This window comes from Phyllostomus discolor, chromosome 7 (assembly GCF_004126475.2).
Source record: "Phyllostomus discolor isolate MPI-MPIP mPhyDis1 chromosome 7, mPhyDis1.pri.v3, whole genome shotgun sequence".
In the NCBI taxonomy this organism is placed as follows: domain Eukaryota; kingdom Metazoa; phylum Chordata; class Mammalia; order Chiroptera; family Phyllostomidae; genus Phyllostomus; species Phyllostomus discolor.
Window position 1 is genome coordinate 3,091,283 of NC_040909.2, and position 67,432 is coordinate 3,158,714.

At 63.8% G+C, this 67,432-nt stretch overlaps 3 protein-coding genes across 3 annotated transcripts in view; 2 read left to right on the top strand and 1 right to left on the bottom strand.

Moving 5' to 3' along the window:
* Positions 1-632: 632 nt before the first annotated feature.
* On the top strand, positions 633-21,930 carry EDEM1 (ER degradation enhancing alpha-mannosidase like protein 1). Its single transcript, XM_028518895.2, has 12 exons — positions 633-1,270; positions 7,968-8,040; positions 10,619-10,722; positions 11,661-11,832; positions 12,756-12,939; positions 14,524-14,698; positions 15,411-15,531; positions 15,679-15,849; positions 17,572-17,645; positions 18,583-18,679; positions 19,711-19,914; positions 21,667-21,930. The coding sequence occupies exons 1-12, from the start codon at positions 753-755 to the stop codon at positions 21,754-21,756; spliced, it is 1,983 nt and encodes a 660-aa protein (XP_028374696.1). The 5' UTR covers positions 633-752; the 3' UTR covers positions 21,757-21,930.
* Positions 21,931-35,650: 13,720 nt separating this feature from the next.
* On the top strand, positions 35,651-50,782 carry TLR9 (toll like receptor 9). Its single transcript, XM_036030251.1, is given in 10 exon segments — positions 35,651-35,820; positions 39,212-39,289; positions 41,153-41,331; positions 41,600-41,695; positions 41,844-41,948; positions 42,072-42,197; positions 42,710-42,827; positions 42,830-42,859; positions 42,938-43,059; positions 47,569-50,782. Coding segments are annotated over 10 exon segments (4,011 nt in total). The 5' UTR covers positions 35,651-35,795; the 3' UTR covers positions 50,701-50,782.
* Positions 50,783-56,397: 5,615 nt separating this feature from the next.
* Positions 56,398-67,432, bottom strand: part of ALAS1 (5'-aminolevulinate synthase 1) — a 12,427-nt gene continuing 1,392 nt past the window's right edge. Inside the window, exons 3-11 of the mRNA XM_028518282.2 lie at positions 64,442-64,669; positions 63,555-63,704; positions 62,958-63,180; positions 61,922-62,106; positions 60,489-60,668; positions 59,990-60,154; positions 58,293-58,561; positions 57,701-57,863; positions 56,398-56,660 (exon numbers count right to left, since the gene is read on the bottom strand). Coding sequence (XP_028374083.1) covers positions 56,500-56,660; positions 57,701-57,863; positions 58,293-58,561; positions 59,990-60,154; positions 60,489-60,668; positions 61,922-62,106; positions 62,958-63,180; positions 63,555-63,704; positions 64,442-64,669 — 1,724 coding nt within the window. The 3' untranslated portion in view covers positions 56,398-56,499. The remainder of the gene's footprint in view (positions 56,661-57,700; positions 57,864-58,292; positions 58,562-59,989; positions 60,155-60,488; positions 60,669-61,921; positions 62,107-62,957; positions 63,181-63,554; positions 63,705-64,441; positions 64,670-67,432) is intronic.

Consider the following 67,432-nt stretch of genomic DNA (forward strand, 5'->3'; position numbering starts at 1 on the left):
TATGGTGTCAGGTGGGCACTGAAAATATCGGGGGGTTCACTTTGTAAAGTATAGGACTGGCTAACCACACCCTTCGGATGCTGTACACCTGGAAGTAACATAAAATAATACTGAAAGTCGACTGTAATTGAAAAAAAAAATTTTAACTCTGCCCTTGCTATGTAAAGTAGCTCCGTCTACACAGAAATGGCCCCGTCCCTCCTCTCCCCTTACATATTTTAACTGTCACCACCCCGGACCTCCAGGGGGACGGCTCTGTCCCGTCCTGGCTCCGCCCGGCGGGTCGGGACCCACGTCTCCGGCCTGCGTCCCGCGAGCGCTCCCGTGCCGCGCTCCCATTGGCTGGAAGTTCCGTCGCCCGGACTCCGAGCGGCCTCTACTCGCCACGCCAGCCTGTCGGGACTCTGCACCGCCCAGGGGTGGGGCCAAGTGTGTGGGCGTGGCCAGGCCCGGGTGCGGCCTCGGGCGGAGCGGGCGGGGCTCGAGGCGGTCCGGGCGACCTATGGCGCGGGAGGCCGTGCGCCGCACCCCTCGAGGCCGGGCCGGGCCGGGCCAATCCCGGGCGACCGGGCGGGCGAACGCGAGGCCTGGCGGGCCAGGCCCGAGGGGCTGGGGGAGGGAGACAATGGGCCGGTTCCTGGTGCGTCACCCCGGAGTTCCTTAAAGGGGAAGCGAGCGAGGCGGCGGGCGGCGCGGGTGCGGTGGCGGAAGGCCCCGCGCGCTAGGAGGATGCCTGCGGCGTCCGCGAGACCATGCAATGGCGAGCGCTCGTCCTGGGGCTGCTGCTCCTGCGGCTTGGCCTCCAAGGAGCGCTATGGCTCGTCTTCGGGCTGGGGCCCAGCATGGGCTTCTACCAGCGCTTCCCGCTCAGCTTCGGCTTCCAACGCTTGACGGGCCCCGACGGCCCTGCGTCTCCCGCCCCTGAGCCGGCGGACGGGCCCGGGACCCCCGGGGGCCCGACGGGGCCGTCGTGGCTGCAGTCGCCGGGTCCCCGGGCGCCGGCGGGGCGGCAGCGGGCCCCGCGGCGACCGCGGCCCGGCGTGTGCGGCCCGGCGCACTGGGGAGACGTGCTGGGCGGCCGCGGCCGCGGCCCGGACGAGTACGAGCGGCGCTATAGCGGCGCCTTCCCGCCGCAGCTGCGTGCCCAGATGCGCGACCTGGCGCGGGGCATGTTCGTCTTCGGCTACGACAACTACATGGCGCACGCCTTTCCGCAGGACGAGCTCAACCCCATAGATTGCCGCGGCCGTGGGCCTGACCGCGGAGACCCGTAAGTAGCCCTCCGCGTGCGACTGCCCTCTGCCCGCCGGTGCTCCAGGGAAAGCCAGGCGCTTAGGGTCCTGGGCCGGCGCCCCCGCCGCTGTGGCCGGTCCCCTGAGGCCCCCTGGGCTTGCGGTGTCTGGGTGGGCCGGGGACTGCCTTCTTTCTTGGTTATCCCGCAATCGGGAACTACGGGACAGCCGCCCAGCGCAGCCTATTTTACAGAAGGGGGAACTGAGGCCCGGGGCCCGGAAGGGACGGGGCAATGCCAGGCGGTGACTTGAGGGGCTTCAGACTCCCCTCTCCAGCCTTCTTCAGATGATCGTATAGTAAAATGGAAGCCCTTGTCAACGCAGCTTCGAAACAAGCCCTTATCTCTCTCCCCACCCCTAGCTTTTCTACCTAAAAATGTAAGAATTCAGGAGTTCACCCGGGGAAAGGACTTCTGTAAAGCCCTGCAGGGAGTTGGAGGTAGAACAGGGCAACACCCTTTCTCCTTCATCATGGGGCTGCTTCTTAGGCTGCGGATACTCAGGTGAAGGGAGAGGCCGTCTGGCCCAGATTTGGGGTCCTGATACTCAGGGTGCGATTCCTTGGCCCCTGAGCTGCCTGTCAGCGTGTTGCCCTGTATGTGCGTCCCACAAATTCCCCCACTCTGATGGCAGGGCCCTCGGCGAAGGCCAGTGCCCCTTGTTTGTGAAGGCCGGGCTTCAGGGGCCACCGCGGCTGACCTCAGAGTCCAAGAGGACAACACACCCAGCTAAGGACCTCCCCTCGGGAGGGAAGGTGCGCCTTGTCACTGGCCCTGCCGGCCCCATGGGTGACTGCCTCCCTCTGGATCTCTCCCCCTCCCCCGAAGGTGGGAGCAGAGGAGGCAGGCTGCTCAGTCCTCGGGGACCACGCCCCGTGGGTGCTCACCTGGTGAGAAGCAGGCGAGCCCGGCCCTTGGGTCCTGGAAAGGAGCCTAAAGGGACTGGAGAGTTTTTTAAAAGGTTTGTTTCCCTACCAGTGGACGTCTTCCACTGCAGCTTGAGAGCACGATGTTCAGGGGCGCGGGGTCAGGTCCCACGTGGTCTTCCAAGGAGGGGCTGGGCCTGTCCACAGCGGGAGGAAATTGGTCTTTTTCTTGCTTTTCTGTATCAGTCTTTATACACTTAAATGTATTTCCTATCTTTTTTTTTTTTTTTAAGAAAAAGCTTTATTAAGCCCTGGCTGGTGTGGCTCAGTGGATTGAACAGTGGGCTAGGAACCAAAGGGTCACCGGTTCGATTCCCAGTCAGGGCACATGCCTGGGTTGCAGGCCAGGTCCCCAGTAGGGGCTACATGAGTGGCAACCACACACTGATGTTTCTCTCCTCTCTTTCTCCTTCCCTTCCCTCTCTCTAAAAAAATAATAATAATTTACAAAATAAATAAAAAATATTTTTTATTTTAACAATAAAAGATTTTTTTAAAAAAGAAAAGGTTTTATTAAATTTTGAAAAAAGTCACTGGGCCTTTCCAGATTGTGGGAATTAATGAGTTATTTATTTCGCTGAACTATACTGGATTTTAAACCTATATATTTTTCTTTTTATCTTAATTTTTTGAGGAAAATTAAAGTTTGAAAAAAGAAAGCCTAAAATGCCACCAGACAGTTATTTTTAAGTGACCTTTCCTGCCCGCGCCTGCCCGTGTCCACACGTTCTTTACAGGCGTTGAAATCCCAGCGTGTGCACATATTTTGGATCTTAGTATTTTTTCCCTCGGGCTCGTGGGGTTACAAGAAGAGACAGGACACGTTCAAAAGCACCCTCTTGCCTCTCAGAGACTTTCTCTCTGATTTCCTCTTTCTGGGGTGGACTGGAGGACAGCATGTTAGTGAGGACTTGCGGTCGGTAACACTTGCAGTTGGGACTCTGGTGGTCCCGAGAGTGAGCCGGCGACATTCCTGTGCGTTTCTTGGTGACCCTGAGAGCCCCTCGCCAGGGGAAGCGGGCAGCTGGCAGGCTCGCTGGTCCCCGCGGCAGTCCGGGGTGGCGCAGGCCTTCGGTTTGGGGGTGAGCCTGCTGGCGAGTGTTTCGGTTTCGTTGTACCGAACCGTTGTGGGGAGGTTGAGGTCAGGTTGCTTGAGACACGTAGGCTGTTGCAAAGACAGTGTGTGAAGAAGGGTGGTGTTTGGGTCGGGGCTGGAGTTGGAGTCTTTGAGAAGGCCGAAGAGCCCGGGTGTGGGGGCTGTGAGTAGACCCTCCCACTGGGCTTGTCCAGAGAGTGGCCACGTTGCCTACGTTGCGTTTTCTCAGTCCCCTCCCTCACCTGAACTCCGCCCAGACTGCGGTGTTTCCCAGGGACGTTCAGACCCTGCGCTTTGTCATTCTGCTCTGAAACAAGAGGGCATGTTCTCATCTGCAAAATAATTAGCCTGTAACAGACATCTTTTCAATGTTTTATTTTTAAAATATTTTGTTTATCTATTTTTAGAGAGAGAGAAAGGGAGGGAGAAAGAGAGCGAGAAAAACATTGATGTGTGGTTGCCTCTCGAATGCCTCCAGCTGGGGACCTGGCCCACAACCCAGGCACGTGCCCTGACTGGGAATCGAACCGGGGACTGTTTGGTTCACAGGCCGGTGCTCAGTCCATGGAGCTACATCAGCCAGGGCCCAACATTTTAAAAAATCAAATGTATTCCAGTGATTGCTGTCAAATGTATTCTTAGGATTCCTTTTTTTTTAAGATGTTATTTATTTACTTTTAGAGAGGGAAGGGAGGGAGAAAGAGAGAGAGAGAGAGAGAAACATCAATGTGCGGTTGCTGGGGGCCGTGGCCTGCAACCCAGGCATGTACCCTGACTGGGAATCGAACCTGCGAACACTTTGGTTCACAGCCCGAGCTCAATCCACTGAGCTACGCCAGCCAAGGCAGGATTCCTTTTTAAAATATGGAGTGTTGTTGCTAATTGAATGTTATGTAAAAGGTTTAGAAACAAAATATGGGTGCTAAACATGTGTTTTTTGTTTTTTTTTTTAGTCACACTTTCTCCAGGCTCATCTCACCGTTTTGTTTGACTAGCGACAGGGGAGTAGTTAACATGAAGTTAATAGAACCTGAACCCTTTAAAAATAGCAAGTGTTTCAGTCCAGCTACAGATTACTTTGCAAAGTCAGTTCTTCTCACATCCCCAGTTTGGGGTGGAGGGTCCACATTTTAAGCTCCTTCCAGCCCTGGCTGGTGTGGCTCAGTGGATTGAGTGCCGGCCTGCGAACCAAAGGGTCGCCGGTTTGATGCCCTGTCAGGGCACGTGCCTGGCTCTCAGGCCGGATCCCCGGGTGGGGGTGTGCAAAAGTCAGGCAACACTTATGTTTCTCTCCCCCTCTTTCTCCCTCCATCTCCCTCTCTCTGAAAATAAACAAAATCTAAAAAAACAACCTCCTTCGAGTAACTTGAGTACACTTCGAGATCCCACGAACAGCGCTGGTTCGGGTCTGGGGCACACGACGCTTCTTTGCTTCCTCCCAACTCTGTCGCCATTCGAACAAACATGCAAACCTCCAGCCCCCAAACCAGCTCGTTCCTAGGCGCCCCCAGCTTAAGAGGGTCTCATCCGCACCCCTCGCTCCCTCTTATATCCCCTCCTCCCTGGAGGTCGGGCCCAAGCGCCCTCTGTGACCCCGCTGACCCGTTTGAGGACGACTCTCCTGGACCCACTCCGTGCTCCTTGGGCTGCTTCCCTTCGAGCTGCTGCCCAGCTTCTGGCATCGTCTGAGCCCCGAGCCCCCTGCCTGTCCACCCCGGCTCCCAGGCCCCCAGGCCCCGCCTGGGGCACAGGGCTGCTCCCCAGGTCCCCTCTGCGCCCACCCAGCCGCGGGCAGACTCCCGAGCAGCCAGGTGCAGGTTACGTATGTGTGGGAGATTTTTTTTTTAAACATGTTCGATTTGGTTACCTAGGTGATCAAAAATTGTCTATCAAGGGCCTTAACCGTTCGTAGTGGGGAGAAGGTCATGAAGTGGGGGGCGGAATTCTGCGTCACCACGGCGCGGCCCACCAGTGTGACGGAAAGATGGAGGGTTCGGAGCCTGGCCTGGCACCAGGAGGGCCAGCGCTCGACCTGAGGCGCGGAGACGGGGTCCGAGGGCCCGGGGGGTCTCCGGAAAGCAGACCCACGTTCTCACCTGGCACAGGCGTTTGGCACGGAGGGACTCTCGGGTGTGCGGTGGTTTGGGCCGCGAGGGCTTTCCGGAGCCTGCCCCTTTCTCTCCCCTCCCCTCCGTGTTTTTCCCCACCGTGGCACATTTCTGAAAGCGAGTAGAGAGCCTTGTTTGATGGAAAAGAGGTAAAAGTGCTTTAACGGACATCTTATCAGGGGTTGTCAGGGTGTCATTCTCCCCAGGGGCCACACCAGCCTCGCGGTGGCCTTCCAGGGCCCGAGTGTCATTTTAAGACTGTATCAATGTCGCTGCTCCTTCACTAGGGGCAAGGAGCTCGGCGTTGCCGCTGGACAGGACTAAGGTGGAGGGCCGGATTCGGCCCGTGGGCCTGGTGCTGCCCCCTGTGCCGCAGCTCCGTGAGTGGGTTTGACGGAGTGAGTGGGAGCAGGGACCCCCATCCCTGCGAGGGCATGTTCGCCGTGGCAGCGCGTGTGATTGCTCAGCAGCAGCATCTGCTTCGGTGTCGCACCAGCGGGTGCCTGGAAACTGGGTCCCCTTTGCTCACAGCCCGGAAAGAGAGGCGCAGTGAAGCGAGGGAAAGCAGCGGCCACCCGGCGGGATGTTCGCTGGTGACGGCCACTCCCACAGGGTGGCTGGCTGGTCGGAGTCCCCTTCGTTTCTCAGAGCAGAGCCGTGCGGTTCAGTGTCGGCGCCCGACAGGGTCTGGAGCGGGCAGGGCTGGGAGTGAGGCTGCCCCCGCCTGCTTTGGCCTCCCCCGACTCTACACGGATCCCGTTCGCCGAACGGCGGGCAGCGCCCTTGCGGCGCATACTCCGGCCCACAGCTCTCCTCTGCCGAGGGCCTTCTACAGCTCTGTACACTTATTTAGACAGCGTGGACAGCCCTGGCTGGTGTGGCTCAGTGCATTGGGCGCTGGCCTGCCAACCAAAACGTCGCCAGTTCGATTCCCGGTCAGGGTGCATGCCTGGGTTGCGGGCCAGGTCCCTAGTTGGGGGCGTGTGAGAGGCAACCGGTCCGTGTATCTCTCACATATGGATGTTTCTCTTCCTCTCTTCCTCCCTCTCTCCCCTCTCTCTCTAAAAATAAATAAATAAAATCTTAAGAAAAAAACACGGACGAACAGAAGAAGCAGGCAAGGCGGGGTTTCAGTCCGTCCTAGAGAGCTTTCTACACAAGCTTGGTTTTTTAAAAATTTTTTTATTTGTTTATTTATTTTTAGAGAGGGGAGGGAGGGAGAAAGAGAGAGAGAGAGAGAGAGAGAAACATCGATGTGTGGTTGCTGGGGGCTGTGGCCTACAACCCAGGCATGTGCCCTGACTAGGAATCGAACCTGTGATGCTTTGGTTCGCAGCCCGCGCTCAATCCACTGAGCTACACCAGCCAGGACACAAGCTTGTTTTTTTAAAAAAATGGGCCTAAAATGTGCTGTTCAGGCGTTGCCCCAGATTAGGTGGCACAACACCATAGAACGAGGCACCCGGGAGGTTCCAGAAGGTACAAGGTGCCTGCCACGTGGAGCTGCCGCCTGCTCCCTGCCAGGCCGTGGGGCCGGCCAAGGAGGCGGGACGAGGGCCCAGGAGAGTGTCCCAGGGAGTAGACAGAGCCGCCTGGGGTGACAGAAGACGCCAGAACACCGGTGACGGTAGACCTGGGGCTCTTTCTCTTCGGCCTGTGAATAGCCGTCGTACTCCTCCCCTCACGTTCATCCTCTCGGGCTTCTGCGGTTGCTCCGGGTTGTGGGGTGGGGCGGCGGGGTCCCCGAACCCCACGCCACCCCCAGAACTTGCCGGGCTGCCGGGATGACATGCGCTGCTTCCCCCTCCCCGCCCGTCCGGGTGCGGGAGTCGTCCTCACAGGTAGTGTTGGGGCGGCCGTCAGAGTGCCTGGGGGCCTCACCCTCATCTCGGGGTCTCGGGGTGGCTTCAGAGAGGGGAGCCCTGTCGATGTGGGAGGGGCAGGAGGAAGGACGTAGCTCCCATCCGGTTCCCTGAGAGCCCATCACAGCATCCACGGAGCTGGGGTGATTCTTGGGGTGAGGTGTCGGGGGGGGGGGGGGTGGAGTGGGGAGGAAGTTCAGTGACCCCACCCCCAGCCCGGGACAGAGGGTGATGATGGAGGAGTGGCTGACTCCCCCACTCGCCTGCCTGCCTGCCTGCGCGTGTGTGTCTGGGGCAGGCCCTGCACGGGACCCTTAACCCCTTTTGTTCCGCAATCCGAGTGGTTTCAGGATCAGAGCCCGTGGGAGCTGAACAGAGAGATCACTCAGGGCAACGAGAGGGCGCCCCAGAGGTGGCAGGAGACGCTGACTTCCGGCCGGGTCCCCTGTCCCCTGCGGTGGAGGTCGCCTCTGCAGCTCTGGGTCCCGATCCCACCCGCAGGCCCCACAGAAATGGGACGTGTGGGCCGGGGCGACCGTCACCACCCTCACTCGCCCCGACTCGTGTCCGTCCCCGAAGACACGAGGGTTGTGCCACCCGCCGTGGTCTCTGACGCCCGTGGGGTCGTGCCGCCCGTCTTCTCTCTCACCCTGAGGCGCCTCTGTCCGCTGGCTTTTCCTGCAGCTCCAACCTGAACATCAACGACGTCCTGGGCAACTACTCGCTGACGCTGGTGGACGCGCTGGACACGCTCGCGGTGAGTGTCCGGCCTCGTGTGCTCTCTAGTTCACGGAGGGATCTTGGAGTTTGGCAACCCTGGTTTCCCCAAGGACGGGCATTGCGGCAGACCTGGCACTCGAACTGGAGTCCTGGCTCTCGGGCTCCAGTCTCTTCTCAGCCTCAATTCCTGGGGCAAGGACAGCCTCGGGGGAGAGACGAGGGGAACGGGGTCCCCCTAAAAAGTGGAGAGGAAAGTGGGGTGCTTGGGGGGAATCCGTTTTTCTCCCAGTCTCCCACTATTGTATTCCCTCAAAGAGTCAAAAGAGCATGTCATTAAAGCTTACAGTGACCGTGAGCTTGGGCAGCCGTAAAAAGTTTTCAGGAGGAAGAGAGAGGAACTCGGGGTCGGTGGGTCCCCTGACACCCTGGGCCCCGGAGCCTGTGGGTGCCCTGTCTGGCTGCCCCCCCCACCCCACCCCCCGTGCCTCTCTGGGGACCTCCTTTCCGCCCTGCTTCTGTGGGCGCTGCCTTGGCCCCTCGCCGGCTCTGGGGAGCAGACGACCTTGGGCCAGACTCGCTGAGCCCGTGGGAAGCGGCCAGCCCTGGGGCAGGTGCTGGCGACCGGGCGGAAGGGGTGCTTGGTCTCCGGACCCCGTGAGCGAGCACAGCCCCCAGGGGACCGGGCCCCGGGCAGCGCTGTGGACTCTCCCCTTCACCCTTCACGGTCCGGCCGCCTTTGCGGAGACAACCCCCGCCATCTGGGCCCCCGTCCTGCGAGCAGTGGCTTACACCGTCTCTCACTTTCCTCGGGGGAGGTTCGAGCGTCCGCAGTGAGGGTTGCGCAACGCGGCGGGGCTTGCGTCAGACTCTGCTCCGCAGGAGAAGCCCCAGAACTTGGAAGGAGCCTGTGAGAGCCTCTACGTCCTGCTCGGCCCTCGGCTCACGAGGAATCTGGGTGGGGTCCTGCCTGGCTGGGGAGCGCGACGCTGGTTTCCCAGCATCTCCTCCAGCATTTATCACCCCGACTCCATCGCCCACCCCCAAACGTGCCCCTCCGGCCCCTCCAGCCCAGGTGGAGCTGACTCAGTGAGGACAGGAGGCTGACTCAGCCACAGGGGCTGTGTCACCGGGTCCCCGGACTCCAGCACAGCTGCAGGGCCCGGCTCTCGTGGCCCATGTGTCTCTGTGCCCTGGCCACGCTCGCCGAGTTCGGGACTTTCTCTGTCCCTCACCGCAAGTCTGTGTCCCAAGAACGGATTTCTGCCAACCCAGCACTTCCCAGCACAGACCCCAGGGGTGTCCTCCCTGGAAGCAGAGTGCTGTCCCCAGGGGAACTTGCGACGTTTGCACGTCCGTCCCGCTGCTGGAGCGCCACGTGCACCCCAGCGCTTTGGAGGCTCTGGAGCCCCACGGCTCGGAGCCCGGCTGCCCCCCCGCCCCGTGCTGCCCTCCGGAGCGGAGCAGAGCGGGGGTCTCAGACCTGCCGTCTGTCCCGGCGACGGTGGTGACCTCCTGCCCCAAGCTGCCGTGGGGGCTTCCGTCTCCACCTCCCACGTGAGCGGGAGCAAGCTGGCGCTGGGGCGCATCTGGAAGGAAACAGGCCCCCTCTGTGGTTTGCGTTGCACAACGCCCGGCCTTTGCTGCGTTCACACCTCAGCCTTGCCTCTTAGGGGCCGCCTCCGCTGAGGTTTTCCTCTTCTTTGGTGACATCGCAAACAGGCTCCCACAGGTGTGCCGGGCACGCCGGCGGGCCAGGGGCAAAGCGGCACCCCTCGAGGAGAGCAGCCTCCTGGCCCGGGGTGCAGCCCGCAGTCCGACCATGCTCTCTGTTACAGAGGAGGAGCTTCCGGGCCAGAAGGGGGTGTCTGTACTGCTCTGTGCGGCTCAGGGAAGTGAAAGTGGGGGAGGGCCCCCCGGACAGGTCGTGCCGGACTCGGGCGCACCTGCGGGAAACAGTGTCCGAGCGAAGTGACGTGCTCTTCCTCTGTGTGTCCTCATGGTGTCACAGAGCTCTGGACAGCACGAAGTGTTCCAGTTCAGGGGGCTCTGAACGTGCCGGTGCCCAGCTTGCGTGTCGCGTGGGGGAGAGCCGCCTGGTGTGGGGTGCTGTCCGCGCATCCAGCAGGGGCCGAGGTTCCAGGGCTCACTCACAGGCCGGCTGTCCTGGTGCTGGTTTCGCACGTCGCTGGTGTGACGCTTCGCTCCCAGGGACAGCGCTGCCGCTTCTCCGGGTGCTCGGGCGTCTGGGCCTCCCGGGGCCGAGCGCCCCGGCTGTCGGTGTGTCTGAGGGACAGAGGGGAGGTCGTGTCTGTGTTTCTTCCCGTTCTGCCATTTCCAGAGGTTGAGGACCTCTAACGCCCCACACCACACGAGGGAGCGAGGAAGGGGCAGGCGAGGGCGCCTGTGATCTTACCGGAGTGGGGGGGCCCTGCGCACGTTGGCAGACGCGGCCGCGCAGTCGGAGGAAGCGGCTTGCCGTGCGTCCTCGCGCAGCTCCGGGCGCTCACTGGGCCTCCCTGCCCACGCAGACGCCAGGGGACGCGCGCAGCCCTGCGGCCCTTCCGCCCCCGCTCGGCCTCAGGCTGCCCTAACGGGTCGTGCTCCTCTTTTTAAAGATAATGGGAAATTCATCCGAGTTCCAGAAAGCAGTCAAGTTAGTGATCAACACAGTCTCATTCGACAAGGATTCCACCGTCCAAGTCTTTGAGGCCACCATAAGGTAACCCAGCCCCACGGTGACGGGGGTCCCCATGTGCGCAGGGGCCGGGGCTGCCCGGGAGGGTCCCCTGGCCAGGAGAGGGGGGCCGTGGGGGCATGTGGCGCCCTGGCCACTTGGCGTCTTCATTCTCGGCTCCGTCAGACCCGCGGCAACTGACATTTCAGAGTCGTTGCTTTTTGCGCTGAGCAGGAAGTGCCCCCCAGTGCAGGTCTGGTCTCACTTCCTCCCTTCCCTGTGTCCCAGGCACGGTCCGCCTCCGCCTGGGGGGCCGGGGGAGGGGGAACCCTGCCTCCTTAGCCCGATACTTGCTGACTGTTTCCATTTCCTTTTTTAAAACTGCCTGACTGCGTAACGTTCCGGAGATACCGTTTATTTGACATTAAAATTGTGAAAGCACGTCACAGTGCAGTTCCAACTGGAGGGGACATGAATTCACCGCTTTTCGGGGGCGGGTCTAAGCTGGTGGCCTCCTCCTCCGAGTGGGTCCCCTCCTCTGCCCCCCGCCCCTGGCCCCTTCCCCCTCAGTTGCTCGGCAGCCGAAGCAAGAACAGGGACTGGTGTTTGTCATCCTGCCCAGTTCTTCTCTCGTGGCGCCAGGGGTTTCCCCGGAGGGAGAAACCCAGAGTCACCGTTAGACTGAGAGGCAGCGTTTATTCTGGGAGTGACCCTCGCCCTCGCCCGGGTGAGGGGTCAAGGGGACAGGCCCCCGCTGCCACGTGGCATGGGGTCACAGCTCCCTCGCCGCCTCCCAGCACCTCCGCCGACAGGAAGCAGGGCCAGTTATCGCTGGGGCTGGAGGAACGCCAGGAAACCCAGGCCTCCCGGTCCTGCGCCCAGAGCCCCCCAGAGTAGCAGCGGGGCCAGCGTCTTCCCGACCCGGGCCACGTGCACACGTCTGACCCACGCACCTCGTGCCCCTCTGTCCCTCCCACCCCCAGGGTCCTGGGGAGCCTGCTCTCGGCCCACAGGATAATCACGGACTCCAAGCAGCCCTTCGGGGACATGGCGGTCGAGGACTACGACGACGAGCTGCTGCACATGGCCCGCGACCTGGCCGTGCGGCTGCTGCCGGCCTTCGAGAACACCAGGACGGGCATCCCCTACCCCCGGGTAGGCCGCCGCGCTGCCCTCCTGCATGGGGGTCTCTGCCAGTGGGCCGGGGTGGGCAGGGCAGAGGCTGATGCCCTGAATGTGACGTAAATGTTCTTCAGTTCTTTAGCATTTGCTGAGCACCCACTGTGTGCTGGGCATTCAGGGACACCCTGGACGTAACCCTTCCGCTCAAGGAGGGAGATGCGTTCCCTCGCTCCATGTTGTCGGCCCGTGGGGTGTCGCCCCTGCCACGGATAGTCTGGGGCCCGTCTTCATCTCCAGCTTGGGTGCATTTCCCCAGACCCTCCCGTGGGTGCTGCGGGGGCCCAGGGAGTCCCTTGCCCCGGACCTGCCCCGTGCAGCCTGCCCACGCCAGTCGGGTTGCTGCCGGGCTCGGTGCAGGGTCTAGAATTCACTCTCCTCCTGTGGGTCCTCACTTGCCATGTCCGGGCTCCTCTGGGAATCGGGTCAGCCTTTGGGGTGACCAGCGAGAGTAGCCAGGCCACGGCGCCTCAGTGCTGGACGGTCTGCCGCGGGTCGCCACGTCCCCTTGCCTGCAGCCTGGGATGTGTTCGCGCTGTCCAAGCAGGAGTGCACCCCAGCCCGCTGCAGACGCGCACGCGGTCCCGGCTGGCCTGGCCTCCCGTGGCTGACCCGGTGCTGTGTGACCACGTGGAGCACCTGCGGGAAAGAGGGGGACTAGCGAGCAGCCCTCTGACGACTCCCCTGAGGCTGCTCTTCCCAGCACACGGGGCTCCCTTGTCCTTGTCACCCTGTTTGTGTCTTTGACACTGTCCTTCCGCCCCCGTGGCAGAGCAAGGCGGTGAGCTGAGTGGCTGCAGTAGGCCTGGCCCGTAGTGCAGTGCGGCAGCTGTGGCCCTGCCTTCAAGCCCCGAGGGTCCCCGGAGTTGAGCCTGCGTCCTTGTCTCCCCCGCCCCCAGGTGAACCTGCAGACGGGCGTCCCTCCTGACAGCAACAACGAGACCTGCACGGCCGGAGCCGGCTCCCTGCTGGTGGAGTTCGGGATCCTGAGCCGGCTGCTGGGGGACTCCACCTTCGAGTGGGTGGCCCGGCGGGCCGTGAAGGCCCTGTGGAGCCTCCGGAGCAACGACACGGGGTTATTAGGTGCGGGGCAGCTGCTCCAGCCGCGGGGACTGCGACCTGGGGCCCCATCCTTTCCTCGTCTCTCGGGCACCCCCTCCTCCCCACGCCTTCTTTCCGTGCCTCTGGATGTGACGCTCGCTGGGTCGGCCCTCAGCGAGACCTCTGTGTGGGGGCAGGTCGTGAGGTCCGGTGGGCAGAGGCTTCTGCAGGACCCCCAAAACCACTTTTCCCGAAAGTGGTGTGGGGAGCACTGCCGCCGAGGTGGACCGTGCACGTCCCCACGGACCTCCTGCGCGCCACTGCGGGCCGGCTCCCCTCATGGAAGATCGTGGCCGCGGGGCTGGGCAAACGCAGTTCCTCTCCCCTACCGTCTTCGTGACAAGGTTCCGCTCCAGCTCACGTTATTGTGAGAGTGCGGCACCCGACTCACACGGCTGCAGAAGGCGTGTTGGCCGACTGTGTGTCGGTGCGGGCCCACAGTTGGCCGTCCACGGTTCCGTGTGGATTTGGCCGCGTGGTGGGGTCGGCCCCCCCAAGGCCCGTGCTGTCTGGTGGCAGCTGTGGACTGAAAGCTCGGGTCAAACCTGTGCTGGGGGTTTGTTTCGCCCTTGAGAGTGTTTGGTCAAGACACTGTGTTTTTAATTATGTACTCAAAATTTATGAGTATATGAAAGCAGGAAGGAGGGAGGGATAAGGCGGATGAACGCCTGTGCGGTCGCCATCCACCGTCAGTGGTTTTGGGCGTTCTGCCGACTCAGGACGCCGCTCAGAAATGGGGAGGGTTTCCCCACGTAACTGTCCGACGGTTGGGCACGTGTTTCGTCATCGGGAAATGACTCAAGGGTCCCAGGGCCATACGGCTCTGCTCTTTTAAAGGTGATTTGTGATTATTCCTTACATTCTTTTTTTTTTTTTTTTTTTAAGATTTATTATTTATTTATTTATTTAAGATTTTATTTATTTATTTTTAGAGAGGGAAGGGGGGAGAGAGAGAGAGAGAGAAATCAATGTGTGGTTGCTGGGGGTTCCGGCCCGCAACCCAGGAATGTACCCTGGCTGGGAATCCAGCCTGGGACACTTTGGTTCCCAGCCCGCACTCAATCCACTGAGCTACGCCAGCCAGGGCTCATTTATTTATTTTTAAAGAAAAGGGAAGGGAGAGAGAAGAGAGGGAGAGAAACATTAATGTGTGGTTGCCTCTCAGGCGCCCCCTACTGGGGACCTGGGCCGTAGCCCAGGCATGTGCCCTGACTGGGAATCGAACCAGCGACCTGTTGGCTTTCCGGTTGACACTCAATCCACTGTGCCCACACCAGCCAGGGCCACTCTTGGCTTCTGAAATGCGCTGTCCATCTGGAAGAACAGAAGCAGCCCTGTTTCGCCCTGGCGTGGCACGTGGTCCCCGTGTCTGCGTCAGTGCCGAACCTGCGGGTTTGGAAATGTCCCCGGCTGGCCGGGCCGCTGTGAGGACTGACGGTAGTGGGAGGGCCAGCTGCCCTTCCTTCTCTGGCCGCTAAGGACAGAGGTGCTGCGCGCAGGGGACCCCAGGAGCAGGCCGCCCCCGCCCCTGCAGCAGGGGCCTGACCGGCGCTGCTGTTCCCACAGGCAACGTGGTCAACATCCAGACGGGCCGCTGGGTGGGCAAGCAGAGCGGCTTGGGGGCGGGGCTGGACTCCTTCTACGAGTACCTCCTGAAGTCCTACATCCTCTTCGGCGAGAAAGAAGACCTGGACATGTTCAACGCCGCCTACCGGAGCATCCGGAACTACCTGCGCAGAGGGTAGGCCCCGCCAGCTCCTGGCGCCCGGGGAGCGCGCAGCGCGGGCTGGGGGGGGGGGGGGGCTCCGCCCTCACCGGTTGTCTGTCCCTCACTTGGGGGCACTGGGGTGTGCATCAGCCGCCTGGGGCTGTGTAACAAGTCACCCCAAAACCTAGTGCTTGAAGCAGCATCTGAGGGTCAGGAGCCGGGAGCGCCTGCGCTGACCAGGGTCCCACAAGGTTGTCTCCAGGCTGTTGGCGGGGGCAGGGCCTCGCCAAGGCCGGGTCAGGGCGCAGTGCCCACTCCCAGGCTCGCTCCCGCGGCGGCCCCTTGAGGTCAAGCTCTGATGCGTCCTCCAGGCCCGTGGTGTCTGCGTGTTAGACCGGAGACTCCTTTTCTGTGCAGAAATACCCAGGCTTCCCCACTCGGGTCCAACCCCACGGAGCCCCATGCTGCACACCGTGCTCCATGGTGGGGCCCTGTCCTTAAACCTGAGCGTCAGGGAGCCTTCTGTGAGCACCAGCAAGACCTGAGCCGTCCCGACGCTCGGTCGGGACCCTGGCGCTGCCGGGACCCACCCCGGGACCGACAGGTGGAGGCAGCCTGTCTCCGAAGGCTGAAAGGGGGAGGAGGGGCGAGGTTAAGCTGACGCCACTCCAGTTAGGCGGCCGGGGGGCGGGTAGAGCGGCCCGCCGGTGACCTCCCCCTCACGGACCACCCTGCCTGCCCTCAGTCGGGAAGCCTGCAACGAGGGGGAAGGAGACCCGCCGCTCTACGTGAACGTGAACATGTTCAGCGGGCAGCTGATGAACACGTGGATCGACTCCCTGCAGGCCTTCTTCCCCGGTCTGCAGGTACGCGGCCCCGGGCCCCAGCCAGGGCGTCTGCCGCCCCAGGTTGCCGCCCTTGGGGCTGGTCGTGTGTCCACCCGGGGTGGGGGTGAGTGGTTGGCAGGAGAGCCCCCAGCCTCGTGTGACCCGGTGACCTGTGCCCGGCCGCAGGTGCTGATGGGGGACGTGGAGGACGCCATCTGCCTGCACGCCTTCTACTACGCCATCTGGAAGCGGTACGGCGCCCTGCCCGAGCGGTACAACTGGCAGCTGCAGGCCCCGGACGTGCTCTTCTACCCGCTGAGGCCCGAGCTGGTGGAGTCCACGTACCTGCTCTACCAGGTGCTGCGTCCGCACGCCCGGCCGCGAGGGGGCGGTGCTGGGGCGGCGCTGGGGCGGGGCCTCGGCTTGCGTCTGCCGGCTGACGCAGGCCGTGCTGTTACGTGGTGACGTTGACAGCGCCCGCCTGTCCCCGTCTCCTCGGCGGTGGTGCCTCCGCGCTTCCCCAGGACGGGGACTGCGTCTCCGGTCTGTCGCACGGCGGTAACCCGGCGTTCCGCAGAGCCGAGGCGTGTCTGAGCCGCAGGCCTCCGCGCGTCCTCGGGGGGTCAAGGTTGCTCTACGCTCAGTGTCCTCCAAATCGACCCGCCCCCGCCGCTCTTTCTGGGGGTGCAGCTCGTGTGCTGCGGAACCCCGTCTCTGCGATAACTCCGCAGACAGGTCCTTTTCCTTGGCTGCGGAGGAGAGTCGGGGACATGTCTGGACAGCTGTCCTTGGTCAATGCTGGAGACATGGCGTAGTGCCTTCCGTGCCGGGGGGTGGCGCTGCCTGCGAGGTCTCTGCCCCTCGTCACAGGCGGACGTTTGTACCCCTCCTGCCGTGCGTACGTGCACGCACAGCCCCCCACCTGGCACTGCGCCGGACGGGGGCCTGCGTGCGGTGCGGCCCGTGCGCTGGAACAGCCCCTGCGGGCCCGCCCCGGGCACGCTGACCCCCGTGAGCTCCGCAGCGGCGTCAGCGCTGGGATCAGGTCTAGTCGGTGACATCCTGACACCGAGGCCGGCTCCCTGGCTTCTCCATGCAAAGCGGGGGCGTCCAGTGAAGCTGCTGGTGGCCCTCATGCCCCTGGGCTTAGGTGGCTGCTGAGAAGGGGGGGGGCACTGCCCCCGATGGGTCTCCCCCCATGGGTCTCCCCGAGCTCAGGGTGCCCCCGCCCCCGGCCAGCGCCCAGGGCGGCAGGCCTGTGCCGGCTCAGCTCCCGTCAGCGTGGGTCTGTTGTCGTGGGGAGTCTGTGTCTTCCTGTCTGCGCTGCTTCCCGTTTTCAGCGTCGTGCTCCCGTGGGCTGTTTTCCCAGGGCGCGGGACGCCTTCCTGCGGCGGCCTGGCCTGCGCAGCCGCCCCTGTGCCCGTGGCCACCACAGCCGCCCTTTAGTTTTTTGTTTTTGCTGCTGCAAGTTGGCAGGAGGCAGGGACTACACAGGATCCCCGGCCATCACCCTGTTGGTGGGGCAAAGTCGCATCTTCCCAGAGAATCCCGGCCTAGCGAACCACCTCCGAGTGAGTGCCCGCGCAGTGGGCCCCCCAGGCGGAGCTGGAGGGCGGGCGGGCGGCTGCAGAGCCTCCCGTGGGCCCCCGCGTGCCCTGTCCCCATTCGCCGCCTCACAGTGCGGGCCCAGCACGGGGCGAGCGCCTGCTCCCCTGAGCCCGGAGCTGACGTTTCTGGGGAGGTCCGGGGCGGGGCCGAGACCAGATCTGCCCTCCGCCGGGCACTGTCCGCGCCGCATCGCATCTCTGGCAGGGGCGCAGCTCCGGAAGGCCAAGCAGGATTTGGTTCCGCCGGGGACTGGGCTCTCTCAGCCCTGCTTAACCTTAAATAGTTCGTTGGGGCACTCCACAGGAGCTGACGGGCACCCTAGGCCTGTCCCCCTGTGACCCTTCGGGACCAAGGGGACCGGGCCTTCCTCTGCCAGTGGCTCCTCTGCTGAGAAACCCCCGCCGGGCCCGCCCGCTCTGCCGGGCGGCGCGCCTCAGGCCTTGCGGGTCACACGCCCCCTGCTCTCCCCAGGCGACCAAGAACCCCTTCTACCTGCACGTGGGCATGGACATCCTGCAGAGCCTGGAGAAGCACACGAAGGTCAAGTGAGTGCCCTCCGCCGGCCCCTTCCCCGCGGCCACCCTGGGTCCGCCTGGGGTCCTTCTGGGGAAATGTTATCGACTTGCGGTGGCACTTTGACTCATAGGACAGGTCGTTAATGTTCATTTTGTGCGGAAGCTGCTTCCTGTTTGTGTGATAGAACCTGTCCGTGATAATGGGGGTGGCTTGTGTTGTTATTTCACCATTTTTGTCTGTGAGGTTCCAGCAGACTGTGCATATTCTTTTTTTTTTTTTAATTTTAAGATTTTATTTATTTATTTGTAGAGATGGGGGTGGGAGGGAGAAAGAGAGGGAGGGAAGTACTGATGTGTGAGAGAGACATTGATTGGTTTCCTCTCAAACGCCCCAATGGGGGACAAGCCCGAAACCCAAGCATGTGCCCTGGCTGGGAATTGAACCCGCAACCTTTCGGTTCACAGCCGGCGCTCAGTCCACTGAGCCTCACCAGCCGGGGTTACTGTGTGTGTCCTTAACGTGTGTGTGTGTTACAAACACTCTTTCAACATTGTGACCCGCTTTTTCACCCAGCAGTACATCATAAGTACTTTCTTATAACGTACTGATTTTGGCTATCGAAATGATACATCAGCTCCATAAATATCAGGACAAAAACACATAAACAAGTCCTCCAAACTCGTTGCCGGTCATCTCCCTGGTGTCCTGCTCCGCCTGCGGCAAACACCTGCCCGCACGCCCATCCCCCTCCCCCGCAGCTCACCGGGGGCCTCGGCCGCCAAGTCCGTCTGTAAATGGGGTTGCGGGCAGCCCGGCTAAAGACAGGCAGCCCTTGAACCCCGCCGGGGTGCCTGCCCTGTGGCGTCGGACACAGAGGTTATTGTCCTGTGCCCGACCCCTCCTGCCCCTCGGTGCGTGCGTGGGCGCGCAGGGGCAGGCGGGGCTGACCTGGCGGTGGTCTCGCAGGTGCGGGTACGCCACGCTGCACCACGTCATCGACAAGTCCAAGGAGGACCGCATGGAGAGCTTCTTCCTCAGCGAGACCTGCAAGTACCTGTACCTGGTGCGTGTGTCGTGAGGGGCCCCCCTCCCCCGGGAGCACTCGGTCAGCCCCGAGCCCCATGGCTCTAACCCCGGTGTGCGGGAGGCTCCGTCTCGCAGACAGAGGTGTGAGCCTGGCACGGTACAACCTGCGGTCCGGGTCGTGGAGGGCCCGAGTGAGCGCGTCACCGTGCTTGGCGTCACTTTCCACAGGGGACCACAGAGGAGCCGCATGGTGTAGCCCGTGGCCTGCTCCCAGGCGCCACGTGCCAGGTCCCCTCCGACAGCACGGCAGTCAGGTGGTGACACAGGCTGGCCAGTGCCAGGCCGCACCCCGAGCGGCAGCCATGCTGTGGGGGTGTTCTCGGGGCAGGTCTGGAGTGAGTGGAGGAGGCCCCTGAGGAGAGGCCCAGGGTCGAGGGAGCTGTCCCAGCCTGTCCTCCCGTTCGCTGGGCAGGCGTTGGGGGGGCGGCTGGGGCCCGGTTCCCCTCGTTTGTAAAGCATGTGGCGGGGGCTCTCAGGCGTCTCCGGCCTGAGATGCCACGGTTCCCACTCATTCTGCATTCACTGACCCCGCCTCCTCCCCACCTCCTCCCAACCCTGCGCCCACCCTCGAAGGAGAGAGGACCTGAGTCCCCGTGTCCCCAGAGCCCGGCCCCGCCCTGGCACCGGGCTGGACTGGGTAGTGGCCCACGTGCTGAGGATGTGGAGAAGAACGAAACACCCACCTCCTCCCTCTGGCCTCTGGCGGGGCGTGGGCGCAGGGGGCTCCAGAGCTCAGCACAGGCATGTGTCGGGCGCACCCAGGGGCTTCCACACGCTGCCCAAGTCTGCGTCCCGGCCCTGGGCCGCACTCCTCTCAGCCCGTGGGGGGGCCTCTGAGTGTGAACAAAGTCGGTGATTCGGGCTTGCAGCCGGGCTGGGAACCACAGTTGTTCGTTGGCACCCCCCGCCCCAGTCACGTGCCGCCGCAGAGCCGGGCCTCACCCAGGAGCCGGTCCCGCGGGGCCCCAGTCACCAGCCGCGTCAGTTTTCTCTCGTCCCTCCCGCCAGCTCTTCGACGAGGAGAACCCAGTGCACAAGTCCGGGACCAGGTACATGTTCACGACCGAGGGGCACATCGTGTCTGTCGACCAGCACCTGCGGGAGGCCCCCTGGAAGGAGCTGTTCCCCGAGGAGGGCGGGCGGGGCCCCGAGGGGAAGCCGGCGCGCAGACCCAAGTCCCACGACGTGAAGGTCGTCAACTCCAGCTCCAACGTAAGTCGCTTCCGCTCTTTCCCGGGGGCTCACGCGGGCGGGAGAGACAGCACTCGACCCCGATTGCAGGGCCCGCGGGTTGGCTTAGCTGGCAGTCCCCCAGCTGTTCACAGGGGCGGCGTCAGGTGTGGGGAGCCTCGGGAGCCGGGTCGTTGTCACGCCTGTTGTCGCTCTGTGCTGCCGGGGCTGGCGGACAGGGGCGGGCCGGGGGTGAGGGGGGCAGGAGCCAGCCGAGGGTGCACACGACCCTCTGCCTCCCTTCTGACCTGCTCGCACCGGAGGGCGGGCGGGGGACCTGTGTCAGAATCCTCCTTTCGGCCGGAGCCGGGTGCCCAGGGGTGGGTGGGCCCGAGGGCGGGTGCAGGGCAGGCAGCACACCCACCGCGGGAGGGGAGGCAGCGCCGGTCTCCACACTTTCCCTTAGGGTGCCCCTGAAGGGCAGTGGGGGCTGGCCCCACCCCAGCAGGCTGTGGGGGGGGGGGGTGCATGGAAACGGGGCCTGTGTCTCTCACGAGTCCTCCTCGTCCTCCTCCTCGTCAAGGTTCGAGGCGAGGAGCAGGTGCGGAAGGGAGGCTGGGAGCGGGCCAGGCCTTGGTCGGGACGCCAGGCCGTATTTTCCCACGAGGCATGGGACGCCGTCTCTCCCCTCAAAGCCTTGGTGGCTGAGACGCCTCCACCTGCCTCCGGGAATAGGGGCGCCCTCCACCCCGGACTCTGCCCCCAGACGGCCCCTTAATGTCCGCATGACGGTCTCAGCCATCAGCCTGTGAACGGAAGTGAGGGGCCAGAGCGTGGACAAGCCCCCCAGGCTGCCAGTTCCGGGTCAGGCGCCACGTGCTGGAGCCGGGCTTGGTGACGCCCGTGTAGCAGGGCTGATTCCGGAGGGCCTGGGGGCCGACCGAGGGACCCCATTCCAGACAGGTCATGGCCTGGCGGGAAGACCGCCTGCCCTCAGGCAGTTGTGGGGAGGGCCCAGCCGCAGTGCTGCCGAGAAAGTCGAGAGGGCTTCCTGGAGGAGCTGGCTTTTCCGTGGGTCCTGAGGCAGGAAGGGGCCACTGGTGGGGGTGCTCGGGCAGAGGCAGGTATGGGTGGGGTGCAGGGACCGGCCGAGGGGCCTGTCGGGCTTGACTTTCTGAGGACGAAGAGCGGGGCCCGGAGAGTTCCATTCAGGGCTTCCGGGGCAGGTTCCTCCAGAGGAGAGCTGGTCACAGTGTTTGGGGAGACTGTCCCCAGCTGTCACGTTTGGTTCCAAACTTGCTCTCCTTTGAAGGGAGGAAAAAAGGCCTTTAAGTACAAAAAAAAAATGTTTTTAAAAAAGCACTCTTAAGCATTTAGATTTTAGCTGTGAAGAGCCATAAACTCAGAAAAAACCGCAGTATCTCCAAGGAGCAAAAGCACCCTGGGCAGCTCTGGGTGGACGAGGGACCACGCGTGGCAGCGGGAGGCCCAGCCCTGCTGCACTCGAGTGGGGCCTCCCCGGCCCCCAGCTCCTCCCCGGGAACCAGGGCCTCACCTCGCATCAGCACTCCTCGGGGACAGCCTCAGTCGCCCCACGGGGCGGTGGGGCCGGGGGTCACCTGGCAGCAGAGACCAGGGGTGCTGCTAGCCCCCCTGCAGCCCACGGGCAGCCCCAGGGGCCCCCGGCGCACGGCGGAGAAACCCCAGGTCAGGGGGTCACCGGCCATGGTAGCTGAGGCTCTGCACAGGGATCCCCAGTCGGAAGCCCCCACCGTCCCCCCCTTTCTCCCCCAGTGCAACCGCGTGCCGGACGAGAGGAGGTTCTCGCTGCCCCTGAAGAGCGTCTACATGCGGCAGATCGACCAGATGGTCGGCCTCCTCTGAGCCGCGCCGCGCCGCCGGTGCCGACCCGGACCCAACGCCGCGCCCGGCCCTGCGGACTGTCTGCGGCCCCCACCCCGCGGGCCCGGGGCCCCGCCCGGCCCTCACCCACGTCTGGCAGAGTCTCGCTCACGTCGCTGTTTCTCCGTTCAATAAAGTGCCCGTGTTTCTTAAGGACGCAGTTTGCGGTGAGCGGGTCGGTGGCAGGTGCCTCCCGCTGACCGCGCCGGTGCCACTCGGCGCAGCACAAGGCGGCTCGGACGGACCTTCGCCGCCCCGTCCCGGGGGTCCCGCTGCGGGCGCGGTTTCCGAGAAAGAGCCTGAGGTTGACCTCACTTTGTCCTCCTGTGTCCCTCTCACCGGACAGCCGGGCTGTCCTCCCGAAGCCCTGTGATTCTGGGTCCCCTGCGGGAGGATCCCCCAGTTACCCGTTCGCACCCCAGTAACCCCCGCGTTACCGGGGTTTGCTTGCAGGGGCCGCGCTGTCCGGGTCCCGGCAGGGGGCCTCGCGCTCCCGCGCCGGGAGCGTGTCTCACCGAGGGGGCTCACTGGGGAGCCGCCCCAGTCCGGGACCGTGTGCCTTTCGGGGGGCGGGGAGGAACCCCTAAGGTTGCCTGAGCTTCCATCCGCCTCACGTTTACTGCTGACCAAGGCGTCTCCGTTCTGACTGCGTGCGGGTCAGGGTTCGGCTGTGTGTCCTGTGTCGGGTGCCGGTGCCGGTGCGCCGGGTCCGCTGGGCCGGGACGGGACTTCCCGCTCCCGTGTCCGGAGCCGTGTCTCCGTCCTGCAGGCTTGGCCTCGTGTTGTGTGGCTTCGGGTTGGGCCGCCGGGTGTCCCGTGGCCGCTCTAGGTCCGAGGTGTGTTCTGAGCCCTTCCTCCGTGGGGCCGGGAGCGGTGGGCGGGGCCGGCAGCGGTGGGCGGGGCCGGGGAGCGGGGCGGCGGCAGTTCGCCAGATTCTGGAAGCCTCCCGGGCAGTCGGTGCCTTTCCGCCCGGCATTTGCAGCAGCGCCTTCTTCCTTCCTTCCTCACTCCCTTCCTCCCTCCCTTCCTTCCTTCCTCACTCCCTTCCTCACTCCCTTCCTTCCTCACTCCCTTCCTTCCTCACTCCCTTCCTTCCTTCCTCCGCCAAAGCGAGAGAGTCCCTCTCTGAGCCGGTGCGGGGCGCTCCTGCGGAGATGGATGCGAGCCCCTCACCTTGCGCTGTCTCGTGGTTGTCTGTCTGTCCATCCGTCGAGGGGTGAGCCCTGCATGAGCCAAAGGGACACATTGTACTCCTTCCTGAAAACTTGTTACTGTTTTTTAAAAGAGATGTAGGATTTAGTTCACTGAGGTTTTTCAAAGGGTATTTTTCAGTAACAATGTATCACCTCCATCTTTTAAATGTTACTCTGCCAGTTTTAAAGTAAGAGTCAAATGCTTCTGTTTTACCTCTTCCCCCCCCCCCCCCCCCCATTTCAGAGGCATTCCGTTTATCAACGTCTACTGAATAGAGAATTTTCTTGTTTTCGTTGGCCAGGGAAAACCGGAGTGCCTCACTCCAGACCCGCGCACCGTGGGCAGGGGCGCCCCGGTAGCTCTCCCCCGGCAAACCGGAGGGAGACTCTCCTGACCCTTGGGAGCAGGCCCCTCGGGCGTCCTCTCTCCCTGCCACCCCGGCTTTCCTCCCGGCTCCTGTGACACCCCCAGCGCCCCACGGCCCCCTCGGGGCCGGGCGGGGCTCCGCAGGTCTCTGGCCGCCCCGCTGGCCTGTGTCCGTGGATTATTGGGCCGGAGGGCCTGCTCAGGGCAGAGTCAGACATCCCCTCGCCGGGGTCTGCTGGGCGCCCCCTTGGGAGCAGCCGTGCGCCCGCGCCCTCCTCCGAGTCACACAATCCGCTGGCGTCTGGGTCGCTTCGGCGGGCTGTGGGGAAGGCAGCCTTCCGGTCAGGCGGCTGGGGGCCGTTCCCCCCACTCCCCCCAAGGGTGGGACCATCACAGGGCAGGGCCTCCCTGCTGCTGCTGCTGCAGGTGACGGGACAGGAACGCCCCCCTGGAGTTCTGGGGGCCTGGCGGTGACCCTCTGGAAACCCGGCGCCAGCACCACCTCTGCCCTGCAGGCCGCCCGGCTGGGCTTCCTCGCGGAGGCTGCGCTGACGGGGGCGCGGGTGCACGTGGGGTCCCCGTTCTCGGTGTTGGTGCCTGGGCCGTGACGGCAGGTGCCGGCCTCGGACCTGGCGGGGCAAGCGCTGCCGTGCGGCGGGAGGGCTGAGCCCGGTCACCCCCTTCCCGAGCTCTCCCCTTGGCCCAGGGTGTGGGGTGACCCAGGACTGGCGTGAGTCTGGCCGGCCTTTCTTCCTCGGGGCCCGGGGCTCCTCCCCTCCCTGCCCTCCAGCTCCGCACTGGCCGCCTCGCCGGAGCGGCGGGACCTTCAACCTTCCCCTTTCCTCTTCCGTCTGGCCCCGCCCACCGTGCCCGGGACCTCTCCCCCGCAGGGCGGGGCTCCTGGGGCCGTGGGGGTGGGCGGCCGGCCTCCCTGCCTGTGCAGGGCTCAGGGTTCCCCGCCTGCTGGGACGTGTGTGGGCGCGGGTGGTGACAGTGTTCGGTGCCTGTGGACCTGCCCCGGGCGGTGCCCCTCCCCTCCCACGGGGGCAGAGGATGGTTTTCAAAGTATTTTGTGGTCATTTTAATAGCAAAACACAAGCTGCATTTTTATTTATTATGCACAAGAAAAGTAAACCTGTTTGTTTTTTTTTTTAAGCAATCTACAGTCGGAAGCTCTGGAAAACCTACAGAAATACACAAACGCTTCTCCGTAATGTGCAATATGCTTTGCAACCAGAGATGATATTTTATATCTAATCTGTAAATAAGAAGTGTATTTAAATTAAAAGGGAGCTTTTTGTAAAAGGACCAAATGTTCTTTTATAAATGTACTGAGAAATATCTTGCTCTTTGAGATTTATCGGGATTTTATGAGCAATTTTTATTAAAAGATTCTTTTCTGAGCTGTCCTTGTGTCTCTCCTTCCCAGACCTGCGCGGGCACATTCAGTGCAGAACCTATGGTTGGGGGGGATGGGGGGGCAGGCGGGAATGTCTAAAGGAAACGATAAAACTTGAACAAAAACTTCCTGTTTTTTACAGCTACGCCCTGGGCACACACTCCCACAAGATTTGTCTGTCGCCTTCACTAGCTGTCCCTTTGGGTGCCCTCTGTCCCCCTCCTCTCACATCAGTGCCCCCCACCCCTCACCCCGTCCCCCATTTCCAGGACTGACTGCTCTCGGTTCCTGTTGCTGCTCAGCCGAGTCTCCAGGTTCCGGAGCTGGTGTCCGTCCGGGGTGGGGGGAGGGGGCGGCCCTTCCTCCCACCCTCTCAGGGGAAAAACGGTGATGGCACCTCAGGCCCTGCGAAGATGTGGGGCGCTGCCCGGGAGACGTGGGGCCAGGGGTGCGTTGGGACCGGGTGGGATCCTTTTTTTTTTTTTTAAGATTTTATTTATTTATTTTTAGAGAGGGAAGGGAGGGCGATAGAGAGAGAGACATCAATGTGCAGTTGCTGGGGGTCATGGCCTGCAACCCAGGCATGTGCCGGGGCTGGGAATCGAACCTGCGACGCTTTGGTTCGCAGCCCGCACTCAATCCACTGAGCTACGCCAGCCAGGGCTCCGGATGGGATCTTGAAGAAGACCGCCCATCTGCCCCTGGGACACCCCGGTTTCTGCCGTTCAAGGGCCCGAGGCAACTGACTCCTCCCATCCCACAAAGACAGCGTGGCTGACGAGCCTCAGCCCCGTACCGGTGAATCGCACAACAGCAGCGCACCTGTGCGTCTGGCAGAAATGAGTGGTGCCAGGTCCTGTGAGGTGGTGAGCAGCCCGGCGCGCAGACCCTGCTGGCCGGGGTGCAAACGTGCGAAAGCCCCATGGGGGAGAGTCCGGCTTGGCCCAGCGAGGTTGGGGGTGCGCCTGCCCCTCAGCCAGGCCGCCTGCGCCCTGTCCACTCGGGGGTGAGGCGCTGGCAGCCCCCCTCCTAAGCCACTCGTCTCCAGCAGGAGTTGGCGAACCGTGGGACTAGGTCCCAGTCCGGCCTGCCACCTGTCTCTGCTTTGTTTTGTTGAATAAAGTCATGCCTTTTGCGGGGGGGGGGGGGGTACATGGTTGTGATTGCTTCCCCAGGGCAGGGGCAGAGTCCAGCAGTTGCAAGAGAGACCACCTAGCTCCTAAACTGTATAGTTCCAACATGCACCATCCAGCCGTTCACGGGAAATGGGCTCCAGCCTCTGGTCTAGGGAGTCTGTAGCACATGGGGGTCGGCTGGCGGATGAGGCTCTTTGGGGCGGCGTCATTTCACGTTTCTGACGTGAGAACCTGGAAAACTCCCCCAATGCCCTTCGAGAGGAGGTGATGTGTACTAATGGAATATTTTACAGACAGGAGTGAGTCACAGTGGGTCCTTTTATTTTTTTTAAGATTGTATCTTTTTTAGAGAGAAGGAAAGAGAAGGAGAAAGAGGGAGAGAAACATCAATGTGTGGTTGCTTCTCAGGGGCCCCCTACTGGGGGACCTGGCCGGCAACCCAGACATGTGCCCTGACTGGGAATTGAACCGGCGACCCTTTGGTTTGCAGGCTGGTGCTCAATCCATTGAGCCACACCAGCCAGGGCCACAATGGGTCCTTTACACGCAGTTTAACAGTAACCCAAACTGAACCCTGCACTTAGAGACGGAAATACAGGTGGGAAGCCGTATAGAAAAGCAAGCCCTGGCTGGTGTGGCTCAGTGGATTGAGCACCAGCCTGGGAACCACAGGGTCACTGGTTTGATTCCCAGTCAGGGCACGTGCAGGGGTTGCAGGCCAGGTCCCCAGTAAGGGGTGTCTGAGAGGCAGCCACACATTGATGTTTTTCTCCCTCTCTCTCTCCTTTCTCTTCTCTCTAAAAATAAATAAAATCTTTAAAAAGAACAAGTCATCATAGACATTGGCTGGGCGTCATCTCAGGGGTGGGCGTGACTGTGGAGAGTTGCCAGCCCTCCACCACCGCCCCCCAGGACCCATGCTTAGCTGGGTTCAGTCCTAGCTGAGTGCCCGCCCGCTTCCTGTCCACTCTCTCTGCAGCCCGCATGGTTCAGACGCTCTTCGGGGCACACGAGGCGTTTCACAGTGAGTGGATGTTGCCCTTGCACGTGAGGTGCACTTCCCAAACGTGAAATGTAAACCGTCATTCAGTTTGCACGGTGTGCAAAACAGCAAGGGGACAGCAGCACGGTGGCCCCTCTGGAGAAGTCTCCCCTCTTCCGGGTCCCCTCCCGGGCCTCCTGTGCCTCACGTGGACACAGCTACTTGGGGTCCGAGCTGCTCGGCTCATTCCAGACCCCCATGGGGGGGAGTCTTTTTTTTTAAGATTTTTTAAAAAGATATTTTATTTATCTTTAGAGAGAGGGGAAGGGAGGGAGAAAGAGGGAGAGAAACATCGGTAAGCGAGAAACACACGGATCGGTTGCCTCTCCCACTCCGCACTCCGACTGGGGGCTCCGCCGGCCACACGGGCGTGCACCCCGACCCGCGCCGCTGGCGCGCAGGGGAGCAGGACCACAGAGTGACTCCTGGCACTCTGGCCTCCCCGGGTGTTCCAGGGGCGCCGAGGAGGGAGGGGGGAGGCTGACGGGAGGAATAAAACTTTTCATGGCCCCGAGGGAGGCTCCCAAGTGTGCTTGCGGTTTAGACACGCACTTTCCAGAAGCATCCGTCCCCTCTGAAAAGTGGCCGTTTCCCGCCACGGGCCCTTCTCCAGTGCCTGCTCCGTGAGCTGTTGTACACACTGTTCGTGTCCGCCAGAGGGCAGTGCTGCTCCGCGTTTTCTCCCGGCGCCTGTTACAAAACGACCTCTGTGCCCGGCAGTGGTCCAGAAAACCGGGGCGGGCGTGTTTCCCCACACAGTGTGCAAGCGTGACTTCGTGGCCCTATGGAATCTCACGTGGAACTCGCGGCCTGTGCTGCTCATTGAAACGCGAGCCTCGGCGATGATGGCAGTGAGGACGCTGGGTGCCTCTGCAGGGTCTGGCTCTGCAATCCTGCTGTCTCCTGCTTCTCAGCTAAGACTTTCAGCGCCCAGGGCCCTGGGGTTCTCCGTGGCCAGAGAGTGGATCCAGGCAGACACCAGAGGTTGGGGGGGGATGTTTCCAAGCAAGCGGTGAGGCGCCCAGGAAGGGGGTGCTGTCCAGTCCTCCGGGAAGAAGCAGTGGCCTTCCGCCGTGGCACGCGGGGGACTCACCTTCCACCTGGGTAAGGTGCTGTCAGCCTGAAGCATCCCGGCGGACACGGGGCTGTGGATGGAGCCTGGGGATGCCCCTGGTCACCCAGGGAGCCCTGCTCGGCTCTCTCCTCCCAGCCCCGTACCACCACAAGGTCCATCCCGGGCGGGTGGGGGGGGACCCGACCCCTGGGAGTCCCCGCCCTGCCCTCCGACTTCCGCATCCGAGATGGCAGGGAGCGTGGTGGGTTTGACGCTGGACTCTGCTCCCTGTTCGCTGGGTGGGGGAGTGAACTTCTGAGTCTCAGTGTCCTCGTCTGTGAGGTGAGGCCAGCGATTCCCTCCTTGCAGGGCTTTTGGGGGGCTCAAGCCACAGCGTACGGGGTGGGCCCACTCTGCAAGCCCACTGCCTCGCCCTCAGCTCAGCTGCCCCACGGCTGTGGGCCCGGCTCACAGGATGCGCTTGACCGCCCGACCAGCCCTGCCACACAGCCCCCGGTCCTCGGGCCAGCGGTTCTCACTCACATCTGAGTACAAACCTCCTGTTCCGCCCGAGGTGCTGGCTGGCCCCGTCTCAGAGGGGCGCTCCCTCGGGCAGGCGTGGTGGGCCACCGGCCCTTCCTGCTCCCTGGCTGAGTAAACAACACGGTCCTCACCAGCTCAGGGGCCCCTTCCAACCCTCGGAGGCCTGGGGAGGACAGAGGGGCCGAGGGGGTGGGGCTGAGCTGTGCTGAGCTGTGACAGCCGTCCCCCACCACCCTGGGCCATGGGCGCCCCGTGTCCTCAGGCCTCTGGCCCCGGACTGGAGCGCCTGTCACTTCCCCGAGCTTCCTGCCAACCGCGGCTCCTCCCGGGACTGCTCAGCCCCATACTCAGGTGAGGCCAATTCCGCTTCACAAACCTCCTTCTGTCTATCTCGTTTAAAAGAGAACCCCCCGCGGACTGCTAACCGTTGGCTGGGTGGCCCGAGTCGGTCTCTCCAGGGGGCTGGAAGGAGGCTGGTGGAGGCAGCGCCCTGAGGGACCCTCCCCTGGACCCCCTGGCGTGCAGCAGCTGCCCGCCACCTTTGGACACGCTTGGGAAACGCTGTCCTCGAGGGCAGGGAAGCTCCTGCTCAGTATGCGGTCCCCAAAGCCGCAGCAGCACCCAGAACCAGTTCCGAGTGCGGATGACGGGCCCCCAGGGTTCAGGGAAAGGGAAAACTCTGGAGTCTGCAGCTGAGGGCCAGCCGGGGGGGTCTTCCACACACGGGTGGGTCAGGTTCCCACCAGCCTCGAGCCCGGAGGGGTGGTCAGTGGCCCTGTTGAGCCCCCTTCCTGCACGGGGGGCAGGCACTGAGCACAGCCCCGATCGTTTGCTCTCCCCCAACATGCCCGTGCCCTTGGCCAGATGCCGTTCGGGGCTGGAAGGCAGGCTGGCTGTCCCCTCACCGCCAGACACTGTGCTGGGCACAGGGGCCTGGAGGTGAGACTGTGTCTTGGCTGAGATTAATGCGGTTATGCCCACAGCGAGCGCAGTGAGAGCCACGGGCCAGCAGGGGGAGAGGGTGGACTGTCCAGTGGGCGAGCAGTCGGGTGGGGTGGGGTGGGGAGGGGAGGCACCTCTTGGGTGAGAGAGAGGACTCAGATATGCCTGGGTGGCTATATGAGGGAGGCACCCAAAAACCTGGGGTTTATTTAGAAGTAATCGTGTATTTATTCCGACACGTCTGAACTCCAGTCACCTTCCAAGTCCTCTCCATGATGCAGCACACCTATCGAGATGTTTTTCCCACGGCTCAGAACAGCTTTTCAGCTGGTCGGTTTGGATGCCTTTTAGTGCTTCTGCCGTTTTCTGGTTCACCTCCTCCACGTCGGCGGAACGTTTCCCTCTGAGGACTCTTTTCATCCGGGGGAACAAAAGAAGTCACTTGGCGTGAGATTGTGTGAATAAGAAGGGTGGGGCACGAGGGTCGTGCCATTTTTGGTCAAAAACTGCCAAATACTCAGCAAGGTGCGGGCAGGTGGGCTTGTAGCCCACCCATCCTGCAACGGGCAAAGACGTTGAAAGAGCCTTCAAAAAGCATTCACTGAAGCCAAATGCAGCCTCTCACAACAACGCCAGCTGGCACACTGAACCAGATGGGTGCCTAGAACACTCACCTAGCAGGGGAAGCCTGGACTAATAGGAGCCCACCCTTCAGAAGGCAGTTCTGGGTTTTTTTGGGGTCCCCCCTCATGTTTCACCCTATGACCCTCATTCAGGGACGAGCCCCTTGGGCTCCAGCCCTGCCCGCTCAGGTCAAAGGCTGCAGTCTCCACATACAAGGTGTGGGGGGAAGCACATGCTGGCCACCTCTCCTCCCAACAGCTACCGCTTCCGTGTGGGCTCTGCACAGCCTGAAGGGGGCTCCGTCCCGGGGCTTTTTCTAGAAACCGCTGGAGAGAGAAGGAAATGAGAAACTGCTGTTGTCGACTGCTGAGGTTCTTGTGTGGGCGGTGGAGGCTTGGGGTTCACAGGGCCCTGAGGGAAGAGCCCTCCTGGGGAACCCCACCCACCCGGGCGGCTGGAGCTCGAGGCCCAGCTGTGCCCGCCACACGCACTCCTGGGCTTGTACATGGCTGAGCCGGCCTTTCGCCTTTCCGGCTGGAGCCTGCTGCAGCCCCTGGAAACGCAGAGCGTTCTGATGTGAAGCTCAGAGAGCGCGGGCTCCACTCCGGGCTCCACCTGTTTCAGGCTGAGTCATCATCACCTCTTCCGCTCACGGGCTGGTGGAGAGGAAGACACGCACGGGGCCGTGTCGGGAGGAGTTTCAAGGGCGAAGCTTCTGCTGCCCTCGGGTGCATTCGCTCCTGGCGCCCCTCTGTGACCGCACGCACGGGGCGTGGCCAGCCAGGACGTGCCCCCCCAGCGTCTGGTGTCCAGTTTTTACTGGGGCTTCATTTTGTCAGTATGGTTTGTTGATTGACTGATTGATGGGCCCTGTGGCTGAACTGAGTTTCCTGGTCCACGGATGCCCCATGACCCGAAGTCCCATCCTAAGTCACCTGGGTGGTCTCTCTGGCATGGCCAGCCCTCTCCCTGGCAGTCGGGTGGGGGCGTGAACTCTCAGGAGGCAGGAACAGTCTAGGGCTCTCTTTAAGCAAAGTCAGATTCTTCACCACACTGGGCGGGCGGGGGGGGGGGGCTGGGATTTAAAGACACAGTCTGAATGGCTCTGAGAGCTGATAGGTGTGCTCCCACTGCACCTGTGGGTGAGCCAGGGGCGGTGGCAGTGCCCCCCACCCCCACCCCTGGGCCCGAGAAGATTTCTTTACATGGCAAAGTGGACGCTGAGGGGTGACGAAGGTGGGGGTCTCACGGTGGGGAGAGTGTCCTGAGTGTCCACTGGCCCCTGGATGTAGCCTCCGAGGCCTTGTAGGAGGAAGGCGGAAGGAGAGGGAGACTCAAGAAGGGGTGGGAGTGGGGCACTTGGAGGCGGGAGGGGAGTGGGCCTGAGCCCAGAGACACAGGCTAGGACCTGAACTCGGCGGGGGGCTGTCACCAAGCACAGGTCCGGCTGCCGGCCGAGGCAAAAGCCGACCCTGGAGAGGCAGGTGCTGACGGAACAGAAGGCGGTTCTTTTTTTTTTTTTTTAAGATTTTATTTATTTATTTTTAGAGAGGGAAGGGAGGGAGATAGAGAGAGAGAGAGAAACATCAATGTGCGGTTGCTGGGGGTTATGGCCTGCAACCCAGGCATGTGCCCTGACTGGGAATTGAACCTGCGACACTTTGGTTCGCAGCCCGCACTCAATCCACTGAGCTACGCCAGCCAGGTAGAAGGTGGTTCTATTCAGAACCGACCACCTGGAAGATGGGAGACACATCTCAAAGCCCCTCTCCGGGCCAATGGAGGCAGTGGTTTCTGTAAGGAGGGAGAGGGGCACAGAAGAGAGATCAAGGGAAGAGCCTGCTAAGTCCTCTGTGAACAGATAAGCACGGTCCGTTCCGATGAGACAAGTGACGGTCCTGCTCCGGTGTGCGTCATCCCGGGTAGCCATGCCGGCTTCTCGGCTTCCTGGCCGCGCGGCTGGAGGTCGGCAGACCTGCCGAGCTGGGAGGCCCGAAGGTCAGGGTCAGGATCTTCTGAAGTTAGTTCCTAGGATTCCTCCGCAAACGCGCTGTGCCCCTGCAAGCCACGTACGAGTCCCAGTCCGCATGCACAGACACAAGGTCACAGGAGCGGCGGGCCGCCTTCCATCCCCGCTGGCGCGAGGTTGCGCTGTTACAATGTGACCGTTCTGTCTGCACTAAGGGCACTCGCGGCTCCAGAAAGCTGAGGCTGCAAGGAGCTGAGCGGCTTGTTGGGAAAAGTCCACCGATCCAAACGCAGACTCCCCCACGAGGTCTCCCCGGGGAGAGCATCGCGTTCTGGGGATAGGAGGTTGCTCCATCAGGTGGCTTTGCGACACCCCTTCTAAGCCCGGCCTGGCTGCACCCGCCAATCCTGAAAGAGTATGGTACGCGCTCTGCGCAAGCGCAGTCAGACCCGGGGTCGAAAGCGCTGCCTTAAACGAGCACCCCCACCCGCCGACACCCTATAAATATTCCAGCTGTGCCCCCCACGCCCGAAGACGCTGCAGCAGTTCTGACAAGGCTGTACTCCCTTCCTCGTGGGAGCAATGGCCTTGACCTTGGGTTCAGTGAAGGACAGGACTGCGATCCTAAGAGGCCCTACCCGAAATGATCCTAAAGCTATGCCAGCCAGGGCCTACGTCCATAAGTTTTGTAGACTTCCTACAGGAAGGTGGCACCGATTTACTCCCCCTGCAGCCTGTGTCCCCACCCCTTAAGTTCCGAGTCTTTTTACCTGTGGGTAAACAATCGGCAAGCCTGGTCTGATTTCCACTCATCTCGGTGAGAGAGGAGAACCAACTTTTCAGAGGCTTGAGAGAGATTATTTGTATTCCCTTTTCTTTGTGTCCTTTGCCCAGCTTTCTGCTTGCTGCTGGGTCTTTTTCTTAGAGATTTATGAGCACTCTTTGTATATAAAGGAAGTCGGGTTTTTATTTCACAATGCTTTACAAGTATGCTGTTTGTAGCCAGTTACCTTGTGTTCTGGCTTTGGTGGTGGGTTTTGCCACATAGAGTTTGGTTTCAGATGTGAAAGAACTTACCAATTTTTCCCCTTGTGGTTTCTGGTTTGGTAACACTCAGAAGGTCCCCTCCACTCCAGGGTTCTGCAAACCTCTCCCTTTTCCCCCGTAGTTTTATAGTTCACTTATTTTTGACATTTGCATCCTTGACCCACCTGGAGGAAGTGTTCTACTGATTTCGGTGGCTGACTCTGTTGTGAGAAACATCAGGCTAAAAGGAGCAGCCGGCCTGCTCCGGACGCTTGGCTCAGCCCCGGCCGCACCGAGGAGCTGGGTGCAGCTCCCACCTTCTGCCTGGGCGCCCTGCAGGCCCGGGGCTCCTTGCCTGCACCCCAGGTCTGGAGCTGAGACAGACAGGGCTCCAGCCCCTGCCCCCCGGGAGGCTCCCTTCCCTGGTTAGACCCTCATCATGGAGCTGGGGGGTGTGGACCGAGCGGACGATGGCCACTACCCCACTGGACTTCTCGCCCTTTGTACCAACACCTGAAGGAAAGGAAACTGAGGTGGCTGGGGACACTCGCAACCGTGTGACCCAGATCAAATCACTTACCTCTCCGAACCTCAGATGCTTCATCTGTGAGATGCCTGGCAGGGCCATCCTGAAGACTAAACACACGGGCCCCACACACAGTAAGCGTGTGACACAGACTCTGATGGTGCGTTCAGACATGTTTGTTTGTTTGTTTGTTAAGATTTTATTTATTTTTTAGAGAGGGAAGGGAGGGAGAAAGAGAGAGAGAAACATCAATGTGCGGCTGCTGGGGGCCGTGGCCTGCAACCCAGGCATGTGCCCTGACTGGGAATCGAACCTGTGATGCTTTGGTTCACAGCCCGCGCTCAATCCACTGAGCTACGCCAGCCAGGGCTTCGTTTGTTTTTTTTCATTAATTGATTTTAGAAAGAGGGAGAGGGAAAGACACATGGATTTGTTTTTCCACTTATTGATGCATTCATTTGTTGATTCCTGTGTGTGCCCTGACTGGGGATCGAACCTGCAACCTTGGTGTATCAGGACGATGCTCTAACCAACTGAGCTACCCAGCTAGACAAGCGAGACATCTGTTTACTTGGCAAATATTATTGAACACCTACCAATGCCGGGCACCAGTCTCGGTGCTGGGGACACCGCAGGGACAAAAACCTAACTCCTGGTGGAAGCCATGAATGGAAAAAGCAGGTGACTCCCCTGATCAGGCAGCGACAGAAACAGGGAACTGGTGTGGCAGGTCTGAGCCAGGCAGCAGGGGGGACCTCAAAGTGAAGGTCACCGTTCATCCCGTGACGGACGTTTTTAGAGAACATGACCTGGTTCCTCTCCATTCATCTGTTTTCTTGGCTGATTTCTGTGTCCAGGAGGCCAGGCTGTGGGACTGCCAAGTGCCTGTGGGGGGCGAGGGGCAGGTCTGAGCTGATGGGGCCAGTGGCTGTGTTTTGCCGGCCTCACCGGCGCTGCGGCAGGGCCCAGAGGTGGGGGAGAGGGGGACTCGGCTAGGAGCTGTCCCAAGGTCAAGCTGCAGGGCCACCCGAGGGTTTAGGTTCCTCTGTGAGTGTGGAGGCGGACATGGGCGCACACCACACTGGAAGATGAACTGAAACCGCTCCCATTCCGTGTAGGGGACAGTAGGGGGCGAGGAGCCCAGGGGCCAGGGCCCGCAGCAGAGGTGTTGAGTCAGGGTGGAGTGGTGGGGAAGCGGGCAGGACGCTCGAGCCAGGGCCTGACACCCCTGAGGCCACGCTCCATCACCAGCCCTCAGCAACCTCAAACCCCGAGAGCGGCCTCCTCCCCACGGCTCCCTGCCAAAGTCCTGGGACAGGCGCTGATTGGGCCGAGGAAGGCCCTGTAGTCATCGCTGAGTCAATCGAGTGACCTGGAAGATACATTACGCTGATTGGCCAGGAGCAGCAGGCAGGAGCTGATGTCAGGCGAGGCCAGGCTGCTTGCTGGGTGAGCACCGGTTCTTTAGGGGCTGGGAAGTGCCTGGGGCTCCCCGAGCTCTGGCCCGCCTCCAACCCCTGGGCCTTTGCACATGCACTGCCCACCCTCCCTGCCCTGGGGTTGGGTTGAGGGGAGAGTCCGCTCACTCGGCCAGGTCTGCACTCAAATCTCACTTCTTCTTAGAGGCTCCCCACACTCTGCGGGCTGGCTGCCTGGGAGTCAGTGGGGGCTCCCGGGGACAGGGAGGGGCCGCCTCTCTGGCGCCCGCTGCCCCGCGAGAAGGGCTCGGGTCTCCGGGCAAAGAATGCTGCACAAACACTTGCACGCCCATCCACACGCGGACGCCCTTCCTGGCCACAAGTGGAAGTACGTGGGCATCCCACTCGGCTTGCAAACCCACCTGGCCCGGGGAGCACAGATGCTCTCTCTCGCGCGCGCGCGCACGCAGCAAGGCCCTTTCTCTATCAACACCCCTAAGTGCGTGCGCAGACGCGGGGCCGCGGCCGCCCGCTCCCCGCCAGACGCCCACCCGGAACAAGCAGCGCTCTGCGCGCACGCGCCGCCCCAAGTCCCGCCTCCTCCCGGCCGCGCCCGTGGGGGCGGGGCGCGCTGGGGGCGGGTCCTGCGACCCCGCCCGGGAAGCTGCGCGAGGCTGGGCGGCCCCCGCCACATCCTCCTGCTGCTCCGAGGCCGAGCCAGCGAGCGGGGCCAGGGCCGAGCCGAGGGCTCCGAGGGCGCGGGCGGAGCGGGGCACGGAGCCATGGCGCATCAGACGGGCATCCACGGTGAGGGCGGGCGGCGGGCGGCCAGGGGGCACAGGGTCTGCACCCGCGGCTGCTGCCCCTTCTCAGCCCTCGGCTCCTGTCTGCTCCCCGGCACCAGCCCGGGGAGGCTTCCTGTTCTGTTTTGCAGCCGCGGGTCGCCGGAGGTGGGCGCATCTGCGGGGGGAGGGGGACTTACTGTGCAGAGTTGGGGGTGGGTGTACTTGTACGTACACAGCGGGGGCGGAAGTCCCCGTGCTCTGCGTGCCCTTCTAGGGAGGAGGTGCTGGTGTGTGCCCATCTATGGATTTTTGTTCCTTTCTGGGGGTGGGTGTACCCGGATGCGCACATCTGGGGAAGAGTGCACGCATGTGCACTTGTGTGTACAGTCCTGTGCGTGTGCTCACCTGGGTGCACATGCACTCCGGCCGATTGAATGGACACAGTAACATGGAAGCACCTTTAGGCATCAGTGTTTCGGGACGGTGTGCAGTCGTCCGTGGGTGTCTGGGTGTGTGTGCGTGTGCTCAGTTTGGGTGCATCTCGGTGTGCATCTGGTTCCATGGATGCTCGTACCGGCTGTGTCTGCGTGTGGCTTGTATGGGTTTGTGTCTGTGCACGGAGGGGTCCTTGACCTTTGGCTCCTCCCAGGACCCTCACACACTCTGGCAAGCCAGGCTGGGGAAACCTGGGACAGGGCGCTCAGAGCGGGAGAGCGGCCAGGCTGACCTTGACCTCCGATCTGCTCCTTTGCCCCCATTTTATATCTTCTGAGTCTGCCCCAGCCGGAGTCGGAGGGCTCCAGTCCCAGGCTGGGAACACAGAGGAGGGTCTAGATCTGGGGCGTCTGGGGGAAGGTCCTGGCCCTGGAGACTCCAGGCCAGCTCCCCCCAACCCCAAGCTGCTTCTACAAACCAGAGCATCACCCCCTGCTCCAGGGGCCTCGATGTGGTCCTTAGGCTGGGGAGAGAAGCAGTGGCTAGGAGCCAGGTGTCCCCGCCCTGCCTGGGCCCGTGTCCCCGCCCTGCCTGGGCCTGTGTCCCCTTCCGCTAGCCTGTGCGGAAGGTGCAGGCTGCTGGGCCAGAGAGCCTGGTGGCTTGGCCGCCGGCCACCCTTCCCACCACAGCCGGGGCCACCATCGACCTGCCTGACCGCCTGGATCTGGGCTTGTGGTTGTGGCCTCTTGGTGGCCCGGCAGCCCTGAGAGGGCTTCCCCGGCCCCACCCCGCAGTACCAGAGAAGGCCTGAGCCCTGGCAGGGGCAGGGCCGGCCTCCTACCCCCACCGGGAACCAGCCTCTGGTTGGGGGGGGGCGGGAAGAGTCGGGGGGGGGGGGCCTGTCTCATGACTCAGCCCCACGGGAGGAAACAGGCCCCACTATCCCTTCCTTCCCCTTTGTCCGGCCATTGCTGCTGCCTCCGGCCGGGAGGGGGTTTGAGGTGAGGGTCCTCTCTGCACCCCATCATCAAGACCCTGCCTCAGTCTCTCCCAAAAGGTGAGGCAGGCCAGCCTCTGCCAGACCCTGGGGCCGGGCCGCTCCTCCTGCCTGTGAGCAGCCCACTCCTCTGGCCCGGGGCGTGGGAAGAGAGACTGCCCGGACTCCCAGGTGCCAGCCCCGCCCTGGCCACAGGTGTGACGGCTGACCTCACAGCAGCGCAGGGGAGGGACCTGTAACCTGAGGCCCACGGGGTGGGGGGCGGGCATGAATCTTTGATGGCCCTGGCTCAGGTGTCCCAGGCCTGGCCTCTGGATTATTGATGGTGGCTGAGTCGGCCTAGGGGGTTGTCTCGTCCCCTTCTGGGGTGTCACTGCCCTGGTAACACTAGAAGGGGCACGTCAGCCTCTCCTTTGGGGGAGCTGCTTGGCCTTGTCTCCCAGGAGGCCCTCGCAGGTAGGGGAGCAAGTCAGCACAGCCTGCCCTGCGGTCAGTACAACAATAAAACTAATGAGCAATGAGCGGAGTCCCGGGTACCCAGCCCCTGCTCCCATCTACCCCTCCCCCAGCCCTCTGCCTCTGGGGAGCAGGAGCTCCTCATTATAGATGAGTGTGCCGCTTAGTGAGGCCGGGGTCACACACTGCTGGGGGGCAGGTGGTGCCCCCGGGCCAGGTCTCCATCAGGGTCCTGCAGGGGCGCATACTACCTGGGCCCAGTGGGGCTGTCCCTGTGCCACAGTGCCTGGAGCACCAAGCACCCGTGGGCTCAGCTGCGACCCTGCCCACCCTGCGTCGGAGGTCTCGGGCCCAGGGTTATCCTGCAGGCACCTGAGGACAGGACCAGCATCTATTTCCCACAGGCCCCCCTGCCCCTGAGCTGGAGCCCTATAAATATTCTCTGACCTCAGCCCTTCCGCCGGGTCCCTGCAGAATTCTCTGACCCCTGGGAACCCTCAAGGTCGTGCCGGCTGGCCCTGTGAGCCCAGAGGCCACGCTGGGCCCTCCCCCACTCGGGCCTCGGTTTCTCCATCTGGACCTCGGTGGCTCTGTGACTTCCCATGATCCCCTGGCTCTGACCATGATCCTCACCTCTGCACCTGGTCCTCATTCATTGGCTGGCACCTTCCAGCTCTGGCCCAAGGACCAAGACAGAGTCTGTTTGGGGGAGGTCCTGGGAGTCCTTCCTCCTCCAGGAAGCCCTCCCAGCTGCCTGGGTTCGGGAGCTTGTTGCCCCTGGCAGGGCTGTGCCCGTGCGTGCCTGCGTGTTTCTGTGTGTGCTCTGTGTGTACATCCTTTGTCTGCAGACGTGTCTTCGCCGAGCTCTGCATTTGCCTGTTCGTGTGTGTGTGTGTGTGTGTGTGTGTGTGGCACCCGTGCCGCTGGGCTGGGAGTGTGCGCGTGTCTAAGCATGTGGGCCCGCTCACGTTGGACCCGCCGGGCGTGTCGTGTGTTTGTGGATGAGGGCGTCCGTGTTCACACCCCTCTCTGGCACCTGCACGTGTCAGTGTGTCACGCCCACCCACGCTGGGCTGAGTGTGCACCCGCTCATCGGCACGCACAGCACGTGTGCCTGTGCCCACGTGTGTTGGTGGGCACAGCGGCCCAGGCACGCACCGGGGGTGTCTGTGCACGTGTCTCTGTCTGGGGTGGGTCCCAGCCCCCCTGGCGCCCCCGACTGGCCCAGCCTGTCCCAGAGCCCTCCTCCTCCTCCTCCTCCGTGGCCGGGCTGTCCCATCCCCGCTGCCCTGTCACCAGAGCCACCCCCACCAGCAGGCCACTCGCCTGCCACCTCTGCTGGCTAAATTTGGGAGCTTATGTTCGCTGGCGTCTCGGATTCCCGGTCACATGGGGGGCTGCATTTAACCCGGCTCCCGGCTCCGCCGCCCGGCCGCACAGGACGCGGAGCGGGCCCCGGACGTGTCCCTGCCCACCCTGCTCTCGCCGCCCCCCCTCACCCCCACCATGTTTCTCGTCCTTGCAGCCACCGAGGAGCTGAAGGAGTTCTTTGCCAAGGCGCGGGCTGGCTCCGTCAGGCTCATCAAAGTCGTCATCGAGGACGGTGAGCGCCCCCTGCAGGCTGGGGCGACGGCTGGGCACCTGCCCCGCTGCTTCTCGCGGGTTGGGGGGAGACACTGGCCCCCGGCCCCCCGCCCCCTCAGGCCCTCAGTTTCTCCATCTGGGGATGGGAGGGGCACTGTGGGGGAGCCCTGCAGGTGGTCTTCAACCACAGGAAGCTGAGGCCAGGGGCATCGTGGGGAGGGCCTGGCTGGGGGTCCTGCCCGGCCCCCCCAGAGGCTGTGCAGGGACAGGATGGGATGGGCAGGGGGGCAGGGGATGTTAAGCCAGGCACTGCCCGTGTGGCTGGCAGGCCCAGACCGGCTCAGCCGCTAGCCAGGGGTGTCCTACGAAGCCGGGGCCCTGCCCTTGGGAAGTGCCCCCCTGGTGGGAAGAAGGGACTCATGTCCAGATCCCTCTGAGATGAAGATGGGTGACCTCTAAGTCTGGCTGGGCCTCGGCCTCTGGGGACCTGGGGCGTCTGCAGGAGGAGGGGCAGGACGGGGTGTCTGAGCTGAGGAGGGCCAGAGGAGCTGAGGGTTAGACTGCACTGTGCGGGGGCAGGAGTGGCGGACCCCTGCCCTGGAGACCAGGGGCCAGACTCTGAGATGGGGAGTACACACCCCCCCAGTCCTTCCAGCCCTTCCTTGGAGCCATGCAGTGGGGGGGCCTTTCACGGCCCCCGAGTGGGCTTGGTGCGCACCAGACTGACTCAAAGCAGGGGCTGCTCAGACAGGGCGTCCCTGCAGATGTCCAGCAGGGGGCGCTCTCAGTGGGCTCTGACCTGTCCTGGTTCTGTGCACGGTCAGTCACAGGGGCAGCTGGGAGTGTCCAGGAGGGTCTGGGCTCCCTGACGGGCGGCCACGGCCCATCCCCCAAGTGGGTGCGGCCAATCTCCTGACTTTTGTAGAGAAGCTGTGAATTCCACTTCCTGTGTAAGACTCACCGGTTCGAAAAGTAGGCACCAGGGTAAACCACGCTGACGGTGCCGTTGGGGCCCTGCGCCGGCCGGTTTTCCACGCTGACCCCGCCGGGGTTGGGGCCGGCAGGTGAGGGGGCGGAGCCTCCAGAGAGGCAGCTGGGCGGCAGGCCTGGCATGGCAGGGCCCCTCGCCCCCATCAGGAGGACCCAATGCTCATGGGCTGCCCGTGGCCAGGGGTGGCTGCCCCAGCTTTGCCTCCGGCCTGGGCCTGTGTGTCCCTGGGCTGCTGTTTGGTGCCCACTAAGGCTGAGGGGCACCCTGTTGCCCTGGGCACCAGCTGGCGGGGGTGGGGCTGGTAGGCCGGTTGGCCAGGCCTTGAGAGGTGGCTACGCCTGATGTGTTACTTTTCGGGGAGTGGACGACAGCTGGTGGGCAGCAGCAGGGTCCCTGTTTGCACGGTGTCGAGTAGGAGCCCGCGGCTCCCTCTTCGCCCCACGCGTCTGCTCCTGCAGGTCCCCATGGCCCTGGGCACAGGGGTTCCCAGGAAGCTGTGCAGGAGCCCCGGGCTGGGGGGGGGGCAGGGAAAGGAGGTAGCACAGCAGGGCCGTACACAGAGCCTCGAGTGGGCGGCCGGGTGTCGGTGAGGGGCCGCGCTGTCGGTGCCCTGCTGGGGTTGTCTGTGCCGGGTCACCGTGGGCACAGCCCCACGGCTGTCTCCGTGCCCTTGCAGTGTGAGCGGCCTCCGGCTGCCGGTTTTTTCCCCCAGTTGTTTGTGAAGTCAGCCACTGATTCAGCCTCACAGCCTCGCCCCTCAGGGGCTGGGGGCTCGGGGGAAGGCCGGGTGGGGCGGCCAGCAGGCCTGAGCCACGGCCGGAGGCGGGAGGGCCCGTTGGGGGTGGGGCTGGGCCGTGGCCACTCCTGGGCTCACCCGGCCTCCGCCCCCAGAGCAGCTCGTGCTGGGGGCGTCGCGGGAGCCGGTCGGCAGCTGGGACCAGGACTATGACCGGGCTGTGCTGCCGCTGCTGGACGCCCAGCAGCCCTGCTACCTGCTCTACCGCCTGGACTCGAAGAACGCCCAGGGCTTCGAGTGGCTCTTCCTCGCCTGGTCGCCTGATAATTCCCCCGTGAGTCCTGGAGCGCCCCCGTCCAGTCCCAAGATCTGGGGAGAGGGCAGCTGGTCTGAGCCAGACGACTGGTCCCGCTGCAGGGCGTGTGGGGGGCCTGCCGGGCGCCTGGCTGGCCGGCCAGGCTTTGGGAGGCGCAGGTTGGGCTGGGCGGGGGCTCCCCCTGCTGTCCAAACCACGCCACTGCCTCCTTGCCTCTGTATGGCGCCCTCTGGGGGTGAACCGGCACAGTGAGGGGGCCTGACACAGCTCGGCCCCCACTCACCAGGTGCGGCTGAAGATGCTGTACGCGGCCACCCGGGCCACGGTGAAGAAGGAGTTTGGGGGTGGCCACGTGAAGGATGAGCTCTTCGGGACCGTGAAGGTACCGGGCCCACAGGGCACAGCATGGGGTTAGGGGTCACAGAGCGAGCGGGCTCCGTCCGGGCTTGGGGGTGAGTGAGTGGGGGCGGGGGGCCAGGGCTGCAGCCCATCCCCAGGCGCCCGCTGACGCCTCTGCACCCACCGGCCAGGACGACCTCTCCTTTGCTGGCTACCAGAAGCACCTGTCGTCCTGCGCGGCGCCCGCCCCGCTGACCTCGGCCGAGAGAGAGCTCCAGCAGATCCGTATCAACGAGGTGGGCGCGCGTCCCAGCCCGGGGCCCTCCGGGGGTGCCAGGCCTGTGCTCCCCGGGTGGGCCGAAGGGAAGGCGGCGGCGGCGGGCAGGTGAGGGCCTCACCCAGGGCTGCCCCGCCCCCAGGTGAAGACCGAGATCAGCGTGGAGAGCAAGCACCAGACCCTGCAGGGCCTCGCCTTCCCGCTGCAGCCAGAGGCCCAGCGGGCGCTGCAGCAGCTCAAACAGAAGACGGTCAACTACATCCAGCTGGTGGGTGTGCCCCCGCCCCGCCTGCTCGCACGCGTGAGCAAAGGTGCACGCAGGCCCGCCCCCGGCCTGTCCGCTGCAGCTCCCCCGGGTACTGGTGGGAGCACCTGTCCGCCCCACCCTCGTCTCTGCCGGTTTCCATTCGGGGTGCAGCTGCCCCGCGTCATGGATGCACTCGGTTCCCCTGCCCCGGCCCTGCTCACGTGCAGGGTGCCTGTGGCCCACTGTCCCCCGTTCTGCCTTCCACGCTGCGTGTTCGCGCTCACCCCTGGGATCTACTGGCCCCCACAGGGCCCTCTGCCCCAGCGCCCACGCCGCCCCCCTCGAGCAGAACGTCTCCCCCTTTCTAACACACATCCCCCCACAACGGTGGCGGTGCCGCCCTGAAGCCGAGGCCCTCCCACCGTCCCGCCCACAGCCCTCAGTGGGGCCCCTCCCACAGAGCTCTCCGAGTGGCCGAGCTGGGGCCGGCCCCTCCCTGGTCCGGTGCCCTGACCTGCCCCCGCCCCCGGCAGAAACTGGACCTGGAGCGCGAGACGATCGAGCTGGTGCACACGGAGCCCACGGATGTGGCCCAGCTGCCCTCCCGGGTGCCCCGAGAGGCCGCCCGCTACCACTTCTTCCTCTACAAGCACACCATGAGGGTGACCCGCTTGAGTCTGTGGGTGAGTGGCCACGGGAGGGCCCGGTGGGCGGGGCCGGCGGAGGGGGCCGCTATGCTCACCTCCGCGCCCCGCCCCCAGTGTTCATCTACTCGATGCCGGGGTACAAGTGCAGCATCCGGGAGCGCATGCTCTACTCCAGCTGCAAGAGCCGCCTCCTGGACTCCGTGGAGCAGGACTTCCAGCTGGAGATCGCCAAGAAGGTGGGCGCCTCTCCCCCTCGCCGGGCCCTGTCACCCTCCCTGGGCGTGGGGGCTGGGGGTCCCGGGATGGGCACAGCGGGGTCACTGCTGCCTGTTGGGTGGGTGGGGAGACGGAGGCCCCAGGGCTGACGTGCGTTGTCCGAGGCCACCCCGCTGCCTGCTGGCCTGGACGGGCCCCGGCCCTGGCACCACGTCTCCTGTCCCCAGGTCGGGGGGGGGGGGGCAGAGGTGACCAAGGTGCCCAGGGCCTGGAGGTGGCCTTCCGGATGGGGCTCGCCAGGCTGGGGTGTGCGAGGTCACGGGGGTGTGTCCCGGGCATGGGGGTCACCGAGGCCGCGCGTGACCCCGCCCGGCCCCCGCACAGATTGAGATCGGGGACGGGGCGGAGCTGACGGCCGACTTCCTGTACGACGAGGTGCACCCCAAGCAGCATGCCTTCAAGCAGGCCTTCGCCAAGCCCAAGGGCCCCGGCGGCAAGCGGGGCCACAAGCGCCTCATCCGGGGCCCCGGCGAGAACGGGGACGACAGCTAGGAGGCGGGGCCTGAGCCACACAGGTGTGGGACTGTGGGGCCGCTCCCCGTCACCCCCCTTCTTCCCGGCTGGGGCGCCCGGGCAGGGCTGCCTCTCTCGGGGCAGGAGGGCTGGTGGCTGATCGCTTGTGTGGCTTCCGAGGGCCACTGCACCGGCATTGGCGACGCTCCCTGTGGCCCTGCCTGCCGCCTCTCTGTGCGCCCGGGGCGTCTAGGGACCCTGCTGGGCTGTCTTGAGGGCCTGGCATGAACCGGCCCCCAGGGAACTGAGCCCAGGGTCCCAGCACAGCCCGGAAGCCTTTGGCCACAGGGGCGGGGTCAGTCGGGGCGGGGCGGGGGTCCCGCAGGATGAGATGGTTGAATGCTGTATTTTTTAAAGAATAAATATTTTTAAATCAACACCTGAGTCTGGCTCTGAGGGACCACCTCCGGCTTGGGCACTGGGAGGCCCTGTCCCTCCCCTTCTCGGAAGGTGTCCAGAGGGCAGCGCCTCAGTCAGGTGCCCTTGTGGCTGGGGGGGCGGCCCGCCTCTACTGTGGGGGACCTGGGCGTGTTAGTTTTCCTTGGTGGCTCTAGGTTCCCCAAACTTACTGACTTTAACCAACACCAGCAACCCGGTTGGTATGGCTCAGTGGATTGAGCATCAGACTGCGAAGCAAAAGCTTGCAGGTTCCATTCCCAATCGGGGCACGTGCCTGGGTTCCAGGCCAGGTCCCCAGTAGGGGGCGCACAAGAGGCAACCACACACTGATGGTTTTTCCCCTCTCTTTCTCCCTCCCTTCCTGTCTCTTAAAACACACACACACACACACACACACCAACAATGTATTTTCTTACAGTTCTGATAAGTCTGGAATGAGGTTCCCAGTGCTAGAACCTAGGCATTGGTGGAGTTGGTTTTTTCTGCTGGCCTCGGGAGAATCCATTTCCTTCCCTTTTCCAGCAGCGAGAGAGCCCCCCCCCCCCCCGCGCCTGCCCCGCCGGTCTTCAAAGCAGGAGACTCTTCCTTCTCAAACCCTGTATCCCACCGGCACAGTCCCTCCTGTTGTTTGCACAGCTTGCGGGGGGGGGGGGGGGGGGGCGTGGACAGGGTCTCCCTGGGGGCCTCTTGGGCCTGCCACCCTGGGGTGGCTCTGCACCCCAGGCTTCTCAGCCTCCGTGAAGCTGAGGCGCGGTGGGTGGGTGTGGACACCTGGACTGGGTGTCCAGTCTGTGTGTGTGCCGACATCCTTCTCGAGGACCTTGCGTTCCTGCCCTGAGGCAGATAGGGTGGCTGCTGGGGGTGGGGGAGGGGCAGAGGGCCTGTGTCTTTGCTCCCAGGGACTCGGGGAGAGTCTCCTTGGGGCTTGGGACTCGGCAGGAGGTGTGCCCGGTAGAGGGTGTGCCGGGTCGATGCCTGGGGTTCGGCTGCTGACCGGGCACTGTCCTTTCTCCTGCGAGCACGTCCTGGGCTGGGGCTCAGGTCCCCGTCCCAGCCCTGGGGCCTTTCTCAGGCCCTGCTGAAGACCCTGGAGGTGTAGGGTGGAGAGCCAGACCCAGGGAAGGGGGCCCCCAGCCCTGGTCCCCAGGTAGACAGAGGACCCTGCCATTGCTGCCTCGCCATTCAACCCCCCGGGCCCGGGAGCCTGCTGCACTCCCAGCAGCTTGGAGCGGTGACCCCTGCCCGGTCGCCCAGCCCCCACCCCCACAGAAGATCTGTCTGTCTGTTCACTCATCACCGTTCAGGGACGCGGCGCCTGCCCCGAGCTGAGTGCCACAGAGCCGCGGGTTCGACCAGTGCTGAGCACCGCCAGGGTGCTGGGTGCTGTGCTGGGCGCTGGGGTACAGGCAGGAAAGATCTGGCCCTCAGGAGGCCGGCTCTCCGGCAGGACACGGAGACGGTCCCTGACGGACCACGGAAATGCAAGGATGTGGCGTGTCAGTAGGTAAAAACGGTCAGTCGCACAGAGAAGCCTCCGGAAGAGGGCCTCAGGGGCGTGCACGGGTCAGGGAAGCCCACGTGGCGAGGGCGCCGTGTGAGCAGAGACGTCAAGGAGGTGACTCGGGAGTGTCTGAGAGAAGAGCTCTAACTGGACGTGCAAAGGCCCCGGGGCGGGAGAGGGGCGGGTGTGCAGGCGCTGTGCCAGGAGGCCGGCGTGGCTGGAGACCACTGAGGCCGGCATTGGGAGGACACGTCCCAGGGGGCCCTGTGGCTTAGAGTCCAGAGAGGGCCACGGAGGGGTCTGCGCAGAGGAGGGACCTCATGTGACTGAAGGGCCACCTGGGAGCAGGTCATGGGCGTGAGCACAGACGCAGGCTGGCCTCGAGGCTGTGGCAACGGCATTGGTCTGGGCCAGGGACAAGGGGGCTCAGCCCGCCAGGCTGCTGGACGTGAGGCCGGAGGGCGACGGGCAGCTGCGGAAGTGGAGCCAACGGGACTCCCTGAGGAGCTCAGCTCCAGCTCACCCCCACCCCCAGGGTTGGAGCCTGAGGAGCAGGGAAGAGCCCTGGGCGGGGATGAGCCGGGACACCCCAGCCAGCCCACCCGGCCCAGGGTCTGCGCTCCGGCCACACCAGGTCGTTGGGGACGCAGAGGGGAGGCCCTGCCCTGTGGGGAGTGGCACGAGGAGTGGCAGGCTGTGGTAGAGGCAGGTGCCCTGGAGTTGGCCAGCGCTACCTGTCCCTGGCTGCGCAGGCCTCAGGGGGGTCTGGGGGTGGCTGCCGGGCCAGGAAAGAGCCGGTGCCGGACGGAGCGGCTGGCCAGAGCGCCCTGCCTGTGGGGCAGGAGCCGAGGACCCCAGGAGCGAGAACGGAAGCCAGGGCCCTGGCGCAGGCGCGGGCAGCCCCGCGGAGGCCCGGCAGGGTCCCTGACCCCGATGTCTCATGAGCTCACCCTGGGCTCTGGGCCTCTGTGTCTTCGAATTCCTGGGGGGGGGGGGCAGGTGCGAGGCCCAGCAGGGACGTGTGGCCCGACTGGGACAGGCCCTGGGACAGCTGGGCCGGGGGCAGGAGGCAGAGGGGTAGTGAAACAGGAAGGGGCCAGGGGCCCTTTGTCTGCCATCTGACTATGCAAACGACCTCTGACTCATCGCGCAGCCCCTCCCCCAGCCCGGGCAGGGAGGGGGCTACTGGGTTGTGAAATTCTCACTTCCTCTGTTCTGTGAGCCCTCACCGCGGGAAGGGACCTCGCAGGCACAAGCAGGACCCTCTGGAGGAGCCCCCACCTCTTATCATGGTAGGACAGCCGCCCTCAGCCCCCCGGGGGAGGGGACAGCCGGGGGGCGTTGGGAAGAAAGGCAGGGCTTGGTGGCCGCAGACAGTAGTGGAAAGGGCGGTCACCCACGTGGCTCTGGGGACACAACACCCCCGAACCCTGAAGACATCAGGGCAGAGGCCCTTCTCCGGGCGGGAGGCCCGACCCATTGCGCGGATGAGGAGGCTGAGGCTCGGGCTCCCGTGGTGGGTGGCTCAGGGCCAAGGCGAGGCCGGGCACCCAGGCCTGGGCACTGCCTGTCCCTCTGCTGCCCATCCCACCCTCTGGCCCGTTCGAACTCAGCAGGTCCAGCGCCCCTGGGCAGCACCTGCCCTGACCGGCGCCCTGGGTGGCCCCCGCCTGGACCCCAGCGGGAGACCCTCGCTCCCGCCTGGGTCTTGGCCAGAGGGAGGGGGAGGCACTGGGGCATAGTGGGTGGTGAGGGATGGCCGAGGAGGGGAGGGGGGACGTAGAGGGGAGCCCGGGGAACTGCGGGCCCCCTGCCCAGGTCGCTGGTTCTGCTGGGGCTCGGCTCTGAGGGAGAAAGCTCTGGATCACGAGTCCGGCTTCCAGGTCTCGAAAGCAGTTGCATGTCAAAGTCTGGGTCTGAGACCCACGCTCAGGTTCCCACGGTGAGGAGGTGGAGTGAGGGCTGGGCAGAGACAGGAACACCCCCTCCCCCAGGGAGGGTGGGGGAGGAGCTGGGGGGTGGAGCTGGGGCTGCCACTCACGCCCCCTCCCCACAGGGCCCCTCTCCCGGAGCCCTGCTCCCCCTGCTCCTCCTAGCCCAGGCCACGGCGCTGGCTCCGGGCTCCCTGCCTGCCTTCCTGCCCTGTGAGCTGGAGGCCCCCCACAAAGTCAACTGCGCGTGGCTGTTCCTGACGTCCGTGCCCCACTTCTCGGCGACCGACCCGCAAGGCAACGTGACCGACCTCTCCTTGCGCTGCAACCGCATCCGCCACCTCCACAACCGGGACTTCGCCTCCCTGTCCGGCCTGAAGCGGCTGGACCTCAAGTGGAACTGCCCGCCCAGCAGCCTCAGCATCATGCACTGGGCCTGCCACATGACCATCGAGCCCCACACCTTCCTGTCCGTGCCCACCCTGGAGGACCTGAACCTGAGCTACAACAACATCACGACCGTGCCCGCCCTGCCCCGCTCCCTCAGGAACCTGTCCCTGAGCCACACCAACATCCTGGCGATCGACCCCTCCAGCTTCGGGCGCCTGCACGCCCTGAGGCACCTGTACATGGACGGCAACTGCTACTACAAGAACCCCTGCGGCCAGGCCGTGCAGCTGGCCCCCGGCGCCCTCCTGGGCCTGCGCAACCTCGTCCACCTGTCGCTCAAGTACAACAACCTCACGGCGGTGCCCCGCCGCCTGCCCCCCAGCCTGCAGACCCTGCTGCTCTCCTACAACCGCATCACCTCCCTGGCGCCCGAGGACCTGGCCAACCTCACCGCGCTGCGCGTGCTGGACGTGGGCGGGAACTGCCGCCGGTGCGACCACGCCCCCAACCCCTGCGTGGAGTGCCCCTACAGGTCCCTCAAGCTGCATCCCAACACGTTCAGCCACCTGAGACACCTGCAGGGCCTGGTGCTGAGTGACAGTTCTCTCTACACGCTGGACGCCAGGTGGTTCGGCCGCCTGAAGAACCTCTCCGTGCTGGACCTGAGTGAGAACTTCCTGTACAATTGCATCTCCAAAACCACGGTCTTCCGGAACCTGACGACGCTGCGCAAACTCAACCTGGCCTTCAATTACCGTAAGGGGATATCCTACGCCCACCTGTGGCTGGCGGAATCCTTCCGCAGCCTGACCTCCTTGCAGCAGCTGGACATGACCGGCATCTTCTTCCGCTCGCTCGACAATGGCACGCTCTGGCCGCTGACCCGCCTGCCCGCACTACAGAACCTGAATTTGCAGATGAATTTCATCAACAAGGCCAACCTCAGCCTCTTCCAGGAGTTCCGATGCCTGCGCCAGGTGGACCTGTCCGACAACCGCATCAGCGAGACGACCAGGACGGCGGGGTCTGCGGGGTGGGCGGGGTCCGCGAGGTGGGCGGGGTCTGCGCGGTCCGTGGCCTCCGCAGCGAGGGCCAGTGCGGAGGAGGAAGTCTGGCGGTTGCCCAGGAACCTCTCTCCAGGCCCCCAGGACTCCCGCGGCTCTGAGGACTTCATGCCCAGCTGCAAGACCTTCAACTTCACCTTGGATCTGTCCCGGAACAACCTGGTGACCGTGCGCTCGGAGATGTTCGCCGGGCTGTCGCACCTGCAGTGCCTGCGCCTGAGTCACAACAGCATCTCACAGGCGGTCAACGGCTCCCAGTTCGCGCCGCTGACCAGCCTGCGGGTGCTGGACCTGTCCCACAACAACCTGGACCTCTACCACGGGAACTCGTTCACCGAGCTGCCCCAGCTGGAGGCCCTGGACCTCAGCGACAACAGCGAGTCCTTCCGCATGCAGGGCGTGGGCCACAACCTCAGCTTCGTGGCCCGGCTGCCCAGCCTGCGCTACCTGAGCCTGGCGCGGAACGCCATCTGCAGCCGCGTGTCCCCGCAGCTGAGCAGCGCCTCGCTGGTGGCGCTGGACTTCAGCGGCAACTCCCTGAACCTCATGTGGAAGGAAGGAGACCTCTACCTGCACTTCTTCCGGGAGCTGACGGGGCTGCTGCGCCTGGACCTGTCCCAGAACCACCTGCACGCCTTCCTGCCGCACACCGTGGGCAGCCTCCCCAAGAGCCTGCAGCTGCTGCGACTCCGAGACAACTACCTGGCCTACTTCAACTGGAGCAGCCTGGCCCTGCTGCCCAACCTGGAAGTGCTGGACCTGGCGGGGAACCGGCTGAAGGGCCTGACCAACGGCAGCCTCCCCGCCGGCACCCAGCTCCGGAAGCTGGACGTCAGCCGCAACAAGATCAACTTCGTGGACCTCGGCTTCTTCGCCTGCGCCTCCAGGCTGCAGGTGCTCAACCTGAGCGCCAACGCCCTCAAGACCGTGGAGCCCTCCTGGTTCGGTGCCCGGGCGGCCACCCTGAGGGTGCTGGACGTGCGGAGCAACCCCCTGCACTGCGCCTGCGGGGCGACCTTCGTGGACTTCCTGCTGCAGGTGCAGGCGGCCGTGCCGGGGCTGTCCAACCAGGTGGCCTGCGGCAGCCCCACGCAGCTGCGGGGCCGCAGCATCTTCGAGCAGGACCTGCGCCTGTGTCTGGACGAGGCCCTGTCCTGGGTCTGCTTCAGCGCCACCCTGCTGCTGGTGCTCCTGGTGCTGGCCCTGGCCCTGCTGAAGCACCTGTGCGGCTGGGACCTCTGGTACTGCTTCTACCTGGGCCTGGCCTGGCTGCCCTGGCGGGGGCGCCGGCCGGGCACGGCCGCCCTGGACTATGACGCCTTCGTGGTCTTCAACAAGGCGGACGGCGCCGTGGCCGACTGGGTGTACAACGAGCTGCGGGTGCGGCTGGAGGAGCGCCGCGGGCGCCAGGCGCTGCACCTGTGCCTGGAGGAGCGGGACTGGCTCCCCGGCAAGACGCTCTTCGAGAACCTGTGGGCCTCGGTCTACAGCAGCCGCAAGACGCTGTTCGTGCTGGACCGCACCGACCGGGTCAGCGGCCTCTTGCGCGCCAGCTTCCTGCTGGCCCAGCAGCGCCTGCTGGAGGACCAGAAGGACGTGGTGGTGCTGGTCATCCTGAACCCCAACGCCCACAGCTCCCGCTATGTGCGGCTCCGCCAGCGCCTCTGCCGCCAGAGCGTCCTCCTCTGGCCCCACCAGCCCAGCGGCCAGGGCATGTTCTGGGCCCAGCTGGGCACGGCCCTGACCAGGGACAACCACCACTTCTACAACCGGAACTTCTGCCGGGGACCCACGACGGCCTAGTGCCACGGGGGAGGGGGGCAGGACAGCCGGCACACCCCAGCCCCACCCAGCCGTGCCCTCTGCCCGGGATACCCCAGCCTGCCTCGCCCTGCAGAGGGGCTGCTGGGGGGTGGGCCCTCACCCCCACCCCCGGCATACAGTAGGCACTCAATAAATGCTACCGGCAGGCCCCACAGCGACTCCTGAGCTCAGGAGGCGCGTGTGGGAGGAAAGAAGGGAGAGTTCTCCAGGTTTCCTACATGAGGCGGGACTGGAGGCCATGTGGGGTCTGCAGGGGAGGGAAGCCGCCCAGGGCAGCTGCGTCCAGGGGGACGGCTGCGGAAGGTCACTGAGCCTGCTCCCGCCCCGCACGCCCGGCCCTGTGTCCCTGACCGTGCCAGGCTGCCCTCTGTTGCATGCTGGTCTCAGGCTCTTCCTCCTCCACCTCCTCCTCCTGCTAGGGTGAAAGTGCCTACAAGGCTGAGGGCCTGTGTGCCTGCTTCCTTCGTGGGCCCCAGTGAAGCCCCAGCCCCAGTGGGTGGGGACGCTTTGCAGCAGGTTCAGTGGGGTGACTGCGCCCTCTGGTGGCCACACCTGTGCGGTGTGCATGGGCAACCCTGGTGTCCGAGAGAGGAAGGCTGGCCAGGATATCCCCGCAGCAGGGACCAGGGAGCCCCAGAAGGTTCCAGCATGAGCTCAAAATCCGCCCCTTTCTGCTTCACCTAGAGTACCTGTGGGCTCTCTGCTCTGACATCAAAGGGACACCCAGGTGATCCTCCACGGGTGGCAAAGCTGGGGCGCCCCTCCCCTGCCCCTGCCTCTCACCACTGACTGCTCTGAGGAGACCCACCCCCATGGGACCGGGGGGACTATGTGTGTGCTAGATTTGGGGACACCAGTGGGAGCCCCGACAACTTGAGTCTGACAACAGCCTGTCCAGGTCTGCACTCCACGAGTCTGGGAAGCCATGGACGGGCCCGGCTTGGGCCAGCCGCGCCACCCCCCCCCCCCCCCAACCGCAGCTAAAGCTGCCCGTGAGGGGCAGAGGCACTGCGCCCCAGCCGGGGTGGGCCAGTGCAGAGCAGCTCGGCTGGTCAGGGCCACGGGGCGGGGGGGGGGGGGGGCTGCAGGCTTGCTAATTTTGCAGCCTGACTGTGGGCAGCCCTGTGGGGGGTGGGGTGCGCTCTGCCCTCACAGCTGGGGGAGAAGCGCGGCCACCTTCCTCTTTCTGACTTGGCACAGGGGCGCCTGCGGTGGGCCGGTGTCCCTGGTTATCTGCTCGCCCGGAGGAAGACAGAAGGAGGGTCTCTGGCCCACCGACCCAGAGCCCCACGTGGGCCCTGCCCTGTCCCGACAGGGCCCAGCCGGCGCCTGGAGGAGCAGACAGAAGACTTGGCGTGGCCCGAGCCCTTGCTGGGACGGGCAGCGTGGGAGGGGAGAAAACAAGAACTGCCCTTCAGGCCGCAGTCTGGGGGGGCCCCCCCGCAAAGCGTCTGGGAGAGTTTCAGGACGTCCAGGATCCGGAGGGGGAAGCAGGGCCCTGCGTCGTGGGAAACACCATTTGCCTGTGCCCCCAGCACAGCTGAGGCTGCCCTCCCGTGCCCCACCCCCGCTCACGAGCACAGGCCTGGCTCTCTGGGGAGGGGGGGGGATTCAGAAGAACGTTTTGGAGATAAAGATGGGGCCGTGGCAGGAGGACTGCGGGCTTTTGTCTGCTGCTTACGAAGGGCCAGAGCTCCCCTCCCCCGGTCCTACAGGAGGCGGGGGGGGGGGGGGGGGGGCGGGGGGCTGGGCTGGGGGCTGGAGGTACCGGAGCAGGAAGGGTGCCCACAGTGGGCCCCGGGCCCTGTCCCCCACGCTGCCAGACACGCTCAGCCATGACCACTGCAGGACGGAGAGAGACGGGACTCAGACGACCCTGGCTAACTACCAGCCCTGCCACCTGGCTTCGCTGGGGCAGGCGGAGCCCCCCTTGGAGACTTGGTTTGCTCCTCTGGACTCGGGGGGGGGGGGGGGGGGGGGGCGGGGCTGGCCACCGCTGTTAGAGGGCCCCCGGGGTGACGCTTGTGAAAGTCTGACGAGCGCAGCAGGTGCTCCGTGGCTGTCACTTGTTAAGTAAGGGGCTTGCGCCGAGGCCAGCCAGCTGGTGCGGCTTCCCTAGCGCTCCTCCCTCCCGGGCCAGGCGCCCCACCCGGAGCGCCCGGACTGGGGCCAAAGAAGGGTGCGGCGCCTCAAGGCGCATGAAGAGGGAGGACCGCTGGGCACCCATGGACGTAGATGTCGTCTTGGAATTTTTTGCTACCAGGAAGCAGCTAGCACGAGACGCCCCAGGGTGTGGGTGCAAGGCCTAGGGAACCCCAAGAGGAGATGCGAGGACTGGAGGTGACAGGCGTCCCCCTCAGGACACCTGGTGTGACGTGCTCTGCTTCTAAACGTGCTTGGAAAACTTCTGCAGCATCACACCCTGTCACGCAGGAGTTTTTGTTATTATTTACTTTATTTTTTTAAAGATTTTATTTATTCTTAGAAAGAAAGGGAGAGAGGGAGAGAAACATCAATGTGTGGTTGCCTCTCATGCTCCCCCTACTGGGAACCTGGCCCGCAACCCAGGCCTGTGCCCCGACTGGGAATCGAACCAGCAACCCTTTGGCTCGCAGGCTGGCACTCAGTCCACTGAGCCACACCAGCCAGGACAGGAGATCTTTTTAGCAGCTGAGCCGTTCACAAATGCCACCACTTCCTACAGGCCCTCCCTCCCCCTCTGGAACCCGCAGGGGCAGTGAGGAGGAATGTCCTGCTGCTAACCCTGGGCCCCCGCTGGCTCGGACTCTTGGGGAAGGGAGCTGGGTCTCGCTGAGCCCTGGAGTGGTGAGCGTCCGGGCCAGAGGATGAAGCCCACGGGAAGGGGAAGAGCCACCGAGGGGCCACAGGCACAGGGCCGTGGGGAAGCACCCCCAGATCGCCCTCCGGGAGAAAGCAGCGGGGGGAGCGGAGTGAGGCTGGTTTCCGGAGCAGAAAGAAGCATTGGTGGCTCTCATCCCGCGTGGCCTGCGTGGACCTGTGGCTCTTTGTGATGGGAGCAGGTGCCCACCGAGCTCTGTCCGGGGCAGGGTGGACGCGGGCAGGGGCACGGCACAGCGGCCCTTTCTGGAGCCGAGCGTGGGCGGCAGGCTGAGGGCTCTCTCTGTCCGCCGGCGGCTGCGTTTCTCTCCAGCTCCCCTGCTCCTTCCGGCGAAGGAGGCCTAGCCGCCGCCACGGTCCCGTCCTGGGCTGTGCGCCCCCGCGTGCGTCTGTTGGAGCCCTGCCCCCGACGTGGCGGCATGGAGATTTTTGGAACGAACAGTAGATTGGATCAGGCCAGGGGGCGGGGCTTTAACTGGCAGCCTCACGAGAAGAGGAAGACCGAGGTTGGAGGAAAGGCCACGTGAATTCACTCTGCGGCCTGAGGGCCAGCAAGGGCCCTCGCCGGGCGTCCTGCCGGCTGGCCCCGGGGCCCCAGGGCCCCCAGCCTGCAGAACTGTGAGCAGTGGGTGTCCGTCGTGGGGTCTCTGGGGTCCGTGCCCGCCGCCGGGGCTGGAGAAGCGAGGAGGAAGGGGCAGGCGGCCGGCAGGGAGAAGTCACCGTGGCGGTGACCGGGTTTTGCAGGGAGGGCGCCATGGACGGTGGGGGGTCGGATGCTGGTGGGAGCCCAGGGGGGCTGCCTCGGCCCAGGGGCTCAGGCACAGTCTCCACAGGGCCTCTCGTCCTGGACCAGGGGCGGCGGCCCAGGGTGGGAAAGCCAGGCAGAGGGACAGACAGTGGCCGCCTCCGAGGCCTGGGGGCCCGGACCCTCCTGGGGTCTTCGAGGTTTGGGGGTGCGCACCAGCACGTGAAGCGGAGAGAGAAGTGAAGGTGGGGTGGCAAGCCCGGCGAACACTGTCAGCTGTGGGAGGGATCTGGCATTGAACCTGAGTGCGACGGGAGAACCCAGGACTGTTGCCTGCAGGGGGGGAAGTGCCGTGAGTCGCGTTTTTACAAGCTCCCGGCTCTGGCTGGTGAGGCTCCGGGGACTGGGCGCTGGCCTGTGAACCCAAGGGTGGCCCGTTCTATCCCCAGCCAGGGCACACGCCTGGGTTGCGGGCCAGGTGCCCACTAGGGGGCGCGCAAGAGGCAGCCACACATCAATGTTTCTTTCTCTCCCTTCCTTCCCCTCTCTAGAAATAAAAAAATCTTTAAAAAGAAAAGAAGAGAAAAGCTCCCAGGTGCCGTGTAGGGCTGAGGCCGGGGCAGCTGCTGGGATGAAGGCGGGATGAGCGGATGGATGGTCGCCGTGCAGGAGACGGGGCCTGGCTCCTCCGGAGACGTGTCCTCCGGGTGGAACTTTCTGGATGGGCCGACAGCTGGCTCCCGTCGAGAGGCCCGAGCGACGGGCGGGTGGTGGTAAGACAGGGGCAGACCCACTGCACCTGCGTGGCCCAGGGTGGTGGTGGCAGACAGCGCCCTGCAGCTGGACTGCAGGCCGGGCTGGGCGGGACCGGGGGGAGGGGAGTAATGGAGGGGGTCCTTCCGAGGCAGCAGGGAGCGCGCCGGGAGCACGTGCAGAGGCGGGGGCGAGGGGGCGGGGGGAGGTGAGCGGCCAGCAGCACCGGCCCCAGGCAGTGGGTCCGCGTTTCCACGGGGGCCAGGGACCCACGGAGGGGGATAGAGCGGCAGCTGGGAGGGGACTAGGGAGAGCTTTTTCCTTTTTAGAGGTATTGGTGCGAACAGTGGTTAACATTATGTAATATATAAATGTCTGGTGTACATAAACTGTGTAACACACCCCATGTTGTGCCGGGCACCTGAGGTCTGGGCCCCTCCTGTCACCCTGTATTTGACCCCTCGCCTGCACCCTCTTCATCCGCCCCTCCCCACTGCCCCTCCGGTAACCACACTGCCGTCCGGTTTCTGTCACTTTGCCCCTCGAGCGAACAAGGTCTCACAGTTGGCTTCTCTGCCCTCACCGACCCCGATGCTCTCAAGATCCACCTTGTCGCAAGCGGCCGCCTTTCCTCTTCCGTGGCCGAGGAACGCTCCATGGCACACACGTGCCCCTTCCCCACCCACTCACGCGCTGAGGGACACCAGGGGTCCTGCTGCAGGCCAGCGAGGCCGAGCAGGACGTGGAGACACCCGTGACGGAGAAACGGCAGGCGGCAGGAATGTGTAAGCGGCGACGGGCCGGGACTGGGGGGAAGGAGTCAGGTGAGGAGCACACGCCCCCCCCCCCCCGCCGCTGTCCTGTGAGGACGCGGTGGCCGTGGCGGGGCGGGCGCAGGTGGCTGGCAGCCCGACTCTTTCCAGGAAGTGTGGGGCAGGGGCAGCAGCTGGGAAGGAAGGGGAAGCGGGTGGCGCGGCGCTGGGGGCGTCATGGGCACGGCGGGGACTGCAGGCGAGAATGGAAAGTGAACCCGGCCACTGCTGCCGGGGTGACTCCTGTCAGGGCCCGTGTGGTTCTGGTGGCTGCAAGCCACCAGGTGCAGCCGGCGGCATCCGGGCAGAGTGGGGGGGGGGGGGCCCGCTGCCCCGCAGGGTTTGAAGCCGTCACCCGAGGGCCAGTGTGTTGTCATACCCTTTCCCCGTCTCGGCGACACAGACCGAACATGAAGGGACGAAGGAAAGGACTTCCTGGTTTGGCGGTGAAACACGGGAGGACCCACCCCTTAAGCAGGAGTGTCTTTGCAGGACTGCGCTTTCGCCATAGGTTAAAATTTAATATAACTTAACCCACAGAGACGCTCCCAGAGACTCTGTGGACACGGCAGGGCGGGGGACGGAGGGGTGGCCGAGGCCACGGCGCGCTCAGGCCTGAGCGGAGACCAGCTTGCTCAGGCCGGAGAAGAAGGCCCGCTCCCTCTCGCTCATGGCGTCGAAGTGCAGCGGCCGCCGGCAGAAGTTGCACTCGGCCGAGGAGTGCGGCTTCAGCTCCAGCCCCACTCGCTTCCACGTGGCCAGCAGGTGCTCTGTGAGGGCCGAGCGGCAGAGGTTAGAGGGAGCGTAGGCCCAAGAGGGATGAAAACGCCCGCCACCCCAGACCCTGACCGTCGTGTTCCTAACAGTCAAAAAGGGTGTGTCCTCAGTGGCCTGTGAACTGAAAGGTCGCTGGTTCGATTCCCAGTCGGGGCACATGCCTGGGCTGTGGGCCAGGTCCCCAGTTAGGGGGTGCGAGAGGCAACCGATCAATGTATCTCACACACTGATGTTTGTCTCCTCCTGTTTTCTTCCCTTCCCCATCTCTACAAGTAAATAAAATCTTAAGGAATAAAAGTGGGAACCCCAACGTCTACCCGCTGGCGGGCGTCAGAGCCGAGGAAGACTGTTTGGCACTTAGAGGGGAGGAAGCGTGGGTCCCGCCACAGCTGGCGGGGAGCAGGGGATGCCCGGAGGGCACAGGCAGGCACGCACCACACGCTGCAGGTTCCCTGCTAGGCACAGCGAGTCCAGACAGTTCGGGGGTGGGGGCAGGGGCAGGGGCGGGGCTGGTGGCACTGGGGGAGAGACTGGGGAGTGGCTGCCAATGGCTGTGGGGTTTCTCCCTGGGCTGACGGGGTGTCTACAGTCAGACGGTGGGTCAGACAGTGGAGACGGCATATGTCTGGCAGACAGCAGCCCCCCACCCGAGGTTCATCACCTGCGGTCGGCTGTGGCCCGAAAGTATTAAATGGGAAACTCCAGAAACGAAGGACACAGCCCCAAGCAGCGTGCTGAGACCCCCACCCCTAGCAGAAGGGGCCGGGTGGGGGGCAGGGAAGAGAGGAGAGTGAGGCTGCGCTCCAAGGCCGCCCTCTGCTCCCCGGAGCGGCCGTCCCTGTGCATCCTGAGTCACCGACAAGGGCCCCGGCACACTGGGTGGCACAGCAGGCCCCCCCCCAGCAACCCTGCAGCCTCCCACGGTGAAGCCGTCAGGGAAGTGGTGTTGAGTCGTGCAGCCCGAGAGCACTCCCGGTGACGGTGCCGGTGCCGGTGCCGGTGCGGGCCGGCTCCGCGGGGCTGCCGCACTCACCGAGGAAATAGTCCATCATCTGGGGGGTGTGGTGCGGCGTGGGGGCGATCCGCAGCAGCTCCTCCCCCCGCGGCACCGTCGGGTAGTTGATGGCTTGCACGTAGATGTTGTGCCTGCTCATGAGCTCGTCGCAGACTTCCGTGTTCTTAGCGGCATCTGCCACCTGGGTTTGGAGACGACAGGAGGTCAGGCCAGAGCAGCACAGGCCTCGGGCCGGGGAGGAGGCGCTGCCGGGGCACACGGGGAGCCCGCGCCGCGAGAGAAGCGCATTTCCGGAGCCTGCCGCCCAGGCTCCAGGCGCGGGTGGGCACCGCGGCGGCGCAGGGACCACAGCTGACGCCCGCCAGCCTGGGGCGGCGGGCACGAAGGTGCCGTGTGGCCGTTCTTGCTCGGCGGCCACACTAGCAAGGCCACTTCAGGACACCCGAGTAGGGAGCCACACGTGGAAGCAGCCACTCGTGGGCTTCCTTAGCTCTCCAAGCAGGAGCTCTGGAGGGGGCCGCTCCAGCCTGTCGCTGGCACGAGGGCCTGGCTCCAGCTCCGCCCCCCGGGCCCGGCCCCGCCCCCTGGGCCCCGCCCCGGCGGCTCTCACCCGGATGGGGATGATGTGACTGGGGCAGTGGACCACGGGGAGGCCGGCGTCCATGAGCATCTGCCTCAGGAGCTTGACGTTGCGCTGGTGCTGGCGGCGCAGCGCCCGGCCCTCCTCGCTCTTGAGGGTCCGCACGGACTCCAGGGCCCCGGCCAGCAGCATGGGCGGCAGGGAGGTGGTGAAGATGAAGCCGGCCGCGTAGGAGCGCACGGTGTCGACCAGCGCGCTGGTGCTGGCGATGTAGCCGCCCACACAGCCGAAGGCTTTGCCTGCGAGCAGAGCGGGCAGCGGCTCAGGACGCAGCGGCCACGCGGCCCTGCGGTGCCGCAGGGGCTTCAGGGCGCGTCCTTTGCTCTGCCTCCTCCATCTGCCCTAAGCCGGAGGGTGAAGGACGTGTCTCCCCCTCCCACCCCCCACCCGCCTCGGCAAGGGAGGAACTGAGGAAGCGTGTGAAAGGGTCTTGCCCGGAGCCCAGGGACCCGACAGGCAAGCTGGCGACTGGCCCCAGGGGGCCCCGCCCCACAACCCCACCAGCCTGGCCCTGAGCTCGCTGCTGCGCACTCCTGGGACCACCTCTCTCTGTGAGCGTCACCCTGGAGCCTGGACTGTCACCCAAGGGAGCCACTTAACTGTCTGGCCGGGCCCCTGTTGTCTCCTGCTTAAGCAAGCACGGAATTCCGACAACTAGCATTAACCAGACCAGCGCAAAGCCTCAGAACCTGTTCGGAGGGGGAGGGGGGTTCGGGGCCAGCCTCGTTTTTCAGTCCCCGAGAAGTCCCTTCACGTGATCTGTGTCTCAGGTGTCAGGACCGGTGACCCCAGAGCCTCTGAGACCTCAGCACTGTGCTCTGACATTGGCCTTGCCCGACCCCGTGTGCAGGGCTGGGCAGGAAATGCCTCTCCAGCCTCCTCCGTCCCTGATGGCCGTACGAGTCACGAGGGCCCATGTCACGAGATCTCGTTGAAAAAGATGGCCGCTGGGGCCAGGACCCGGGGGCGAGGGCTCCCTCCCGGCAGGGTCCCTGGCCCGGCAGTGCCGGTCCTCCAGGCCCGCCAGCCCCCCACCAGTGCTGAAGGGCACGCTTTCCCGGCTGTCCCTCCTGCGGCCACCGCCACCCGGGTCTCCGACGGCCTGGCTGACTTGAAACCCCCAGTCTGTGCTATCTACACTGTCCTCTCCTTCAGGTCCCGTAGGTCAGGAGAACGGGGGCAGGAGCTGTCTCCACGTGGTCCCTCCACAGAAGCGGAGGACGGCGCTACCGTCGCCGCTGCTGCCTGGACGGACGAGGAGCCTGGGGTGAGGACTGGGGAGCGGCCAGCCCGAGCTCACCAGGCAGTGAGTGCTCACACTCCGGCAGAACCCACACCCCGAAGGCAGCGTGGCTCCGAGCCCGGCCCCAGGAGACCCTGCCTCTCAGTGACAAGGAGCCACGGAGACACCAAGTGGCGGGGGGCGGGGGGGGGAGACCGGTTCCCACGCGGCACCGTCGGGGACGGGCCCCGAGGGCCGCAGGTGGCACTGCTGTCCTGGAGGCCGTGGGACCCACTCTGGTGCTGGGAGCCACGCCTCCGGGCCACAAGGGTTCTGCTGGGCCGAGCCGCCCCCTCTGAGGACACGAACCTAGGCTCGCCGCACCCTCACCCGGCCCGGCTGGACCCACGCATCCGCGGCAGTGCACCGTGCAGGGGGCACACACCGAGCGTTCCAGAAATGATGTCCATCTTCGGCATGACTCCGTCCCGGTCGCCGATCCCGCCGCCTCGGGCCCCGTACAGCCCCACGGCGTGGACCTCGTCCACGAAGGTGATAGCGCCGAACTCGTGGGCCACGTCGCACAGCTCCTCCAGTGGGCACACGGCCCCTGCGGAGAGACGGGGCGGGTCTGGAGGGGGGCGCCTCGCTGGTTTCCACCTCAGGGGAAGCCGAGCGAAGGGACCGACCCTGCAAGTCTCCCTCTCCACACTGGAGGGAACACGAACTCCGCCCCCCCCATTCCTAGGTGGTCTTGGAGGCTTAGGGCCGAGCAGAAGCCAGGGTAGAAAACCTACGTTCCCCCACATGTACCCATGCCCACCAACTACAAAACCCTAGCAGAGAACTAAAAGAAACTGCGGAAACGAAAACACATCTGCAAAGAGATCAGGCCCAGGGTTTCATCCCCCGCTCCCAGCCGGCCGGCCTCCCTCGGGACTCACCATCCATCGAGTGGACGGTCTCGAACGCCACAATCTTGGGGACGCCGGGGTCGGACTGCTGCAGCAGCTCCCTGAGGTGGCCGACGTCGTTGTGGCGGAAGACGTACTTCGGCACGCGGCTGTTGCGGATCCCCTGGATCATGGAGGCGTGGTTCCCGGAGTCGGAGTAGATCTCGCAGCCTGGAACGACAACGGGGGCGGTTGCTGCCCTCAGCACCGAAGACCAAACCGCTTCCCAGACGGACGGGGACCACGGCCGTCACTGCCTTTGCCCCGTCGGGAAAGCCACTGTGCGTCCCAGTTCTCTGCTGGCCAGGGGACCGGCGAGCAGGCCCAGGCCCGGCAGCAGGCCCTCCACCTGCTCGCTCTCTTTTTAACAATTTCATTTATTTATCTTCAGAGAGGGGGGAAGGCAGGGAGAAAGAGAGGGAGAAAAACATCAGTGGGTCGTTGCCTCTTGCACGCCCCCTGCTGGGGACCTGGCCAACAGCCCAGGCACGTGCCCTGACTGGGAATCGAACCAGCGACCCTTTGGTTCGCAGGCTGGTCCTCAGTCTGCTGAGCCACGCCAGCCAGGGCCCCATCTGCTCTCAAATCTGGCCGCCTCACTCCAACTCAGTCAAAAGGTAGCCACAAGCGACGAGAGGAACTCTCCACGGGACTCTCGTAGACCACACAGCACACCGAAAGCCGCCGGGTTAACACTTCCGCCGTGACCCTTCCCCAGTGTCAGGTCCCGCTGGGACCGGGGACGTGCAGGCAGCGCGTGCAGTGCAAGGACACCTGCTCCTGGACACACCTCTCCCCTCGCAGAGCGCTTCTGGGGAGCCTTCCTCGCCACCACGATTCCTCTCTCGTCACCCCCGTTCTCCGCAGGGGGCCCAGCCGGAGACCCCAGGAGACGCCGACAGCACCGCGGACAGCGCCGACCCTGCGGTGTTTGCCCCGCACCTTCCTCCCCACGGGGAAGTCTGATCTATGCGTCACGCCGCCCCACAGACGGAAGACCCTGTCTTCCCGCGGGTCTGCACCGACTCAGCACACGATTGCTTTTCTTAAGAGCTTGTACTTTTCCACTCAAAGGAGAGCCTACCGCTTCCCTTTGGCCTGGCGCAGGGGCCAGCGTCAGTAAGGGCGCCTCGGACACAGGCACTGTGGGGTCTGCACAGGCGATCCGGGGACCGAGACAGCGACCGAATGACTGGCAGGCCCACGGTGGGGGGGGGGGGGGGGGACTCAGGACACGGGGTGAGTCACGTCCCGTGGGAGACAGAGCGGGACCTGCGAGACCGCATCCCACGACTCAGAACAGCACGCAATCCAGAGTGCACCTTGTTTCTTTCTGGCGTTTCCCGAGTGATGCTTCCGGACCTCGGCTGACCTCGGGTGAGAGCAACCAGGGGCTATGGCCCCCGCCCCCGTGCAGGCCCTACCTGGCAGCATCCTGGCCAGAGTGAAGAGGGTGGAGTCGTTGGCCACGAAGCAGGAGGAGAACAGGAGGGCCGCATCCTTCCCGTGCAGGTCGGCCAGCTCCCGCTCCAGGTCCACGTGGAACTGGCTGGTCCCGGAGATGTTCCTGGTGCCGCCGGCTCCCGCACCGTGCTGCTTCAGCGTGTCCCTGAGGGAGAGGCGGAGGGGAGGTGAGCCGCGTGCACGCACGGGGTGAGTGCCGTGCGAGCCCCGCCCCCTGCCCCCGGGATCCGGGAGAGCGAGACTTCGGTGGGTCCGGGACTCTCTCGCACTGTGCAGTCTGCGGCCGGAACTTCAACCACCTTCGTCTTCAGAGAAGGGAGGGGGTCGCGACACCGGCGCCGCCGCCGCCAGGGGGCCGCCCAGCGCTCCCTCGGCAGTGACTCGAGTACTCGGCACTCGCTGAGCTAGCATGCTCAGGTTTCCTTCCGCTGGCAAACGTCCCCTCCTCTGACCCGACACCTGTCCCCGGAGGGACGTCCTGGGTGGCGGCCACCCAAAGCCTCGGCCAGCCAGCCACGAGGCGTCAGGGCAGACACACCACTACACCCCAGACGGGGATCTCCTCTTCCCGCCTCCCTGGAGAGTTGGGCGAGCAACCCTCCCCCGCAGGGCACGAAGGGGGCGATCTCCCGCCCTCCGCTGGTCCGAAGCAGCCTCCCCCTCGCCCCGCCCCCGGGGCACTGCCGGGCTGGTGTTCCTCCACCTGCAGCCTCGGTGGAGGCCGCCTGGCGTTAAAGGCTCGCTCGCCCGCCCTCTAGTGGTGGGAAGCGGACACACAGGCATGCGATGCACCCGAAACCTCGAACCTTGGGCCCCACGGACTGCTTGCACATACAGGTTTCTTTAAAAGTCACCTGCAGCCACCTTTCCGGGCTACGGACAGTACTCTGCTCTGGCTGCGGAACCCCCTTCCCCCGCCCACAGATCCAGTCCCCGCCCGTCCCCCACGTCCCGCCAAAAACCGCCAGCGGAGCCTGAAAGCTGGGGGCCGCTTACATGACTGCCCCACACACGCGCGGGTGGCGGCTCATGCCCAGGTAGTCGTTGCTGCACCAGACCGACACCTGCTTCTTGCTGACGAGGGAGTCCGAGTAGTCGTCCGCCATGGGGAACAGGTGCGCCCTGCGGTTCACGGTCTTGAACACCCGGTAGGTATGGTCGTTTTTTTTCTCGTCGATCTTCTTCTCAAAGAAACAGTCGTACTGGAAAGTGGAGACAGCTGAAAACCAAACAGAACACGGCACAGCCGGATGGTTAAGAGGCACGTCTGGGCTTCGGCTAAAGGCCTGGGTCCCCATCCCAGCTCAGCCGCTCGGCGGCAGGGAGATTCCGGGCGGAGTCACTGCGTGTCCTCGTCCCGAGACCGGGGACGTCCAGAGGTCACCACGGCGCCCAGCGCCGGTGGCAGGCACTCGGGGAGAGCAGGCGGGGGACCCACAGGGCTTGGGTTCAGTCTGCCCGGAGCAGCTGCCGGCTCCGAGCACGGGGCGTGCCTTTAACCCCCATCCCTCCCTCAGGCAGCCTGAAGCTCAACCTGATACACATCCAAGCCCCGCAGTCCCTTGTCCCCGGGCGAAGGGCAGTGGGACTCACACTTGGGCAAGTTATCCTGAAGCAGATGGGACACCCCTTCCGGCCTGTGCTTCCGCATGATGACCTGGAAGTTCTTCAGCAAACCGCCTGGCTCCCCCGCATCGGTCTTCATGCTGATCACACTGGGGCTCACGGAGGTCTGGGCCGCCTCTGCAGCACAAGTCACATGGGACAAAGGGGACCCGAGTTCTCCTCTGAGTTCACGGCGCCTCCCGGGCTCGCCGTCACAAACGCCGGCGAAGCCCACCGGGGCCTCGGTCGGCAGTACCTGAGTGCGGGAGGGCTTCTCTCCCTCCCTCTCAGTGCCTGGGCGGCCGAAGCCAGGGCCCCCAGCCAACTGTAGTGAACACTGGCGTCCGGGGGTCTCCAGTGGGTTGGCAAGCCCTCCCCAGCCCAGCCCGGCCCACTCCCAGTCCTAATCTCAGTGTTCAACCCAGAAAACACTTCCAACCAAACGCATCATTTCTGCCAGCGGTGTTCCTCAGGGACCCTGGGTGTCCACGGGCACAGCCGCCCTGGGTTAAGGCTGCCAGGACCGCCACTCCGTGCAGGGCACCACCTCTTCCCTTCTGCCCCACCCGGTGACAGGAAGGATGCAGAGGGGAGCTGTGCCGGCCCGGCAGGGCCTGGTGCCGGCTTGTGCCCTAAGGGTGTTTACAGAAACCAGGCAGTTACTGGGAAGGCCGGCCACCTCCCACACTCCCAGCGGAGAGAAAGTCCCCATTGCGCAAAGCAATCCTCCAGATGTCTGTCTGATGACCTGTCTCCTTGGCTCCAAAAAAGGAAGGTGTTGACCCAAACGCTGCCCTAACAACAGCTTGTGGATACATTCGGGGTCCACAAGCGCCCAGAGGAACCCTCCCGCCCCCGGGGCCCGGCCGCCTTACCTGCCCTCACGGCGTGCATCTCCTGCACGTCTTCCTGCAGCGCGAGGCTGGCCTCGCGGACCACGCTGCTGCCCCGCTGGCTCATCTGGGCCGCCAGGAAAGGGCACTTGCTGGCGGCGCCCTGGCCCGTGGCCGCGGGCGGGTGTCCGGCGGGATGCGGCGCGCCGTCCAGAGCCTGCTGGGGTCCACCTGGGGCGGGCTGAGCCTCGGCGTTCGCCGTTTTGTCCTCTGCGGGGTGAAGGGAAAACTGACGCACCAGACCTGGCGGCACACCACCCAGAAAACCACCTGTTTCTCTCTCCGAAGGCCCCAGAGTTGACCCCGCCATCCAGGCACAAATGTATTCACACTTATTTTCATCGGGTTCTGCTAACGGAGCCGTTTGCTCCCCACCTTGAGGAGTCCAGCTGCCTCCTCCGCGCCTGGTATTTCTCACCCGCACACACGGGGGGTGGCCTTTTCTCACGGCAGACAGCCCCGGGGCTCCTGAGCCGGGCTACTTCCGTCAACCTCCCCTGAGTACACTTGGCACGGTCCGCAAGAACACACCCCTAGGGGTCGCTGGAACCGTTCCTGCAATTTCTCCTCTGCTAAGCGTGTCTAAGCAGATTCTTTTTGGTTTGTGTGTGTGTGGGTTTTTTCTTAAGATTTTACTTTATTTTCAGAGAGAGGGGAAGGGAGGGAGAGAGACATCCACTGTTGCCTCTCCTGTGCACCCCAACTGGGGACTGAACCCGCAACCCAGGCATGTACCGGGACCGGGAATCGAACCCACAGCGCCTAGCCAACTGAGCCACACCGGTCAGGGCTCTGAACAGATTCTTGGCAAAGAAGCTTGCGGTTTCTTAACACATGCACTGTTGGTTTTCTTCTTAACAAAAGAAATGAGGCCAAGGGTAAGGTCTGAGAGAGTGCACGTTGTGAGTACGTCACCGTCGCACACCTTGCCTGCCGGTACTTCCTCCTGTCAGTGCACCCAAGCCCGCTGACGCACACCGTCGGCTTCTTGTGACACTGCCTCGCTCTCCCCGCGAGCAAATTCACTCCTTCCTTCTAGAAAAGTCCTCCTCGTTCTGGAGCGGTCCTGTGAGTCACAGGCCAGCCTCTCCTACAACCTGGGTAACGTGTCGCAATCCACTTAAACTCCTCCGTCCCGGCTGCGTGACTCAGCTGGCTGGACTGTCTTCCCGTGTATGGAAAGGCTGTGCATCCGATCCCCGATCGGGGCGCACACGGGAGGCAACCAACGAACGCACAAGTCGGTGCAAAACCAAACTGATGTTTCCCTTTCTCTCTCATGTCATTAAAACATACCCTCGGGTGAGGATTCAAAGGATCAATAAAGAAAAGTAAAAACATTGCTTTCACCTTCACTTAACTCATTATACGTAACACTCAATGTAGGAAGTCTACAAAAGAAACAGTTCGATCATTCAAAGTAGAACCACGTCAAGCCCTGGCCCGGCGGCCCATTTGGTTAGGGCGTCGTCCCAACACACCCCGGTCGTGGGTTCCATCCCTGGTCGGGGCACGTGCAAGGATCCGCCAACGAGTGCCTGAATAAGTGGAATGGTGTTTCTCTCTCTTCCCCTCCCTCTCCCTCTCCAAAATCAATTTAGAAAAACGTAACGACTGCACAGCATGTGAGTACGTTATCTTCTTTCCCTGTTTAAAAAGCGTTTTTCTCATTCAGCAGAGGCTTGCTTTCACCATCAACACCCGCCGAAGCTGGTGGAGTCCGGGAGCACCGTCTGGGACCGCCGTCCGGGACGGACGCAGCCTGCCCCGGGGACAAGCCGCCTGTGGCGCGGCTCCTCCTCCAGGGCGAGGGGCACGCTGGTACAAGAGGGTTTTGGTTGTTCAGTGAAAAATGACTCCGGAACAAATACCAAGATTAAAAAAATCCCACAAAGGACGAAATCCTTTGTGAAGAAAAAGACACTTCCTCCTCACACACCCTCGCCCAGAGCGCACACCTAGCCCGCCCCCCCCCCCCCCCACCCGCCCGCCCGTGAGCAGGGGGGTTCTCTGGGATTAAGCGAGCTCTGGAAAGCCGCACCCTCTCCGGGCAGAGCCGGACCAGACAGAATCCAACTCTGATCGCTTCATTACAAACAAGATGTAAAAAAAATTGCATGTGAAATAAAAAGACACGTGTCAGACAATCCTAGTCTAACCAATTCTGTGTGATGCCACCCCCCCACGAGGCTCTAGAGTAGTCGAGTCCACAGAGACAGAGAGTAGCAGGAGCTGCCGGGGCTGGGGGAGGGAACGGGAATTCACGATTAATGGGGACAGAGTCTCCGCGGGTCCCAGCTTTGCAAGAGGAAACGGGCTCTGGAGGTGGGGCGTGGGCGGTTGGGCCATGATGTAAATTACTTACTGCCCCTGAGCTGCGCACTTAAAAATAACTGACAACAGAATTTTTTTTTAAAACTAAAAATATAAAAAAAAAAACAACTTAAAAAAATGATTGAGATGGTAGGTTTTGTTACATACGTTTTACCACAATAAAAAAATTTTTTTTTAGCCCTGGCTGGTGTGGCTTCAGTGGATTGAGTGCCAGCCTGCAAATCAAGAAGTTGCTAGTTCGATTCCCATTTAGGGCACATGCCTGGGTGGCGGGCTGGTCCGCAGTTGGGCGCAGGCGGGAAGCAACCGATCCATGTATCTCTAGATGGATTTCTAGCACATCGGTGTTTCTCTCCCTCTATTTCTCCCTCCATTCTCCTCTCTCTAAAAGTAAAGTCTTTTAAAAAACAATTTTAAGAAACAAAACATAAGAAAAGTATTGCAACTGCAAAACCCCAAAAGCCTCCCCTCAATTTTGCTATGAACCTCAAACAACTCTAAATAGTCTATTTAAAAAAAAAACAAAACACACCAGAGGGCCAAACCCTCCAGGAAGGGCAGGCTGGGACCAAAGACGGCCACTGCACACCCCCAGGAGCAGGACGCTGACAAGCGCTCCACAGCCCTGTCGCCCGGAAC

Coding starts and splice junctions, on each gene's coding strand:
- EDEM1 (XM_028518895.2), top strand. CDS start 753: ATGCAATGGCGAGCGCTCGTCCTGGGGCTGCTGCTCCTGCGGCTTGGC. Junction 15,850..17,571: donor CCACGTACCTGCTCTACCAG/GTGCTGCGTCCG, acceptor TGCTCTCCCCAG/GCGACCAAGAACCCCTTCTA. Junction 18,680..19,710: donor CCTGCAAGTACCTGTACCTG/GTGCGTGTGTCG, acceptor CCCTCCCGCCAG/CTCTTCGACGAGGAGAACCC.